The sequence below is a fragment of the Populus nigra genome, chromosome 1, assembly GCF_951802175.1.
Source record: "Populus nigra chromosome 1, ddPopNigr1.1, whole genome shotgun sequence".
NCBI classification, from domain to species: domain Eukaryota; kingdom Viridiplantae; phylum Streptophyta; class Magnoliopsida; order Malpighiales; family Salicaceae; genus Populus; species Populus nigra.
Window position 1 is genome coordinate 6,113,996 of NC_084852.1, and position 60,948 is coordinate 6,174,943.

General features: G+C 36.3%; 5 protein-coding genes across 5 annotated transcripts; 3 read left to right on the plus strand and 2 right to left on the minus strand.

Moving 5' to 3' along the window:
• The first annotated feature begins 3,869 nt into the window (after positions 1-3,869).
• On the plus strand, positions 3,870-7,728 carry LOC133688842 (G-type lectin S-receptor-like serine/threonine-protein kinase At4g27290). The gene is made up of 7 exons (XM_062108467.1): positions 3,870-5,391; positions 5,530-5,646; positions 5,996-6,147; positions 6,314-6,524; positions 6,649-6,886; positions 7,049-7,199; positions 7,275-7,728. The coding sequence occupies exons 1-7, from the start codon at positions 4,107-4,109 to the stop codon at positions 7,581-7,583; spliced, it is 2,463 nt and encodes an 820-aa protein (XP_061964451.1). The 5' UTR covers positions 3,870-4,106; the 3' UTR covers positions 7,584-7,728.
• A 24,521-nt stretch (positions 7,729-32,249) lies between these two features.
• On the minus strand, positions 32,250-35,691 carry LOC133678324 (G-type lectin S-receptor-like serine/threonine-protein kinase At4g27290). The gene is made up of 7 exons (XM_062100619.1): positions 34,386-35,691; positions 34,129-34,245; positions 33,692-33,813; positions 33,316-33,526; positions 32,958-33,195; positions 32,691-32,841; positions 32,250-32,618 (listed from the first exon to the last, which is right to left on the minus strand). Exons 1-7 carry the CDS (start codon positions 35,665-35,667, stop codon positions 32,310-32,312), a joined length of 2,430 nt encoding a protein of 809 aa, XP_061956603.1. The 5' UTR covers positions 35,668-35,691; the 3' UTR covers positions 32,250-32,309.
• A 1,839-nt stretch (positions 35,692-37,530) lies between these two features.
• On the plus strand, positions 37,531-44,309 carry LOC133688867 (G-type lectin S-receptor-like serine/threonine-protein kinase At4g27290). The gene is made up of 2 exons (XM_062108504.1): positions 37,531-38,892; positions 43,664-44,309. The coding sequence occupies exon 1, from the start codon at positions 37,622-37,624 to the stop codon at positions 38,342-38,344; it is 723 nt and encodes a 240-aa protein (XP_061964488.1). The 5' UTR covers positions 37,531-37,621; the 3' UTR covers positions 38,345-38,892; positions 43,664-44,309.
• Positions 44,310-47,589: 3,280 nt separating this feature from the next.
• On the minus strand, positions 47,590-51,861 carry LOC133678522 (uncharacterized). Its single transcript, XM_062100849.1, has 9 exons — positions 51,723-51,861; positions 51,487-51,604; positions 51,282-51,358; positions 50,514-51,070; positions 49,912-50,417; positions 49,592-49,837; positions 49,334-49,502; positions 48,490-49,110; positions 47,590-48,360 (listed from the first exon to the last, which is right to left on the minus strand). The coding sequence occupies exons 1-9, from the start codon at positions 51,859-51,861 to the stop codon at positions 47,590-47,592; spliced, it is 3,204 nt and encodes a 1,067-aa protein (XP_061956833.1).
• Positions 51,862-59,206: 7,345 nt separating this feature from the next.
• LOC133688876 (G-type lectin S-receptor-like serine/threonine-protein kinase SD1-1) lies at positions 59,207-60,172 on the plus strand. Its single transcript, XM_062108514.1, has 2 exons — positions 59,207-59,415; positions 59,637-60,172. The coding sequence occupies exons 1-2, from the start codon at positions 59,272-59,274 to the stop codon at positions 59,856-59,858; spliced, it is 366 nt and encodes a 121-aa protein (XP_061964498.1). The 5' UTR covers positions 59,207-59,271; the 3' UTR covers positions 59,859-60,172.
• The last annotated feature ends 776 nt before the right edge of the window (positions 60,173-60,948 follow it).

The window sequence follows — 60,948 nt, forward strand, 5'->3', positions numbered from 1 at the left end:
ACATAACAAAAATATTGGTTTTCCCCGACATTATCCAACAAACTAAAACAACACTTATGTTAAATATTCATTATCAATTATCAACGTTCATACATACAAATTTATACATATATAAATTTACAGAAATCACAACTTCGAAATATAATTGATAACAATTAAACAAGACACTTAAACAAGCTATTAATTATTTATTTCATCACAACGACACATTTAATTCGGTGTAATTCAAACAAAATTTCAACAATTTACAAACAAATATAATTTGACAAAATCTAAAACAAACTATAACAACTACAAAATTATACATTCATACTACAAGTTTCTTTGACAAATAACAATTAAACAAGTACAAACGTTAACAAAATACATATACTAAAACAATAAAATTCACAATTAAATATTAAAACTAAAAAGGATAGATTTACTTATAAAAAAATGATAAAATCTACAAGAAACGGATATTGTGACCACGTACAAGATATAAGAAACTTGAGTGCTCGTGTTGAGAATAGTGGAGAGTTTGGGATGGGTGTTTGGCTGCAGTTTGGGAGGGGAGCTGCAGTTTGGGAGGGGAGAGGTGGGATGGGAAAGAAGAAGAAGGAGAAACAGAGGAAGAGAGTGTCGGCAGATGGGTGCATATAATGATTCCATCGGTGATGCCGTCGGTGACAGCGCCACGTCACTGTACGGCTATCTCAGTTTGAATCCCTCGGTAATTTCCGTCGGTAAAATCTCCTGACGTCACCACGCCGTTGCATATTTCCAGACGAACTGTATACCCCGTCGGCGAATTCCATCGGTATATACCGACGGAATATTTCCGTCGGTATATAGCGACAGAATTACCGACGGAATAAATCCGTCGGTATATACCGACAGATTTGGAGACGGAATTATTTCCGTCGGTATAAATTACCGACGGAAAAAGTCCGTCTGTAATTCCGTTGCTTTTCTCCGGTTTTCTGGTAGTGTTTTCTTTTTTTTCAAAATTATTTTTTTTTCAAAATTACTTTTTTTTCAACTTTCCTATTTTTTCTTTTTTTTTTCATTTATTTTTTCTTTTTTTTCCATAATTATTTTTGTTGTTTTTACTTTTTAAATATTGACCTGGTTAAAATTTTTGCATTGTAATTTTTTTCTTTAAAATACTGTGGATTGCTGCGATATTTTTCCACGTGGTTTTTCTATTTTATTTCTTTATTTTTTAAAATTATATTTGTCGATTTTTTTTAATATTCAGCTGATTGAGAATTTAGTTTTGTAATTTTTTTTTAAAACATTGTTAATTGCTAGAGTGTTTCTCTGCATGGTTATTTTTATGATTTTCTTTGAAATTATTTTTTTATTTTATTTTTTAATATTGAGCTGATTAAAAATTACAGTTACAATATGTTAGGAAAGCACTGTAACTTTCCTCGAAAATTACTGTTGATTGCTATAGTGTTTTTTCCCACATGGTTTTTTTCTGTTTTTGTTATGTTTTTCTCTAAAATTATCTTTGTCAATTTTATTTTTTAAATATTAAACTGTTTAAGAATTGCAATTACAAGTAAATACAAGTTTTTCCTCATAAAACACTATGGATTGATACAGTTTTTCCTCACATGGTTTTTTTCCAGTTTCTTTTGTGTTTTCTTTTTTTGTGATATTTTTTCCAAAATTATCTTCGTTGATTTTATTTTTTTTAATATTGAGTTGGTTAGAATTTAACTTTGTAATAAAGCTTAATCATGTGGGGAAAGCATTGTAGCTTTGCTCATAAAACATTGTGGATTGCTATAATGTCTCTCTGCATGGTTTTTTTTTGTCATAATTTTTTTTAAATTATATTTTTTAATTTTATTTTTTTAATATTGAGTTGTTTGTGAATTACAATTACAAGTCATTACAAATAAGGCTAAATCATGTGGGGAAGCACTGTAACTTTCATCACAAAACACTGTGAATTGCTACAGTGTTTTCAACATGATATTTTTTCCTTTTTTCGGTGTTTGTTTTGTTATTTTTTTTCTAAAATTGTCTTTATCAATTTTATTTTTTTTAATATTGAGCTGATTAAGAATTTAGCTTTGTAATTTTTTTCTTTAAAATACTGTGAATTGTTGCAGTGTTTTCCCATGTGATTTTTTTATGATTTTTTTCAAAATTATTTTTTTTTGATTTTTTTTAATATTGAGCTGGTTAAAAATTATAATTACAATAAAGCTAAATTATATGAGGAAAGCGTTGTAATTTTTCTCATAAAATACTATAGATTGCAACAATATTTCTCTAAATGGTTTTTATTTTATCTTATTGGGAAAAGCGCTATAGTTTTCCTCACAAAACATTGTCAATTGCTACAATGTTTTTTCTCATTGGTTTTTTTTCTTCCAAAATTATCTTTGTTGGTTTTTTTTTAATATTAAGTTGGTAGAGAATTTAGCTTTGTAATTTTTTTTCTTTTTATTAACTAAAAAGCTAAATCATATGACGAAAGCACTGTATCTTTCCTTACAAAACACTGTAGATTGCTATAAATCATTTTGTTCAATCGCTAAGTTTTTAATCACCAACACAACTTTTTTTTTTGTCATGAAATATTTGCTCTATCATACCTTTAATTTCTATTACTTATCTAGTGTTGGTTCATAATTATAACACTATCAAGTATATTTATTTTATAAGCTCGCGGCAGTATGCAGTCATGTCATCTCGTACAATATCAAAGATAAATCTGTATCGACAAGGATAATAATGACCAAACAACCTATTTTCGGCAGCGTCATACCTGGAGTGATTGCAGTGTAGACTTGTGAAACATGAAATTTGAATTGGAATACGATACGCACAAAGGTCACTGTTGGGTGTTGATAGATAGCAACAGATTGGCCGACCATCTATTAGAATCTCAGATTTTTCTTTGTTTTTGATTTTTTTTCAAAAATCTCAGACTACACTAAAATCTTAAAGCATACGACTGTGTTCTATCACCTCCTCCTAAACCTGACTATGTATAGCAATACTTGGCTACATCTTTTGAAACATTGTCTTCTAATTATTTGAAGAATATTTACCACTAATTTTATATTTAAGGATGTCGTAAAGAAATGAAATTGATGATTTTTTTATCGATGAAGAAGACCGACAGTTAACAAGGATTCATTGCCGTCCCAAGGCAACAAAATTTTGTTTATTGGACTCCTACTTTTCTTTGCATTCGTAGAGGCCGGTGAAAATTCTCTGAAACTTGGACAATCGTTTTTTAACTTCTTCGCTTACAAGTGACAGCTGAAAGGTACATATAACTACTAATTAAACTACGGCTATACCTTAGGCCAAATAAGTGGCAGCCAGGGTTGCTGGATTACAAGGGCGTTGGAGTCATGGGTTGAGTCTAGTGACTTGTTGATTTCCCTTGAATGCGTCAATGTGGTGGTTACATGTCTGCTCACTACTGTTGCCTTAATGCTTCCGTACAGGACAGATGCAGTAGCCTTGTCATACTTGAAAACAAAGGGGGACAGTTCTCTCACATTAGGTTGTGTTTGGTTATTTTTTTAAAATAAAAAAGATAAAAATAGTTAAGATAAAGAGGAAGTGTTCTGGTATGATTTTTGTTTTAAGATATTATAAATTCATTTCAAAACTGTTTTAAAAATATATTTATTTTATATCTTTATTTTAACTCTTACAATCAAACATGTTCGGTCTTATCTATAACTATCCTTTATATATATTAAAACACTAATCAAATATAGCCCAACTTTCTCGTGATTCCTCGTGATCCAAATGTTTATGGAGTTGTTATAGTATATACGACGCATGATGTGAGAAAGTTTATAAATTTTGTTTAATATTTTGAAACCACTAATTGTATATCTGATGTTCTGATTCCGGATATCCTAACTGTTTCCTTTTCTTGATCACATAAACTTCCCTCCATCTTTATTTTTTTCCATCTTCAAAAAGAGAAAAGAATAGATAGAAAGATCATAGCAATTTGCTTACGCAAACAAATACGACTTGTCCACTTCTATGTTACTTTGACCCTTGTAGATTGGAAACCGTACCTGTATTCCATCTGTTACAGAAAGCAAAATAGTTCAAAGTTTTCCCAGTTGCTAATGGACACTCTTTCTTCAATGCTAATTATTATTACGAATCTACTCCTTCTATTCTCTAGATTCTGTAACACAGCTAATACACTTACTTTGTCTCAATCTATTCGTGATGGAGGGACAAGAACCTTAGTTTCGAAATATGGAAGTTTTGAGCTTGGTTTCTTCAGTCCTGGAAGTTCCAGGAACCGTTATGTCGGAATATGGTACAAGAACATCCCAGTTAGAACTGTTGTTTGGGTTGCAAACAGAAACAACCCAATCAATGATTCCTCTGGCTTCTTGATGTTAGACAACACAGGAAATCTTGTACTTGTCAGCAATAACAATAGTACTGTTGTTTGGTCATCAAACTCAAAGAAAGCAGCTCAGAATGCAATGGGAGAACTCCTGGATTCTGGGAATCTGGTCTTAAGAGATGAGAAAGATGCCAATTCTGGAATCTACTTGTGGCAGAGTTTTGATTATCCATCTGATACATTGCTTCCAGGAATGAAGCTTGGATGGGACTTACGGATTGGACTTGATCGGCGGCTATCAGCATGGAAGAGCCCTGATGATCCATCTTCGGGAGATTTCACATGGGGAACACAACTACAGAGTAATCCTGAGTTAGTTATGTGGAAGGGGTCCAAGAAGTACTATAGAAGTGGTCCATGGAATGGTATCGGGTTCAGTGGTGGGCCGGAGTTAAGGATTAATCCAGTTTTTTATTTTGATTTCGTCGACGACGGGGAGGAGGTTTATTACACATACCACCTCAAAAATAAATCCTTAATCACGAGGATAGTTATGAACCAAAGTACCTATTTTCGGCAGCGTTACACCTGGAATGAAATCGATCAGTCATGGGTACTCTATGCAAATGTGCCGAGAGATTACTGTGATACTTACAATCTTTGTGGTGCCTATGGAAATTGCATCATTAGCCAGTCGCCAGTTTGTGAATGTTTAGAAAAATTCACGCCTAAATCACCTGAGAGTTGGAATTCAATGGACTGGTCTCAAGGGTGTGTACGAAATAAGCCACTAGATTGCCAGAAGGGAGATGGATTCGTTAAATATGTTGGTTTGAAATTGCCAGATGCTACAAATTCTTGGGTAAACAAAACTATGAATCTCAACGAATGCAGGTCAATATGCTTACAAAACTGTTCTTGTATGGCATATACAACTACAAATACTAAGGAACGCAGTGGCTGTGCTATTTGGTTTGGCGATCTGATAGATATTAAACAGTTTCCAGCTGCGGGGCAGGAAATATACATTCGCTTGAATGCTTCAGAATCAAGTGAGTGCTTATCCTTACTCTTAGTTAATCCATGAGTATTTATAATATATTTAATCATCATTTTGCAGCTTCTCTAGTTTCTTAGCTGTATTGTAACTATATTTCTTTCTCTCTCTCTCTTTCTTATCGATCATGTAGAGGCTAAAGCTGCATCTAAGATAAAGATGGCAGTGGGAAGTGCACTGTCTATTTTCGTGGCATGCGGGATTCTTTTGGTCGCCTATTACATCTTCAAAAGAAAGGCAAAACTCATAGGTAAAGTTACTTTGATTGCTTTCAGTAAATGAGCATCTTGTTTTTTGCGAGTTTAATAGAAAGGAACAGCTTTTTAACTGGCTTTGAGCTTATCGTTGGTTAGACTTTAGAGAAGCCGAGAAGGTTCAATGGATTTACAATTAGAACAACTGAAATAACTACATGACTTAGCCTTGATTAGATAGTAGCATTCAGGAAAATTACAGAGTGAAGTTCTGTATTGCCTCAGTTTTGTAATCATTGTCGCAACTGCTATCTTTGATCTGAACAATCAAAATCTTAGCTCATTATTCATTTCTCCTCGTTTATCATGTATGTGATTCCCATTTTCTACTGTCTGAGAAAACAGGAGGCAACAGAGAAGAAAATGACCAGATAGATAGTGGACCAAAGGAAGACTTGGAGCTACCCCTATTCCAGTTCACTACAATAGCCAATGCCACCAACGGCTTTTCATTCAACAACAAGATAGGAGAAGGTGGTTTTGGACCTGTGTACAAGGTAAATTTCTCAATTTTGAGTGAAATAGCTAAAAGAAAAACGAAGTACCTCATTTTATGTAGAAGACTGGTCCAACATTCTCAAATTGAAGCGAAATGACTATATTAACTTCTAGAGCCCAGTTTTAGTGAGATAAGCATAAGTATTTTGGGATGCCATTTTCTAGGGTACTCTAGAAGATGGCAAAGAAATAGCAGCAAAAACGCTATCAAGGAGTTCTGGACAAGGAATAAATGAGTTCAAAAATGAAGTTATACTGATCACAAAGCTTCAGCACCGAAATCTTGTAAAACTTCTTGGCTGTTGCATTCAAGGAGAAGAGAAAATTCTGGTTTATGAGTACATGCCCAACAAAAGCCTCGATTCCTTCATTTTCGGTACTTTTCTAAACCAGACAAGCTTTGATGTCCTATCGTTACGTACGTCTTTGATTTTAATACAATCAAGCTTGTTTCTAGGTGTTTAAGTGGCATGTTGCACTAATTAACAAACACTTGACAGATCAAACAAGAGGCAAACTGTTAGACTGGTCCAAGCGTTTCAGCATTATATGTGGTATTGCTAGGGGGCTTCTATATCTTCATCAGGATTCCAGATTGAGGATTGTACACAGGGATCTTAAAGCAAGTAACGTTTTACTTGATAAGGATATGAACCCAAAAATCTCTGATTTTGGTTTGGCCAGAATGTTTGGTGGAGACCAGACGGAAGGAAACACAACCAGAGTTGTTGGGACTTAGTAAGCACTTACCAATTACATGCCATACTTTATTATTTTTATTTTATATTTTGTTAACAAAGAACATAATTTGTTTGCTGTAGAGTCAAACATAAGAAATCTGTTTATGAGCCAGATGCAATACTTACATTTATGTGTTTGTGTTTAAATGACATTCGGCAGTGGTTATATGGCTCCTGAATATGCTACTGATGGGCTCTTCTCAGTGAAGTCTGATGTTTTTAGCTTTGGAATCTTAATGCTTGAGATAATAAGTGGAAAGAAGAGTAGAGGATTTTATCATCCAGACCATAGCCTAAGCCTTATTGGACATGTAAGTGTCAAGGTTCATTTTCTTACTTGCGTCTGCTGAACAAGTGTATGACGGAAAGTTCCTTTTCTTTTCTAGGCATGGAGATTGTGGAAAGATGGAAAACCTTTGGACTTAATTGAGGCGTTTCCAGGAGATTCACGCAATTTATCAGAAGTGATCATGAGATGCATAAACATTAGTCTCTTGTGTGTGCAGCAGCATCCTGATGATAGGCCAAGCATGGCCACTGTGGTTTGGATGCTAGGAGGTGAGAATACACTGCCTCAGCCAAATGAACCAGGCTTTTTTAAGGGTAGCGGTCCGTTCGGACCATCTTCTTCATCAAGCAATATTGAATTATCTTCGAACAATGAATTTACTGCCTCACTCTTGTATCCTCGGTAGTTGATTGTGCTGGATGAAATGTTCACAATTTTTGATATGTTCCTTGTCACGACGTGAATTCCAGCTCCATAATTTCCAACTCCATAATTATCTATGTTGTTTATTTAATTGATGTTATGAATAATTTGAGTTATGATTATGTGAATTATCGGTAAATTATGTGAAATTACCGGGTTTATTAGTTAATAAAGAGGTTAACCGGATATGGGGTAATTCATATGGAATTGCTTAATTGTTTGGCAAACAAAAGAGGTTAACCGGATGCTGGGTAATCCGAATGGAATTATCAGATTGATTGGCTAACAAAAGAGGTTAGCCAAATGCTGGGTAATTCATACGGAATTACCAGATTGATTTTGACCGGCAACGCAGGAGCGGTGTTGAAAGGACTCTTCACCTACGCTAAGCCTCAGAACGAACATATCAAAAGAACAAGTTATTTAAAACTACGCAGCATTTCATAATCTTCAGAAATATTAAATTTTTCAAACTAATGAAACTAAATGATAGTTCAAAACTTCTCATCAGTAATTAAATAAAAAAACAATAATCCATAATACTCATTACATTATCAAAAATCCAAACTTAATTAAAACAAGGTAATAGTAGAGCGTCTAAGACATCGAATCAAAACTAAAAGGAAAACTCGCAAAACAAGCAAGACACACTGACCAAAATTGAAGAAGCAAGAACACTCAACAAAGTCCACCTGCTATAAAAAACTAAGAACTTGAAATAATATTAAGAATGAGGGGTGACTTCAACCAACTCAGTGAAGGAATAATATTTAATATACATTATAGATATTAATGATATTAATAGTTTGCAAGTTGATTTATCTTGATATAAATATACATATACATATGCATACTAAACATATTATCATAAAATAGTGTAATACATGTCAGAGATCAGATGACACCCGAAGGTGACCACTGTGGGATGATCAGTCGCCACAAGCTGATGTTTCTCTCACCAGCTAGGTATACAGAATATTATGTGCACATAGTCTAACTACTCTCCGTTAGCATGGAGTTACTGGCAAGTCCTATATCAAGGCATAATAGATATTCACATAATCATCAAAGAAATATATATCATATCGAATAGAATTTAGCTCGACGGAATGTGAGTGCAATTCAAGAATAAATGAGTACTCGGAAAATAAAGTAACATATATAAATATTCAAGAAATTAACTAGTCGTACTCACACTACCAGAAATTCGCTAAATACCAACGGATTTACCGACGGAATATTTCTATCGGTATTTTGAGGTCAAAATTACCGACGGCCACTTTCCGTCTGTAATTCAGTCTGTAATTATCGACGGAAACTTTTCCGTCCGTAATTCAGTCAATAACTAGCGACGGAAAATTTCCTTTCAAAATTTACCGACGGATTTTTAACACATCACCGATGGAATAAATTAAAATAATAATTAATTTTATATCCGTCGGTGAATCCGTCGGTAAAACTGCCATATAAGTTTAAGTGACCGCCCGTTCAGTTCATTTTTTCTTCTCCTTCGTTTCTCTCATTCGGTGAATCCTCTCCATTCTTCAAAGCTTTCACCTCCAATCTCTAGCAAGTTTTCTTCATCATCTTCATCAGTTTAAAAGATTAGTGTTTCCTCTATTTCATTTTACTTTAATAGTTTTTTTTTGCTATTTTTTTTGTTATTTTTTTTGTTTTGGTGTATTTTTTGTAATGTAGATAAAGTCTATGGTTTTTTTTGCATAATTCATTGCTAAAGTATATAGTTTTTTTTTTGAATTTATTGAATATTTTTTATTGTTGTATTGCCATAATTATTATTAGTTAATTTGTTGAATTTTTATTGTTAATGTTGAATTTACCATAGACTTAGTAATTGAATATATTGGAATAATTATTAATTTTACTTTATTATTGCATGATTTGTGTTTAATTTTTTTCATTTATTTTGATTGTTATTCTAGAGTTTTTTTTTAATTTATTGTTTTGTTGTATTGGCATAATTATTGAATAATTACTTGAATTGTAATTCTTAATGTTGAATTTACCGTAGAATTAGTAATTGAATATGTTGGAATAATTATTAGTTTTACTCTATTATTGCATGCTTTGTGTTTAATTTTTTCCATTTATTTTGATTGTTATTCTAGAGTTTTTTTATTTATTTATTGTTTTGTTGTATTGGCATAATTATTGAATAATTACTTGAATTGTAATTCTTAATGTTGAATTTACCTTAGGATTAGTAATTGAATATGTTGGAATAATTAGTATAGATTGGGTAAATTGGTTGTGGCTATTGTTAATATGTGCAGGTTTGTGGATTTGGATAGTATCCGGTATAGGGAAGGTGCTGTCGAATTTTTTTTTTACATTTGAATTTAATTATATAATTATTTGTATCAAATTGTGTAGATACGTAGAACGAAAACCAGAGCTGATCGCTCAGGTGCGGTCGCAACTAGTTCGTCTAGCAGCGAGGATGATATTTCCTTAGGTGCCTCTCAAGAAGAGGCACCTACACCACCTGCGCCGTCAACCGATGCTGCCTCTTCCAGCGGTACTTCACAACGCAGAGGTGGCGTGCCTTCGCAGCGGAATCAATTTACCCGCAAGTACAAGGCACAGTGGAAGGACGACCTTTCAATGTAAGTTTGTTAAGGTTTTAGTTTTTTTAAAAAAAAATTACAACATAATTTATGAAGTAATCACTATTGAATTTATTTCATTTATTTTCAGGTTCACAAACATTGAAGCCGCCCGAGTAATATCATCGGCGTTTAAATCGTCGATGGAGATTCCATTGTTTCAATGGAGTCAGATGTCCAAGCATCCTGAATGGATGCCTCAAATCAATGCATGGTTTAACAGGTTTGAGGTTGGTATTAATTTATAATTTTCAGCTTATTAATATAGTTGTAAATAAATTATTATTTTTATTTAAACTTGTTTATTTATACAAAGCACAAATTATGCTGGGACATTGAGCATAACACTATTGTGAGGAGGGTGTGGGAAAATCACGCGGCAACTAGGTAAGATCGAAAACAATACAGGATTTTTTTTAGACAAAAATTTATGTTTCGAAATGTAATTTTTGGTTACGTGAAGCAGGTTGCGTGATTTTTGGTATGAAGCACAGAAAAAGGCAAAAAAAATCGCGAGGGATAGGGGTTTCCAAGGCTGGAACGATGTTCCGGTTTGGAGGGATTTCAAACCGATATACATCCCGGAAGATATATGGCCGCACTATCTTGAGCACGTGACGTCTGAGCGGTTCACACGATGCTCACAGTCCGGTGCTGGCAACCGGAATCGGCCAATTCATGGCGGGGTGACAACTCACACTGGCGGCTCCGTTCCATTTGCTGCACATGCGAAACGGATGGTAAGATTAATTTAAATGAAATATATCGTTAAATTTAGTTGTTGTTAATATATCTTTTTTCATTATAGGCTGCGTCTCTTGGACGTGAGCCAAGCCCGATGGAGCTGTTTGTGGAGACGCACGTGCGGAGTCAAGACCGCTAGAAGGGGGCGCAACAGTTCGTTGATAACCGTGCTCAGCATTTCGTGGTATATTTGTTCAACCATTTCAGGAGACCTATAATAATCGGTTGAGGGAGAGATACGGGGACGATACTTTGACCCATCCGGAATTCGATCCGGATTTGTGGATGGAGGTTGGCTCGTCAGGTGGACCCGATAAAAATCGGGTTTATGGGCTCTCCAACACTATGGCCGACAACTTGCGGTCGACCCGTAGTGTTTCAACCGTTGGGAGCTCCCAATCAATATCGAGCTCCCAATCTAAGGAGTTTGTGGCTTTGCAGCAACTCACCGAGAAATACGATAACCTACAAGCGGAGTACGTACAACTCAAAGTGTCTCATGCACAACAAAGAGCGGAACAAAGAGCGGAGTCTAAGCAATTCAAAGCGTCTCAAGCACAACAAAAAGCGGAGTATGAAGCGGCTCATGAACAGCAAAAAGCGGCTTATGACCAGCTTTACGAAATGATTATGAAATTGTCAAATAGCGGAACATGTGTGCCTAATCCTTTTTGGCCGTATAACCACCAGCCTCCGCCAGGATCTCCTCCTCCTCCTCAAGCTCCATCATCTTGATATTAATTTGTAATCAACATTATTTACCTTTGTTTTTTTTTTAAACATATTCAGTTTGTAATGAATATTATTTAACTTTGTTTTTTTTTTATGTTTAATATAAATTTTATTTGCATAATTGGTTTGTATTACAATTAATTTTTATAGTTTTATATTATATATCCTAAATAATTTTTAAAAAACAAATTAAGAAAAAAACTATTACCAAGGATTTTACCGACGGATGAATTCAGTCGGTATTTTAGACACTCACCGACAGAATTACCGACGGACTTAATCCGTCGGCATTTAACAGTAGCTTCCACAATCACCAACGAATTTACAAACAGACATATTCTGTCGGTATTTCATACACTCACCGACAGATTTACCGATGGATAGTTTCCGTCGGTCAATCACAATATACCGACGGAATAAAATCCATCGATATATTTCAAGTGGGAATCTTTTTTTTTTGCGCGCAAATTCCGTCTGTAAAACCATCGGCAAATGGTTTTTTTATTTTTCCGACCGATATAGCGACGGAATGAGGAATCACCGACGAAGGGAAAGCCGACGGACGTAATCCGTCGGTGAGTACGTCGGTAAAAAAATCATCAACGAACTTCTAATCACACACCAACGGAATTTGTCCGTCGGTAAAACTGTGAAATCTTGTAGTGTCATTATATAATCAACATGCATATTTATTTATATTACATGCATATTAAAAATTATCCCACTCACCCGAAAAAATATAGAACTAAAAGGAATGTTAGTGAAAGACCCGAAAATCATATTGAGGATCGTTAGGAGAACCTACAACAAATATACGAAATATACTAAAAAAATCAACCCAAAACAACACAATTTAAAGACTCTAATGCATAAAAAAAAACCAGGTTCAGTCTCCTAAGTTTAGGGACTAAAACAATAATTTTTCAAAACAGGGATCAAAACGTAATTTTACCAAAATTGGAGGACCAAACTATAAATACATAACCATACTGAAATTCCACCCATAAACCATCCTCAATTTTGTCTATAACAAACCAGGGACCGGACTGTAATTTTTTTATAAAGTTTAGGGACTAAAATGTAAATTCCCAAAATTGAGGGACCAAACTAAAAATATTCCAAATCAATTACCAAACTGAGATTCATCAGCCTTAACCTCATAATAACACTACCCAGAATCTCAAAAGACATATCGGGGTCAAATTATAATTTTCCAAAGTTTAGGGACTAAATTGAAATCCTTAGTTTTATGAGGAGAGGGTTTTGACGGCCATAAGAATTAGAAAAGAAAAAAGTAATTCTCTTGCAACTTTTCCTTATATACCTAGGTTGACTTAGGTTAGGTTTGGGTTGACTTGGGCTTAGGTTTGGGCCAAAAGTTTAGGTCTTACATTCCTCCACTCGCAAAAGTCATTAAACCTATTTAAAGGTATATTGAGTTTTTAGATGTATTAGTTGATTAGTTTTGAATGCATTCTGCTTTTACCTTATCTCGAATTTGGATTAGAATTGCATCTATTTAAATGCACATTTTTAGTTTTTCTTTTTTTTTTTTAAGAAACTTTATCTAATACAATTTGCTTTTGCCTTTTTTCCTTTTAACGAGTAAGAGTGTATGAAGGGGCAAAAAATTGTTGTTCTAGGAATAAGACAACAATAATACCTAAGAGATGGATGGATTAGGTGCTCCACTAATTATGTCAAATAATGCAAATAAATATACTAAGCACATATAACACAATAACCAACAATATAATTAGAGTGCTTAAAGTAAAGAGATAAGGGAAGAGAGATTACAAACTCGATTTTTAACATGGTTTGGCAAGTCTAAATCCACAAGTCAAGTACCAACCGTACTTGAATATTATACTCTTTTACTATTCCAAGTGAAAGATACAATGCCCTTGATGAATCTACACCAAGTAATTACACAACTTGAAGATATTCCATCTTCAAGATTTTTCCCTTGGTGACAATACTTCACCAATGCCAAGAGTTTATCCAAACTCTCAAGTGTTTACAATTATGATTTGTTTACAACAAGATTCACACTCTAAAATAGCATTTAGGATGATTGAAGGTGTGTAAGTGTAATGAGTGTGAGATTTTATACTCTTATGCTAAAATATAAAGATTTAATTTAACACAACTCAGAGTATGTTAGGATTGATGATTTCTAGTTGGTTGTTATTTTAGAATAGCTTCTATATCATATATGTTCATAAAGCTCACTTTATTTTGCATAAAAGAGCTATATATGTGTTTCCAAAAGAAACTAGTCTTTTATAGCCATTGGAATGTCTCTGACGACTATAAAGGTTGACCAGTTAAAATGACCATATCATCCGATCGACCGATTCCTACAAAATTCCTAAGAGTTCATCACAAATGAACAGCGGTCAACTGGTTCAATTGGTATGCCCAAATTGTCGACCAGTTCAGCTTAAAAACCAGTTTTAGTAGTTTCGAACCTGGTAAAACTTGAACCGATTAAATGTATATTAATCTTATTTATGCATGCAATGTGAAGTGTGAGTTTATTTTAGTTTTCTATTATGTAAGATATAAAGATATAACAATAAGCTCTAAAATGAGTCCTTAATCTAAGTCTTCACTTGCTTCGCATCTTGGACTTGTTGATGGATTTCTTCATTCAATTCCATATGCTTGTTGATGTGATCTTCATATAGAACTTTTTTAAACTTAATCTCATCCAAGCATATCATTAGTCCATTTTCCATTTAATTATTATCATCAAAATACAAGATATTATAAATATTAATATGTGACCCATAGGTCACCAATCTCCTCTCTTTTTTAAGATATAAAGATATTATCTCCTCCTATATTTTGCAATTTAGTGTGCACTTAATAAGAGATAGAAATAGAACTAGAAAGCACACTATCTAGGAAATGAGGGCCCAAATGTGCACTTAAAAGAAATAGAGATAGGGCTAGAATGCAAGCTATCTTGGTGAGGGCTCAAAGATATGCTCAAAAGAAAATAGAGATAGAGATAAGGCTAGAAAGCACACCACTTAAATGATGACGGCTCAAAGACGCGTTAAAAAAAAAGAAGAGATAGAGCTAAAAATTGCACAATCTGAGTATGTGGGCTAAAAGGTACCCTTAATAGATAGGGCTAGAAAACACCCTATTTGGTATACAAGGGCTAGAAAGTGCACTCGGAAGGAAAGAGATCTGGCTAGAAAGCGCATTATCTGATGGTTGAGATAGGGTTAGAATGCATGCTATCTAGAGTGATAAGGGCTCAAAAACAAGCTCTAAAGGAAATAGAGATAGAGATAGGGCTAGAAAACACATTACTTGAATGATGAGGGCTCAAAGATGCGCTAAAAAGAGAAGAGATGGAGCTAAAAATCGCACAATCTAAGTATGTGGGCTAGAAGATACCCTTACTAGATAGGGCTAGGAAACGCCCTATCTGATATACGAGGGCTAGAAAGCACACTCGAAAGGAAAGAGATCAGGCTAGAAAGCATATTATCTAATGGTTAAAGGCTTAAAAGCTCACTAAAAAATAAAAGATATAGGGCTAGAAAGCGTATTATCTTAGTGATGAGGGCTCAAAGACGCACTAAAAAAGAGAAGAGATAGGGCTAGAAAGCTCATTATCTGAGTGATGAGGGCTCAAATACGCACTTACAGAAAATAAAGATAGGGCTAAAAAGTGTATTATCTTAGATATGAAAGCTCTCAAAGACACTCAAAGACACACTTGATGGAAATAGAGATATGGCTAGAAAGTGCGCTATCTGAGATATGAGGGAATGAAGGCGCACTCGGAAGGAGATAGGGGTAGAAAGAACACTATCTAATGGTTGAGGGCTTAAAAGCTCACTAAAAAGAGAAGAGATAGGGTTAGAAAGCGCATTATCGGAGTGGTGAGGACTCAAAGGCACACTTGAAGGAAATAAAGATAGGGCTAAAAAGGGTATAATCTAAGATATGAAGGCTCTCAAAGGCATTCAAAGACGCACTCGATGGAAATAGAGATAGGGCTAGAAAGTAAGTTGTCTGAGATATGAGGGAACAAAGGCGCATTCGAAAAAAGATAGGGTTAGAAAGCGCACTATCTAAGATATGAGGGCACAAAGGCGTAGTCGAAAGGAGATATGTTAGAAAACACTTTACCTATAAGATGATGGCTCAAAGGCACACTTAAAAGGAAAAAGATAGGGCCTAAAGGAGCATTATCTAAAAGATGATGGATTAAAGACGCGCTTAAAAAATGATTTGCTGGTAAAAAACTAGTCTATCAAAGATCAAAGTATAATGCATTATGATCAATTTTGATGTTAGTTTCAAACAAACTTGTTCTAAGAAGAATTCAAGTGATTCATGTGTACAGGTTTTCATATTTATTAAAATCTTTGTTTTATTGTTTTGGTAAAGGTATGAAGTGACCTTTTATTTCGTGTTTTGTTGGTTAATAGGGTTCAAGTTTTAATTTAAGGGTTTCAGAGAACCAGTCTTTAAAACATTCATTTTATTTATATGAATAATGAAGCTTGTTTTTTATGAGAAAGCATTGTCTACTAATCCAGATTGCCTGTCTTTGATTAGAAAGGGCCTGATTGGGCAGGTATCGTTGGCTTTAACTTTTGGTTATGAAAAAAAAAAGATATTTATAAACTCAAAATGTGTTAAAGGGATTTCTAAACTAATGATCATTAGTGCTTGTTTTGAGGCCTTTTTTATCCATGAATTTCTAGACCTTCGGATTGATTTGCAAAATAGTCTGTCACGCCCCTAATGTCGGGTTAAGGCTCTTTCTCTTTATTTTCTTCATTTGGTTTTGAGCATTATCATCATATTAGCAATTTTTTTGGTATGCTCTAGACTCTTTGGATTCTTTCATGCCTCTAGCTTTATTTAGGCACCTTTAGTCATTGACGATCATTTCGCTTATTTGGATTACTTTTCTTTGATTCTCGCACTTACCCCTAGTATGGGGTGTGATCTTAGTCAAAGTCATTTCTCAACAAAAAACTTACTAGGCTCAATAAGGACATTAAAAGATATATTTTTAGTCTTGTGAAAGGATTATCAAAGATGGTCTTTTCTTATTTCAAATAGATGCATTTAGGATCGGTAAGTTTTGTTTTCTTTCATGCGAACATGCAAAATGGTTTCTCATTATTCATTCAGCTAAAACTTAGCTTTTAAGTCATCTTGTGGTGTTTGGGTTGTTCTTCAAGTTTTTCTAAGTGTATGGTCACCTTTCTAGGAGATCACTTGAATTTCCAGAACTTGTCTATTACAACAAACACCAATTTGACTTCTATTTTTGTACTAATACTTTGATTTTTCTAAAAACCTCTGTGAAAACATGAGATCATGCTTAGAAGAAGGAAATACACCAAAGAATTCTTAGCCAAACTTTAATTTTTATTGATTGATGGAAAGAGTACATCAGGCATGGTATTTTTTTACAATGTCAGAGTTTATAGGTCTAGGCAGATCTTCCCCATTCATATTGGTTAAGATTAAAGCTCCTTATAAAAAAGCCTTTTTCACCACATATAGTCCTTTATAGTTTGACACTTATTTACTTGGATCTTTTATTGATGCTAGTGATATCTTCTTCAATACTAGGTCTATTTTTTAAAACACTTTTAGCCTGACCTTCTTATTGTATGGTTTAGCCATTCTACTTTGGCACAACTGGTGGTGACAAATGGTCGACAATCTCTTTTCATCAATAAAGTTTAACTGCTCAAATCTTTGTTTTGTCCATTATAATTCATTCAGTTCTACTTCCTTTAATATCCTTAATGATGGAATCGCTGCTTCTAAAGGAGTTGCACTCATAGAAGTTATAATTGTGGTGTGGTGTGCGTGAAGCGCATATAGAAGCATCTTATTCCAATCCTTGTAGGTGACCACCATCTTTTGAATGCTCTTTTGAGATTCTTATTAGCTGCCTCAACAACTCCATTCATTTTTGGTCTGTAAGGAAAGGAATTGAGGTGTTTAGTCTTTCATTTGGTGCAAAACTCAGCAATAAGCTTTCCATTGAAATTTTAAGCATTGTCAGTAAGCTATAGCAACATATCAAATCTTTCTCAATGAACTTCTTGACTACTTTATATGTCATATATGCATAATAGTTAGCCTCTACCCATTTAGTGAAATAGTCAATGACCAACAAAATAAACTTGTACTTGTTACTGGCCTTCAAATAGATTGGCCCTATGACATCCAATCTCTACATATCAAAAAGCCAAGATGAGGTCATGTTGAATAGCAATGCTGGAGGTTCATTTATCTCATTACCGTATATTAGGCACTTGTGGCATCTTATGACATAGTCTACACAATCTCTTTCCATGGTCAACCAAAAGTATTCAGATCTTTGCATTTACCTTGCCATTGTATGTTCATTGGCATGAGTGGCACAAATTCCCTTATGGATTTCCTTTAGTGCTTGCTCAATCTAATTTTCATTCAGGCATCTGACCAAAGTTCCATCAAATGACCCCTTATGGATTTCTCCTTCCAAGTAAAAATTTATGGCTATTCTCCTTAAAGTCTTTCCATCCTTCTTTGAAGCTCCTTGATGATTTTTTTAGTGTTAGGTGAACCTCTTAATGTCACTATACCATGATTTCCTGTCTAACAATTCTTCAATTTTACAATAACGAGCTTGGAGATTTCTGACTTTGATATTTATCGGTTGAATCCTTCCCCTAGTAACAATTTGTCATCGAGACTAGGGTTGCCAGGGCATCAGCAAACTGATTCTTTTCTCTACTCATCTGGGTGAATTTTATCTCTTTGAATTCGCTAGCTAATTTTAAGAGATAATTCTGATATGGCTTCAATTTTTCATTCTTGGTTTGCACTCCCTTTTTGTCTAACAGATGCATGAAAAATCTTTAGAATTTGACCATATGAGTGAAAACAAATTATCTTTTTTTTTGTTTTTTTAAATAAAGTTCATTTTTGAAATTTTGAATTTTTTATTTTTTGTGAAAAAATAGATATTTTGATATCGGGTCTATATCTTACAATATATGTCTATGACCCGATATTAGACAAAATTGTTAAAAAAACACGCGACGAACCCACAAATATTTTTTAAAATGGTCTTTGAAAAAAATCATTTTTTTCCTTATTGTTGTTGTTGTTGTTAGGCTAGACCCGGCTCATTGTCCAAGCTCGGCTTGGTCAGATCGAGTTAGGCTGATTGAAGGCCCAATAATGTTTTCTCTTTTTCTTTTTCTTTTTTATAATATTGGGTTGGACCTGGCCTAGCCATTTGGGTGGGCTAGAACAAGTACAACCCAACCATGTTAATTATATATAAACACTGCATGCAAAACGAATTCTCCATGCAGTGTTCCTAGGTTGGTCGCAGTAAGGGAGAGAATAGAGTTACCTGATATAGGGAGGTGGTTGGCTGGTCGTGTTGGGAGAGCCAAGGTGAGGCTGTGGCGATGTTGGTGGAAGAGTCGGCAGCTGGTGTTGGTATAAGAAAAAAAACTTGCGGCATAGAGGAAGAAACTTATGGTGGAGGATGTTAGGGATACAAGGGTGTTAAGCCACTGTTGGTCACGACTTTGGTGAGGTTGTGGAGGATGAGGATGCAACAAAGGAAGAGGAGGATGGGCAGCAATGGTAGAAGAAAAAAACTAGGGAGGCTTATTTTTTGCCTAACTTGCCCTTTAATTTCTTGTCCCTTAATGCCCAAAATCTGTTCTTATTTATATAGGGTGGAAAAGGGACATCTTATATGTAACACCCAAAAAAAAAAATAGTGTTAGGTTGACTTACGCTAGGATGACTTTAGAGAAAATAAGCTGGCCTGCTATATGAAAAAATGATGGGGAAGAACCAGCCTATCCTGGGTTAAGATTTATGGAGGATAAAACCAACGCTAGGATAACTCAAAAGAGGGATAGGAACCAAAGATATCTAGCACTCAAATATCCCCTCTCATTTTAGAGGGGGTATAAATGCAAGGAAAGAGGGAAGGTGACCCCTTCTTTTCCCCAAAAAGCTGGCCAACAACCTTGGCTGTAGCAATCTTCCTCTTTCCCAAAGAAAAACCCAGCAACCTAGTTGCATGTATCTTCTTTGAACGTTGGAGAAGAAAGGAGACTAAGAGAAAAACAGAGGTGGTCGAAGCCATAGAAGGATAAGGAGTCTAGACCCCTCCCCTATAACCGGCCAGCAACTTTGACTGCAACAACAGCCACCCACTCTAAGAAGAAAACCCTTACACTAGCTACATGACTAAGTAAAGGAGAGCTAGAGAGAGATAGTTTGAAGATTGAAAACATGGGAGGAGAGGAAGTGTAGTAAACCAGCTAAATAACAAGTGAGGAGAATAAGAAAACTAAGAGAAGAGGGAGAGATAAACTATTAAATCTTTCCTAAAGCTACTCAAAATCATAAAGTAAGGAAAAAACATCACCTCATTACTTGTTTCTTGGGATTTTAGGACAGAAAAAGAGAAGAAAACCTCAAGGAATTGGCTAGGGTTCTTACACGTATTACTTAAGAGAACTAGTTAAAAAGACTAAGGAGAATGGGGGGCTGGATAGGGGATATATTTCCAGAAAATAACAACCAAAGAAATGAATAAACTTAAACTCATGAACTTGGAGGAAGAACCGACCAGATTGAGGGGTTGGGTAGAATGTAATTATGTGATGAGATGCAAAACAATGACTAAACTCGTAAAAACATGTTTAAACCAAAACAAAATGCATGTTGATGATTAGTGCCTTAATTTTTCACATGTTATTGATGAACTTGCATGAAAAGTGAAATGAAATAATGAAATACATAGGGTATGATCTTGTTGGATTCCTAGAAACATGTTTGTGCTGAAACAGAATTTATGTTGATGTTAATGATTTGATTTTATTATGAGATTGGTGAATTTACATGTATATGGATCAAGTGAATGAAGATATGAATTATGGCATGTTATTGTGATTATACTTGTGATAGATTGAATGTTGTTGGCTATAGTCTTTGTTTAATTCGGTTTGGGGGTGTTATAAGATAAGGGGAAAGCCTAGCATAAACCTTGCACTTAAATGATAGAGAGATTAAGACATAAATGACTTGACTGTCACTGTCGATTTCTGAATCAGCAGTGACATGGTTAGCGTCAATGATTTCTAGGTCGGTAGTGATGTAGTTTTCATCAACGATTTTTAAGTCAACAATAGCCTATATGCGCTGATGATTTCAGCGCCAACCATAGAACTGGGTTATGTTGATGATTTCTCTAGTCGGTAGAGACTTAGTTTTCATAAATAATTTCTATATTAACAGTAGGACGTGTGCGCTGATTATTTCAGCGTCAACTGTAGAACTGGGTTGCCTTGACAAAATCTGGGTCAGCAGCGACTTAGTTTTCATCAATGATTTTTAAGTCAGCAAAGGCCTATATGCGCTGATGATTTCAGTGTCAGCCGTAGAACTGAGTTACGTTGATGATTTCTGGATCGGTAGTGACTTAGTTTTCATCAATGATTTTTGAGTTAATAGTACACTAAGTACATTGACAATTTCATGCGTCAGCCATAGGACATCAATTGCGTTAGTGATTTCTGAATCAACAATGACCCAGCTTTCGCTACCGAATTCTGGGTCAACAGCAAATCAGTTTCTACTGATGAATATTGGGTCACCAACGAATCAGTTTTCACTACCAAATTCTGTGTCACTAGTGAATAACTTTTTACTGGTGAATTCTGGGTCACCAGCGAATAAGTTTTCACTAACGAATTATATGTCACTAGTGAATAAGTTTTCGTTGCTGAATTCTGGGTCACAGGCGAATCAGTTTTCAATGTTGAATTCTATGTCACCAGTGAACTAACATTCGCTAACAATATTCTGCGACAGACTTTCATATCATAATTGACTTAAATGCCTGTAACAATTTCATTATATGATTGTTTGATATGTGGAACACTTGAGTGTGAACATGTGTATTCTTGAAATATGTATAGTGACAAGTTATGTGATTACCGAATGTAAATGTGTTGATTTATGACCATTGATGTGTTAGGTGGTGCAACTGGGATCGGACCTTCGACTAGACAAGGGCACCCCACGGGGAGGAACAGATAGGTGGCTTCCACCCTTTCTAGCATAACATTAATTCCCCGAAGTGAATTTCTTATGAAGGGTCTTTTATTGTGTTATAGCTATTACTAAGCTGTTATGGAATGTCTGTACGAATATCATGAAGGATCTACTATTGTGATATAATGAATGTTAAATTGTTATGAAATGTTTCTACGAGTACTATATAAAATTTTGATTGTGTTATAATGAATGGTAAACTGTTACGGAATATTTGTACGAGTATTACGAAGGGACTATCATTGTGTTATAATAAATGCTAAATTGATACGAAATGTTTGTACGAGTATTACGAAGGATCTACTATTATGTTATAAGGAATGCTAAATTGATACGAAATGTTTGTACGAGTATTACGAATGATCTACTATTGAGATATAATGAATGCTAAACTGTTACCGAATGTTGAATAAGTATTATGATTAACTTCGGCTAATGGCATCCTAGAGGGATTGTTGGGTTGCGATTGATTGATTAGCTTTGGCTGATGACATTCTAGAGGGATTGCAGGGTTGTGATTGATGATTAGTTTCGGCTAATGGCATCCTAGAGGGATTGCCAGGTTGTGTTTGATGATTAGCCTCAGCTAAGGGCATTCTAAAGGGGGGGGAGAAAGAGAGTCAGGTTGCATTTGATGAATAGCTTATTTATTAGTACCCTAGAAAAATGACCGAGATGAATAGTATGATTAGCTTCGGCTAAGAACATCCTGGAGTGATGATCGGGTTGATATCGATGATTAGTTTCAGATAGTGATGTCCGAGGTGGATGACCAGGTTTGAATTTTATAATTAGCTTCGATAATTGATGAAACAATAAGGAAGTAAGGAGAAATGAAGGGATTATACCCTTTGAAACCATGAATGAATATTTACATTAATATTCCTTTAGTTATTTATTACTATGTTTAAATTGTTTATAATGCTTAAAATTATATTGTGTTGTAATAGGGATGTCACACCAATATGATGCATAAGGAATCCCATTCCACAAGCCCATATATTTTGAAAAGAACCATGTATTCTCATGTATAGACGTTATGTATTTTATAGAAATGAATGTACTAGTTGCAGAATTTTCATCTGGCCCTTTTGTAAAGACTTGTATCAAAAATTATAATGAAATACTGATGTGGATGTATGAACGTATAAATATGATGTTATCAATATATGTAAGTAGTATTTGCTTTTATGAGGATGTTGAATTATGAGATCACACGAGTATTGCACTATGTTATGAGATAAATGTTGTTATGTTAAACCCTGGGTATCATTGTGAGAATCATCAATAACATGATGATATAAATATGTATAAAAAACATTTGTCATCGATTTTGACTTTGAAAAGCCAGGTTATTACATTATCTTTATTGGGGACCAATCTTAGCCCTTGATCCAAGTGGGAAGGATCTCAACTGTTGGCTCATAGGTGTCATCATATTCTATAAAAATTAGGTTGTTAAAGGCTAGTTGGGTTGGCCTCTTTAGGACGGTGCCGCGACAACTATAGGGGCAATCAACCGGCGAGAATAATGTTAGGGTGTAGTACAATGTTAGGCCATCATAATGGTGTATGGTTTGGTTAAGAGTTGAAGCATTAAATGCTCTAAAGAGGTAGGCACTCGAGCAGCCTTTTCGAGTAAAACGGTAGGGGATGATAAACAGTAACCAAATGATAAGTCGTTGGTTTTCTCCTTTTTTTTTCTCTACTTGGTCAAAACAGCGTTGTTTTGGTCAAAACGTTTTTCTTTTTGCTTTTTGTTTCTTTTAATTACATCTTTAATTGACCTCGAACTTTTAATTTTATGTAATTTTGCCCCTACCGAACTTTAATATCATCCTTAAAATTTCAATGTCTTTTTTATTATAGTTCTTGGTCTTGAATTTATGTGATTTGATCCTCAACTGACCATTAAACTTTTAATTTTTTTCAATTGCCAAAATAAATGAAAATGGGGATTGGACCATTGAATCAATCAATGAATGTCATTAGACAAACAAATAAAAAGGAAAATGCAATCTAGAAAGGCTCAGTGCTTGACTTGACAATTATTAAGGTTATGTTTGGTTAGTGTTTTGGGATAGGATGAACATATAAAGAAAAGAAAGAAATGTGTTGGGTAAAGGAGACAAAAACAACTACATAAAATAAATGTCTTTGATATATTTTTGTGTGGATTTCTATACTTTTAAAACAAAAAATACAAGGAGAAATGTTTTCTCTATCACCACCATAGTTGTCTTTTATGTCCCAAAACAGTGACCAAATCTTACTTTAATGATCATGTTTAATATTCCCTTTACACACGTATGCTTGAACCTATACTTATTATTTTTTTTATTAACATAGGTGTCCAAGTCAGCTTGCACACCTCGACTAATCTCACGGGCCCTGAAATTAGCGACTATGTAAGCCTCCAGTGGCCCTAAGGGAACTTGAACTTGTGACTATTAAGGAGCAAATCCAAAATCTAACCAGTTAAGCTACCCCTCAAGGTTCTTAAACCTATACTTATTGGATGGAGGAGAAATATATTCCTTTTTTTTTTCTATCAAGATTCACAAATCTTGAAAACAAAATTGAAGAACTTCTTTTATCAAGTTTCATGAAATACTCTACTCACACACATATTTTTATAGCTAGAAATTAAGATCAATATCTTTTAAATATAATTCAAATAAATCTAATGTTAAAATTAATATGGAGTAATTTGGTTGGGGTTATTTTGATTTGTGCCCAAATTTGCTAATGTGATTGAGACCATAGTTGCTTTTTGATTTTCAACTTTTATCCTTTATAATAATCAAATGCTTTAAAAAAAATTAGAAATCAAATGAAAAGAATTAAGTTATTTAGGATATATTTGTTTAATATTCAAGGGTGGTATCGATATAAAAGATATAAAAATATATTTGATTGAAAAAATAACAATAAAATAATTTTTTTATAATAATTTTAAAATGAATTTTTATATTTTTAAAATACAACACGGAGACATCTTTTGTGTATTTACAATCTCTCTTTTTTGTCAAGACGATGGTCAAACGCAAATTTAATGATGAATTTTAATACTCTCTTCCCCTCCACACAAAGTATGAGGTTGTAATCGCTACGTGTTAGATGGGGGGTAAATATATTCCTTTTGCAACGCTGAATTCTAATCCAAGTAGTTTCAGAGCTACGAATTTCAGCTTACAACGCAATTCCAGTGAAGATGGTTCAGAAAGAACACAACGGTCCAATTGTTTGGTTTGGGTTTTTTTTTAGTACCTAGACTACCTAAGTATTGGTTTGGCTGATGTGGTATAATTAATCCCACATAAAGAGAGGGGTTTTGGCCCACTTTATTAGTTTTTTAAAAAAAAAATAAAAAAGAAAAAAACTTATATAACTAGTTTTGTGTAATGAAAAAAAAAAAAAAGGGATCTAAAAATCGCAACTTTTCAAAACAGTGTTGTGAATATCCATCCAACTTTAATTAACTGCTTCGATTGGAGTCGCCCGTGATTCAATTTAGCTTAGATTTATAAGTTCACAAGAATCACAACCCATCAAAGAACTCTAAAACGCGTGGTATATTTACTGTAGCAGGTTTTTTTTTTCTTTTGTTTTTTTTTTACCTAAAATTGATTTCTTCTTCTTTTTTTGTTTTTTTTTTAAAAAAATTTTTGTTTCAAAATTATCTTTGCTAATTTTTTTAAATATTGAGCTGGTTGAAAATTTAACTATATTGTTTTTTTCTTTAAAACATTGTGGATTGCTATAATATTCTCATACATTGTTTTCTTTTTTTTTATGATTTTTTTATTCTTTTTTTTTTTCAAAATGGTTTTTGTAGATTTTATTTTTTTTATATTAAGTTGGTTGAGAATTTAGCTTTGTAGTTTTTTTTTAAGAAAAAAAACAATATGGATTGCTACAGTATTTCCTCTACATAGTTTTTGTTTTGCTACAGTGTTTCCCCATATATTTTTTTAAAAAATTATCTTTATCAAATTTATTTTTTCAATATTGAGCTAGCTGATAGTCTAGCTTTAGCTTTCCCCATATGTTTTTTTTTCTTTTTTTTCTTTTTCTTTTTTTCCAAAATTGTCATTTTTTACATATTTTCTTTTTTTTTTGTTTTGTTTTTTTTTCAGAATTATTTTTGTTGATTTTATTTTTTTACTATTGAGCTGGTTGAAAATTTAGTTTTTTTGTCTTTTTTTTTAAAACACTGTAGCTTTCCCCACGTGTTTTGTTTTCGCTTTTGTTTCCTTTTTTGTACATTTTTTTTTCATTTCTTTTACCCAAAATTGACTTCTTTTTTTTTTAGATAGCCTTTGTTGGTTTTTTTATATATATATTGAGCTGGTAGAGATATTAGCTTTGTAGCTTTTTTTTAAAAAAATGTTATGGATTACTACAGTGTTTCCCTTACATGGTTTTTGTTTGGCTACAGTGTTTCCCTCACATGTTTTTTTTTTCAATTATCTTTGTTAAATTTATTTTTTCAATATTGAGTTGGTTGAGAATTTAGCTTTTGCTTTCCCCACTTTTTTTTTTATTTTTTTAAATTTTCCCCACGTTTTTTCATAATAATTATAATTATAATTATTATTATATTGTATTATATTATATAACTGTTTTTTTCTTTTTATTTTTTTTGTTTGATTTAGTTTGTTAATGTTAAATTTTTTTATTTAGTTATCAGATTTTCATGATACGAATCTCGGGTTTGATGGGTTAACCTGATTTGACGAGTTATTTTTTTCATTTAGTTTAGTTTGTTAAAGTTAATTTTCTTTCTATTTAATTATCAGACTTTCATACTTTCATGACATGTATCCTAGGCTTGACGGGTTAACTTGGTTTGATGGGTTAACCCGGTTAATTCTAGGTAAACCCGTCATTTTTTTTCTATTTAGTTATCAAACTTTCATGACGCAAATCCCAGGTTTTACGGGATAACCTGGTTTAAAAGTTTGACCCAATTAATTCAATGTTTTTTTTCTTTTTCTTCATTAGTTTTTTCCTTCCTGTTGATTTTTTTTCTTTGTCTTTTTTAATTAATCTATTTAATTATCACACTTTTATGACATGACCTTATAGTCAGACCCACATCCAGTATTCTTGGGTCCGGTGTTACAGCCAGACTCACTTAAACTTGGGTCATGCCAGTTTAATTTTATTATTAATATTATAAATATTACTCTTAGGTCAGAAGCTGAACTCAAGATTCTTGGGTATAACTTTGCAGAAAAACCCAAGATTTTTAAATTTTTATTTTTTTAAATATTTTTTATGCAAAAAAAAATGACCCGCGGCATCGCGCCGGTATCAAAGCTAGTGAAATTCTATAATCTGAAAGATAAGGATCAGAGTTGGAGTATCCAGTTGGAATTTGTTTTGCTGCCAAGAAGATGTTCTTTTATGGATTTTGAGGTGAGATCTTTCTAGAATCACTTGTGAGTTTTATTTTATTGCCAAGAAGTTGTTCTTGAGATTGTGTGTCCTTAATTAGTTCTATCTTGAGAGAAAATTTGTAACTCATTATTTGTTGATAATAGAGTTTTTGGATGGACTACAATATTTTGATTTTTCCATTATCAAAAAACCATCTTCATATAAAAGTTTAAGTTATTAGGTGAAATTTCAGTATGATTGATATTTTTTTCTTACACACCTCTTCAAGTGAAAACCATTTAGACTTGAAATCTACACAAACACATAGTATCTTGTGCTATTAATTAATTTTAATTAGAAAAGATAATGAAAATAATAAGATTTAAACTCGTGATCATTTGGTCACTCATGCTCTAATACCATATTAAAGAATTATTTCAATTCAAAAGGTTAAACTGTTAAGTAAAATCTCAAGATATGATTTATATTATTCTCTAACACCTCAAATATCTCGATGAGGTTTCCAACATAAAATTGCCTTGTGTTTTTTGTTCATATGAAATTATATGGTGTTTATTTAATTGCTTCCTAACAAATACATACAAAGAGGGAGAAATAATTATTTTCGCTATTGAAAAGCATGAGAATAAATTAATCTAATAAAGAATGGACCTTGCAAAATCAACAAGTATGTGGATACATCAAGCAATGGATGGATGATAATACTTTGAACCATGTTACTAGAGAGACACATGCATGCACACACTCTAGAATAAACTTGAACACTTATATGCTTGAAATATTGGAAATAATAAAAATAATTTAATAAAGCATTTGATGACTTTGAGATACAAAGATGGAACTCCATTGATATATCACTTGAACACATTTCAAGGAATAATTAAATAGTTTGATAGAATGGACACCAAGTTTGATGATGAGGTGAATGAGTTGTGTTTGCTTGGTACATTGCTTGACTTTTCAGAGACATTCAAAGCGTGATTATCCAACTCAGCTCGAGATGATATAATCCATATAGATATGACAAAGAGTAGTGGTTTGAGTGAAGAAATGAGAAAAGAATCCCAGGTTCCGCTTCATAGCTAAAGGTTTTGGTTACAGAAACGAGGGAGAGGAGTAAAAGCAAAGGTCCAAAGATTAGAGCAAAAAACAGAGGCAAGTCCAACAAGTTTGCTGATGTTAAGTGCTATCATTGTGGTATGACGGGACATATTAGAAAACATCGCAAAAAATTGAAGAGATAAAATAAGGAGCAAGGGAATGAAAAGAAGAACAATGATGCAAATGACAATGGTTGAGTTTCCACCATTGATGCAAAAGACTTCTTCATTGTTTATGATAATGTTGTTATTAACATTACATGTCATGAGATTAGTTGGGTCATTGATAGTGGTGTCTCTATTCATACTATACTTTAAAATGACTTTTTTCAGAAACTATACACTTAGAGACTTTGGGAGAATAAAGATGGGAAATGATGGTTTGACTAAATCATAACTAATGAAAATGTGTGTTTGGAGATGAATAATGAAAGGATGTTCATTCTTCAAGATGTAAAGCATATTCCTAATATTTATTTGAACTTGATTTCTACTAATAAACTTGATGATAAGGGGGGGTATCACAATGGCTTCAATGACGGCCAGTTGAATCTTATATGGGGTGATATGGTCGTGGCCCTAGTTATAAGACTTGGCCTAGCCTAGAGAGTTAACTGGGGCTGGTCTACGGCGCCGGCTCAGTTGAAAAACTAGGCTTTTTTTATTAAAAAAAAAAAATGGTGTTTTGGGTTTTATTTTAAAAAACAAAAAAAACCTTAAATCTTATATGGGGTGATACAGTCGTAGTTATAGTTATAAGATTTGGCCTAGCCTATATAGTTAATTGGGGCTGGTCTATATTAGCAACTTACAGTCTCCTGTTAGCAACAATTGTGTGAGTCTATCCCACAAATCATGGAGTGAGAAGGAAGAATTATAGAGTAATAAGAATGATCATACTCACAGACATCAAAAAAAATATGATTGGTGATAAGAACCTCAAAAAAGTAACAAATTTCTATGTAAATGGTAGTTTAACAGATAAAGGAACCTCCAGCAAAATAACAGCTACACTTGATAATCCTCTTAGTATTTAGCTGCTGAATTTATGGAGATAGAATAGCAATCTTTTCTTTTTTTATTTTGTGCAACAACCAAAAATGTATGAGTTTATATATAACTTCTCTGTCAATACAGTGAAAATATACAGACTTTTTTCTATAGCAATTCTATTTTTCCTCTGTCTAGGCCGATTTAGTGGAAAAACTAGGCTTTTTTCTTAAAAAAAAAATGTTGTTTTGGGTTTTATTTTTTAAAAAAAAGAGAACCTTAATTGTAGTGTCAATGTATTTGACTGTGACCTAGGCTTTAAATTAGCCCATCATCAGATCGACTTTTATAACTATAGTTGTAGCTAGAGGCAACTTTCAAATCTATACATATTATAGGCAAGGCTCTACAAATGCATTATTAATACAATGGATAATAAATTCATAGTAGAGTTGTGATATGAAAGGTTTGCTTAAATGAGTGAGAACGGCTTGACAATTGTGCTATAAAGAACCTTCTGTCTGGAATAAAAAGTACACTTTTAAAGAATTGCACTCATTGTTCAGCGTAGAGGTAGAATCGAGTTTCCTTCAAAAGTCCCCCTAATTCAAGAAAGTCATGTACATTCGAACCTCTATGGCCCTATGAAGACAAGAACACATGGTAGGTTCTTTTACTTTGTGACTTTCAAGATGATCATTCAAGAAAGTCATAGGTTTATACCTTGGAAAGTAAAGATCAATAATTAAAGGTGTTTAAATAGCTCCAGATCTTAGTTGAGAGAGAAAGAGAGAGATTGGGAAAGAGCTAAACTGCACCTGAATTGGTAATGAAGGAGAGTATTCAGGTTCGTTTGATGATTATGGTAGATAACAAAGTATTTACAATAAAAAATATATATAAGGTATTACCCTAATAGAAAGCAAACAGTAAAAAATAACAAAATAAAATTCAAAAATAAAAAATAAGAAAACATTACCTTAAAAAAATAAAAATAAAAAGCAAACCCGAGCGAACATTATAAACCTGATCTAATATCTAAAACTTGCAACTCGTTAAATTTTGGATCCGAATTCGATCAAGAACCTTAATTCTCAATCAATTTTATTTTGAATGAGAAAAAAAATAACAACAAAAAAGAACAAGGATAAAATTTTATTATAAAAAAACCATGAATGATGAAATTTGAAAAACAAAATTCTCCTAAACAAAATAAGTACATAGTAATTAAAAGAATGAGAATCAAATTCAAAATATTTTTAAAAATCATATGGGTGAAATTGAAAAATATTTGTAATTTGATAGACTATTTATATATTTAAAAATGTTAAGGAGATGAAATTAAAAAAAATGAATTTAATAGACTATTTATAAAAGAAAATAATAGGAAGGTGAAATTAAAAGGATTTATAATTTTATAGTTTATTCTAAATTTTTTTTAAAAAAAACATAAAGATCAAATGTCAATGGAGGAAAAATTAAAGAGGTTGTTTTGAAATTTTACAGCGTCGGCGTAAAACTTGAAGAGAGAAAGAACATGTAAAGAATGTTGAGATCTTTCAATCACTTTCTCATACTAGGGCTTTTGATGGTCGAATGGCTCCACATGAGCTGCCTGAGCAGCATGGGAGCCACTACACGGGCTTGCAAGTTTTTTAAAATAATATTTAATTTAATATATGATAATTACAATAATATCCCAAAAAAACTCCAAAATTACATCAAAAATCAATGTGTAATGAACTCCATCACATACATGATGCTTTTTTTTTCCTTTCATTAATTCATGAGACATTAGTTCTTCGCAATGATTCAAAATTTTTTAGCATTGGTAAGAAAAAAAAAACTGATTTTTTTTTCAATTCCACCCAGCAATTTTAGCTCCAGGAAAACAACCACATTAACCGAAGAAGATCCATCATGCGGCGTGCCATCACCATCAAGTTTGGATGAACCAGCCATACCAGCTAAATGTTGGCGTCTCTCGCCTTCGGCGCATACGCAGGTCATTCTTCTTCGAAGAATAACTGTCGGCATCTTCTTCATGTGTTATCTGCCTAGTTCAAGTGTTTTTTCATCCTTTTTTTCCATGCCTTCTGATTAAGAAGTTTCATTTGAAATGGTTTCAAAGAATATTTTCAGCTGATTTGAGTTCGTTTGATGCTTACACAACAGCCATCTGTCTTACTCAAATAGTTTCTGCTAACACTGAATAACATTGTCCTCCCATTTCCTTCCTTCCCAGCATTTGCATTTGTTTGATTACTGTACGCTTCTAATTAAATTTGTTCATTCACTTCTGTGTTTTTTTCTATTTGCTGGATACTCAAGCGATCGTCTAATCTACCATGATCTTTTCTGTTTATGTAAAGAATCAAACTTATATTTGCTGGTTATGTATGGTTGGTTTTTACCTTAGAAATATTGAAAAAAAGACTGAAAAATTAGAGATATGTTGTGTTATTATGTTAATGAATTGTTGCAGCTTTTCTAACCAAGTTGGCCATGTGAGTTCATGCATGAGTGGATGCCTCTGTTTTGTGTACATACAAGCCCCATCTTGGCTTTTTAGAACCATATTTAAATAATTTAACCCAAGCACTTTGTGAGGGAATGATGCCAATGATACATTAGAAATTGTATGCTATTTAGAGTTTTTGAGATCCTTTTCGTATTATTTAAAAAAAATAAAAAAACATTAGCATCTCCTCTATTGTTTCAATTGACTCATGCTGGTGATACATGGTGTCTGTTCGTTGATTCCAAACAACTGCTGCGCACTTGTATGCTTTTTTATCTCTCCTTTCATATGCGTTTGGCGCATCTTAGGTCCATGTCGTAACAATTGAAAGAAAACCCTGCGGGCAATGTAACTAGTTCAAACACAACAGTGGCCAAACTTCAAATAGGTTTAATGACTTTTGCGAGTGTAGGAACATGTCAAAAAATTGTGAACATTTCATCCAGCACAATAAACTACCGAGGATAAAAGAGTGAGGTGGTAATTTCATTGTTCGAAGATAATTCAATATTGCTTGATGAAGAAGATGGTCCGAACGGACCGCTACCCTTAAAAAAGCCTGGTTCCTTTGGCTGAGGCAGTGTATTCTCACCTCCTAGCATCCAAACCACAGTGGCCATGCTTGGCCTATCATCAGGATGCTGCTGCACACACAAGAGACTAATGTTTATGCATCTCATGATCACTTCTGATAAATTGCATGACTCTCCTGGAAACGCCTCAATTAAGTCCAAAGATTTTCCATCTTTCCACAATCTCCATGCCTAGAAAAGAAAAGGAACTTTCCGTCATACACTTGTTCAGCAGACGCAAGAAATTGAAACCTTGACACTTACATGTCCAATAAGGCTTAGGCTATGGTCTGGATGATAAAATCCTCTACTCTTCTTTCCGCTTATTATCTCAAGCATTAAGATTCCAAAGCTAAAAACATCAGACTTCACTGAGAAGAGCCCATCGGTAGCATATTCAGGAGCCATATAACCACTGCCGAAAGTCATTTAAACACAAACACATAAATCACAGCAAACAAATTTTGTGCTTTGTTAACAAAATATAAAACAAAAATAATAAAGTATAGCATGTAATTGGTAAGTGCTTACTAAGTTCCAACAACTCTGGTTGTGTTTCCTTCCGTCTGGTCTCCACCAAACATTCTGGCCAAACCAAAATCAGAGATTTTTGGGTTCATATCCTTATCAAGTAAAACGTTACTTGCTTTAAGATCCCTGTGTACAATCCTCAATCTGGAATCTTGATGAAGATATAGAAGCCCCCTAGCAATACCACATATAATGCTGAAACGCTTGGACCAGTCTAACAGCTCGCCTCTTGTTTGATCTGTTAAGTGTTTGTTAGTGCAGCATGCCACTTAAACACTTAGAAACAAGCTTGATTGTATTCAAATCAAAGACGTACGTAACGATAGGACAACAAAGCTTGTCTGGTTTAGAAAAGTACCGAAAATGAAGGAATCGAGGCTTTTGTTGGGCATGTATTCATAAACCAGAATTTTCTCTTCTCCTTGAATGCAACAGCCAAGAAGTTTTACAAGATTTCGGTGCTGAAGCTTTGTGATCAGTATAACTTCATTTTTGAACTCATTTATTCCTTGTCCAGAACTCCTTGAATGCGTCTTTGCTGCTATTTCTTGACCATCTTCTAGAGTACCCTAGAAAATGATATCCCAGATTACTAAAGCTTATCTAAATAAAACTGATCACTAGAAGTTAATATATTCATTTTGCTTCAATTCGAGTAGTTGGACCACTCTTCTACATAAAATGAGGTACTTCGTTTTTCTTTTCGCTATTTCACTCGAAATTGAGAAATTTACCTTGTACACAGGTCCAAAACCACCTTCTCCTAGCTTGTTGTTGAATGAAAAGCCGTTGGTGGCTTTGGCTATTGTAGTGAACTGGAATAGGGGTAGCTCCAAGTCTTCCTTCGGTCCCCTATCTACATGATAAACGAGGAGAAATGAATAATGAGCTAAGATTTTGAATGTTCAGATCAAAGATAGCAGTTGAGACAATGATTACAAAACTGAGGCAATACTGAACTTCACTCTGTAATTTTCCTGAATGCTACTATCTAATCAAGGCTAAATCATGTAGTTATTTCAGTTGTTCTAATTGTAAATCCATTGAACCTTCTCGGCTTCTCCAATGTCTAACCAACGATAAACTCAAAGCCAGTTAAAATGCTGTTCCTTTCTATTAAACTCGCAAAACACAAGATGCTCATTTACTGAAAGCAATCAAAGTAACTTACCTATGAGTTTTGCCTTTCTTTTGAAGATGTAATAGGCGACCAAAAGTATCCCGCAAGCCACGAAAATAGATAGTGCAATTCCCACTGCCATCTTTATCTTAGATGCAGCTTTAGCCTCTACATGTTCGATAAGAAAGAAAGAAAGAAAAAAAGAAATATAGTTACAACACAGCTAAGAAACTAGAGAAGCTGCAAAATGATGATTAAATATAATATAGATACTCTTGGATTAACTAAAACTAAGGTTAAGCACTCACTCGATTCTGAAGCATTCAAGCGAATGTATATTTCCTGCCCTGCAGCTGGAAACTGTCTAATATCTATCAGATCGCCAAACCAAATAGCACAGCCGCTGCCTTCCTTAATATCTGCAGCTGTATATGCCATACAAGAACAGTTTTGTAAGCATTCTGACCTGCATTCCTTGAGATTCATAGTTTTGTTAACCCACGAATTTGTAGCATCTGGCAATTTCAAACCAACATATATAACGAATCCATCTTCCTTCTGGCAATCCAGTGGCTTATTTCGTACACAACCTTGAGACCAGTCCATTGAATTCCAACTCTCAAGTGATCTAGGCGTGAATTTTTCTAAACATTCACAAACTGGCGACTGGCTGGTGATGCAATTTCCATAGGCACCACAAAGATTGTAGGTGTCACAGTAATCTTTAGGCACAGTTGCATAGAGTACCCATGTCTGATTGATTTCATTCCAGGTGTAACGCTGCCGAAAATAGGTAGTTTGGTTCATAACCACCCTCGTGAATACATATTTATTTTTTAGGTTGTATGTGTAATATACTTCCTCCCCGTCGTCGACAAAATCAAAATTAAACACTGGATTTGTCCTTAACTCCGGCGCACCACTGAACCCGATACCATTCCATGGACCACTTCTACAGTACTTCTTGGACCCCTTCCACATAACTAACTCGGGATTACCCTGTAGTTGTGTCCCCCAAGTAAAATCTCCTGGAGATGGATCATCAGGGCCCTTCCATGCTGATAGCCGCCGATCAAGTCCAGTCCTTAAGCCCCATCCAAGCTTCATTCCTGGAATCAAAGTATCAGATGGGTAGTCAAAACTCTGCCACAAGTAGCTTCCAGAATTGGTATCTTTCTCATCTCTTAAGACCAGATTCCCAGAATCCAGGAGTTCTCCCATTGCTCTCCGGACTACTTTCGTTAAGCTTGATGACCAAAGAACAGTACTATTGTTGTTGCTGACAAGTACAAAATTTCCTGTGTTGTCTATCATCAAGAAACCAGAGGAATCATTGATTGGGTTGTTTCTGTTTGCAACCCAAACAACAGTTCGAACTGGAATGTTCTTGTACCATATTCCCATATAACGGTTCTTGGAACTTCCAGGACTGAAGAAACCAAGCTCAAAACTTCCATCCTTCGAGACTAAGGTTCCTGTCCCTCCATCACTAATAGATTGAGAAAAGGCAAGGGTATCAGCTGTATTACAGAATCTAGAGAATAGGAGGAGGATATTCGCAGTAATAAGCATTGAAGAAAGAGTGTCCATTAGCAACTATTTTGCTTTCTGAAACAGATGAAATCCAGATATGGCTGCCAATCTCTACAAGGGTCAAAGTACACATAGAAGTGGACAAGTAGTATTTGCTTGCGTAAGTAAATTGTTTCTCTTTCTTGTTTAAACAGACGTGAGAATGTTGCAACTGATTAAAATAAATAAATAAATTTGTTACATCCAAAAGTATAGTTGCAAACAATAAATCAGACCAATTACATTAAATTTAGTTTTCATTTATTAGAACTAAATTTTTCCTTCCACGTCTATTGTCATCTTTATCTTCTCTTAGTAGAAATTTCTCATGTGAGTTATCCAGTTGTGATATAAAATTAAATTTTTTATTATATAAATAATTCACATTAAGGGTGTGTTTATTTACAAGACCACACCTTACTTTTTAAAAAATTAAATTTTTTTACTTTAAATTAATTTATTTTTTTGTGTTTTGATAATATTAAAAATAAATTTTTTAAAAAATGCATTTGGCTTTAATGATTTTCAGAAATGATTAGAAATATGATGGTTTTTTCTCTGTTTGCTAGAAAGTTGTTTCCTTTTAGAAAGTAAATTTCAGGAAAGTGAATTATTTTCTGATGTTTGGCAATGTAATGAAAAATAAGTTGGAAAATAATTTTCAGTGATTGGTTATGTTATGGAAAATAAGTTGGAAAATAACTTATTAATGTTTATTTTTCTCAAGTTTATTAAAATAATGAGGAACAAATCTTACAAATTAAAAAGTTGAATGAGAATGAAATTGAAAAAAAAATATAATTTTATAAATTATCTCAAATAAAATAAATAATAATCAAAATAATAGAGATCAAATCTAAAAAATAAAAAAAAATGAAAGATGAAGAAATTAAAATAATAATAATTAACATTTCATAATTTATTTCAAATAAAATAAGTAACAATCAAAAAAATAAGGACCAAATTTGATATATAAAAAATTTCAATAAAAAAATGATAAGGAAAAAGCAAAGAACAATTATAAAAATGAGGACCCAAGTTAATATAAAAATTAAATTTTAAAAGATGAAATTGAAAAATAAATATTCAAAACAAAATATATATAACAATTAAAAGTTTAAAAACTAAATTTGATATAATCAGCAAATAATATGATATTTCTAAATTTTTCACAACTTCCGGAAAGTGTTTTCCGCCTAAATTTTTCAGGAAAACACTTTTCTAGAAACCAAGCCAAATTTTTATTTGACTATAAAGTGTTTTCCGTTGACTAATTTTCTTAATGGCAAACAAAAATAGAAAAGTTTGAAAAGTGGTTTCCTGAAAAGTAAATTTCAGAAACAAACATAGCCTTAATAATATAATCATTTCACATGACTTGATCCACCAAAATCTACCTAATAATTTTTCAATATATTTGTGTGAGGAAAACTTGTTAATATTATATTATGAGTATGTTTAGGATAGTTGTTGTACTTGTGTTTAGTGATCTTAGTTGGTCTATTTAGGATAGAGATGTGATGAAGTATAATTTTTTTTCTTTAATATCCATAAAAAAAAACAATAGAAATTTGTTTTTAATGATAGCTTTTTATGCATTAAATGAATTGTATATTGAAAGAACAACAACAACACCTTGCCACATCTTTATCCCAAATAAAAATATGAAAATAATGTTTTTGATGCTTGTGTTTTGTGCTACTCCACAGCAAACATAAACCAAAAGGGGCTTGTGTGTCCATTTACACCATCCAAAAAATAGGGTCATGGCTCAAAAGGATTTTGTTACAAGTCACAGTGTCACATCAACAATTGATGGGAGTAGAGTTTTATCGAAAGAAGGATAAATCCACCTTGTGTGTTGACCAGAGCCATCCCATTGTCCCATTCCACCTATGAAAGGTGAAAAATTCAGGAATGATCTCATTCATCATGTCAAAACACTGCAACACTCTCAATAAAAAATTCAACAATGGCAAGCTTTGCTGTGTTCTTTGTGTGCTCTTTCTTGATCTCCATCTTAACCACTTCGACCTCACTAGAAACCATCAACCCAGGCCAATCCATGAGAGATGGTGAGACTCTGGTTTCTGCAGGCGGAAGCTTTGAACTGGGTTTTTTCAGCCCTCAAGGTTCAACAAGCAGATACCTGGGATTATGGCTCGACAAGTCTCCTCAGACAGTTTTATGGGTTGCCAATAGAGAAAATTCACTTTCTGATAATATGGGAGTTCTGAACATCACCACCCAAGGGATTCTAATCCTTCTCAATAGCACAAACCATATTGTTTGGTCATCAAATTCAAGTGCATCAAGAACTACGCAGAATCCGGTTGCGCAGCTCTTGGATTCTGGAAATTTTGTTGTGAGAGAAGGAAATGATTATAACCCTGCAAACTTTCTGTGGCAGAGTTTTGATCATCCTTGTCATACCTTAATACCTGGAATGAGATTGGGAGTCAACTTTGTGACACGGATGGACAGGTTTTTGTCATCTTGGAAGAGCGCAGAAGATCCTGCTCGAGGTGAATTTTCTTTCCGTATAGATCCTCATGGCTATCCGCAGCTACTCTTGAAGAGAGGGAATACAACATGGCAAAGAGGGGGGTCATGGGATGGCATAAAATTTACATCAACTCCGAGACCGAAAGATAATCCAGTTTTGACAAATGAATTTGTGTTCAATAGCAAATAGGTTTATTTTGAATATGGAATTCAAAGTACAGTTTTTTCAAGGCTTACATTAGGTCCATCGGGTCTTCCTCAGAGCTTCACATGGAATGAACGAACTAAGGATTGGGTGATTATTGAAAATGGTCAGTTCGATCAGTGTGAGAATTATGCATTCTGTGGTCTCAACACTCGCTGTGAGATGACTAGAAATCCTATATGTGTATGCTTGGATGGATTCAAGCCCAAGTCTCCGGTAGATTGGAATTTTTCAGATTGGTCAGGTGGCTGTAACCGGAGGACTCCACTGAATTGTAGTGGTAAAGATGTGCTTTCTCAAGTATACTGCCAATAAGCTGCCAGACACATCTTCTTCCTGGTTTGACAAGAGCATTGGCCTCAGGGAATGAGAGGGATTGTGTCTGAAGAACTGCTCTTGCACTGCTTATGCAAATTTAGATATCAGGGGAGGTGGAAGCGGCTGCCTGATTTGGTTTGGTGACCTGATTGATACGAGAAAGTCTACTGGGAATGGACAAGACCTCTATGTCAGGATGGATTCTTCAGAATTAGGTATGTCTTCCCATTATGCGTTCAAATAATTAATCTAATTCTAAGGGTAGATCACAGCATGGACAGAAATTGAAGAACCATTTCTGTCTTGGCTTCAAGGAGAGGAATAGCGTGTTGGAAATTTGGCAGAAATAGAGAACAGAAAAGAAGAGGGTTTAGGCTGCACACTCTCTAATTTGGTAGAATACAATACATATGAAAATGGTACTCTCACACCTTTTTCATTATGAGATTCATACAATATATATAGACATTAATAGATGCGACTCTTCAATACTAATCTTGATAAATAAGTTTAATAACTAACATTCACCCCTCTTAAACTTGTTTCATCAATCTTCACGATTCCAAGCTTCTTCTGCAGATAACAAAAAACTTCAGTCTTCAATGGCTTTGTAAAAATATCAGCAATCTGTTCATGAGTGTTGACATGAACTAACTCCACATCGCCTTCTTTTATGTGCTCTCTAATAAAATGAAATCGAGTATCAATATGCTTTGAACATTCATGATGCACTGGATTCTTTGCAAGAGCTATAGCAGACTTGTTATCAACGAAAATTCTTGTGGTTTCACTCTGTTTCTGTTGCAGATCTTCCATCAATTTCCTTAGCCATATTGCATGACACACACATGATGCAGCAGCAATGTATTCTGCTTCACATGTGGATAATGCAACAATAGATTGTTTCTTGGATGTCCATGTGAATGTTGTTTCTCCCATGAAAAATATGAATCCAGTTGTGCTTTTCCTGTCTTCCAAGCTTCCTGCCCAATCATTATCACTATAACCTATGATTTTGAAATTTTGTGATGATGAATAACATAATCCATAGTTTAATGTTCCTTTAATAAACCGAAGGATCCTCTTTGCTGCCTTCAAATGTGAACTCCTTGGTCTCTCCATGTATCTGCCAACCAAACCAACTCCAAACATAATGTCTGGTCTGGTACAAGTTAGATAACGCAAACACCCCACAATACTTTTGTAATATGTAGGATTAACTAAATCTCCTTCTCCTTCTTTAGTTAACCTCGTTCCATACTCAATTGGATTGTCTGCTGGATCACAATCTTCCATAGCAAATTTCTTTAACACTTCTGTTGCATACTTGGCTTGAGAAACGAAAATTCCATTACTGCATTGCTTCACTTCTAATCCCAGAAAATATGGTAGAAGACCTAAGTCTGTCATCTCAAATTCCTTTACCATGGATTGCTTGAAATCTTGAATCATTGTAGGATCATCCCCTGTGAACAGAATATCATCCACGTATAAACAAACAAACATTATTCTACCATGCAAGTTTTTCTTCACATATAATGCATGTTCATACGGGCATTTTGTAAACCCCTTCTGAGAAAGATAGCCATCAATTCTTGAGTTTCATGCTCTTGGTGCTTGTTTGAGTCCGTAAAGGGCTTTCTTCAATTTGCACACCTTTTCTTCTTCTCCTTTTACTACAAAACCAGCTGGTTGCTCAACATATACTTCCTCTTCAAGATTGCCATTCAAGAATGCTGATTTTACGTCCATCTGAAATATCTTCCATTGTTTCTGAGCATCCAATGAAATCACCAATCTCACAGTTTCCATTCTTGCTACTGGAGCAAAAACATCTTCATAATCTACTCCATATCGTTGCTTGTACCCTTTTGCAACTAATCTGGCTTTATGTTTTTCAATTTCTCCTTCAGCATTCTTCTTTGTCTTGAAAATCCATTTTACTCCGATTGCATTGTGACCTTCAGGAAGTGTTATCAGTTCCCATGTATTGTTCTTCTGAATGGAATTGATCTCCTCCTTCATTGCTTTCTTCCATTTGTCTTCCTGGTATGCTTCTTCAAATGTTATGGGATCATTTCCTGAAAACAAACACAACATGTTGACATCATCAAGGTTCATTCTCTCTGTCGCGTCATAGATTTCTTGTATGCTCTTTGTTTTTCTTGCTGAACTTAAAGGACTAGTAGGGCTGCTAGTTGATGGGGCTGGATTGATTATGATTTCTTCTTCATCATTCTGCATTTGTTCTTCTTCTACAACCAATTTCTGCAGTTGTTCCTCAGTACTCCAGTTCCATTCTTGCTCTTCATCAAATCTCACATCTCTTGACATGATCACCTTTTTTGTTACTGGATTGAACAATTTGTAACCATACGAATTTTCTCCATATCCTAGCAGTATGCATTTCTGACTTTTATCTTCAAGCTTGGTTCGTTTTTCATCTTGAATTTTGGCATAAGCTATGCTGCCAAAAATTCTTAAGTGATCAACTCTCGGTTTCTTCATGCTCCAAGCTTCTTCTGGTGTAAGCATATGCAACCTCTTTGTTGTAAATCTGTTCAACAAATACACAGCACACACAACTGCATCTCCCCAAAACTCTTTAGGACAATTCTTTTCTTTTAACATACATCTAACCATGTTCATAATAGTCCTATTTTTCCTCTCCGATACTCCATTCTGTTGTGGAGTCTGTGGCATTGTGAGCTGATGTGCTATACCATTCTCTTTACAATAATAATCAAAAGCATGAGACACATACTCTCCTCCCCTATCAGTTCTCAGATTTTTCAGCTTGCATTCACTTTGCTTTTCTATTAGATTTTTAAATTCCTTAAACTTGCTCAGCACTTCTTTTTTTTCTTTCAACACATATACCCATGTTTTTCCACTAAAATCATCAGTGAATGTAAGAAAATACCTGTTTCCCCCTATTGTTGTAGGTGTAATTGGCCCACACACATCTGAATACACCAATTCCAGAGGCTGAGATGCTTTAGAACTCTTCTTTGGGAAGGATTTTCGGTGCTGCTTTCCCATCACACACACTTCACACAAATCGTTTGTGTGTTCGAGCTGTGGTATTCCCAGAACCATCCTGTGTTTCTCCATCATCATTAATGATCCACAATTCAGATGTCCATAACGCAAATGCCACAAGTTCGTCAAATTTGAACTTTCTGCCTTGAAACAGTTTGACATACACATATTTAAGTCAAGAGGAAACATCCTGTTTTTGGTCATCTTGACTGAGGCAATTAAAGCTCCAGATTCATCAAAAATCTTCAAGTTCTTATTCTTCATCTGTACTTCAAAATCTTGCTCCATAAATTGTCCCAGACTTAAGATGTTACTCTTCATGTCTGGAACGTAAAATACTTCTGTTATGAATTTCTGCTCACCATTCTTGAGTTGTATAAGAATTCGGCCTCTTCCTTCAACAGGTATCTGAGAAAGATCTCCAAAAGTGATTTTTCCTTTGTAACTCTCATCAATATCTACAAATGCTTCCTTCATGCCACACATATGATTTGATGCTCCTGTGTCTAGATACCAGGTACTAGATCTGCTATCATCAAATTTTCCACATGCCAGCAGCAGTGCAGGTTCTTCTGAATCACTTACCTTCTCAGCAAAATTAAAAACTTTGTCTTCAAATCTGTATTGTGAACAGTCAGAGGCAAAATGACCATATTCCTTGCAATTATAACATTGCACGCCTGCATTGTTATTTCTCCAGTTTGAGTATCCTCCACGACTTCTTCCTCTGAATCTGCCTCTGCCTCTGCCATTGAAATTCTGATTTCGTGCACCATGAAATTCTTGATTTCTATATGATCTTCCTCCTCTTCCTCTTCTATGTAAAAATCTGCCTCTCTGGAATGCTCCTTTATTGGATTCATTGGAATTCTTCAAAGTTAGTTGTGTCTGCAAAGCATGTTCAAGTGTTCTTCCTTCTCCTCTTCTGTCAATTTTCTGCTCATGGGCTTGCAGTGATCCCATTAACTCTTCTACTGTCAACTCTTCTAAATCTTTTGATTCTTCAATTGCTAGAACCACATGGTCAAACTTTGAATCCAGTGATCTCAAAATTTTCTCCATCACACGAACATCATCAATATTTTCACCATTCCTTCTCATCTGGTGAACCAAAGTGATTACTTTTGTAAAGTAATCTGAGATTGTCTCATTGCCTTCTTTGTTCAGCTTCTCAAAATCTCCTCTCTGAGATTGTAGCCGAACTCTTTTTGTTTTTTCAACTGCACTATAAGTTTTACTAAGCATTTCCCATGCTTCCTTTGATGTCTTTGCTGGTGCCACCATCTCAAGGGTTGCTTCATCAAGCCCTTGATAAATTGTGAATAACGCCTTGTTGTCTTTCTTTCTTGATTCTCTCAGTGCTTGTCTCTCTGCATTGCTCATCACAGCGTCTTCTATTGGTTCAGTATAACCATCTTCAACCAGCTCCCATAACTCTTGTGATCTAAGTAGTGCTTTGTATTGGATGCACCACAAATCATAGTTTTGTTTGGAAAGGCGAGGAACATGAAATTGGGAATTGTTGTTGTTGGAAGTCATGTTGTCTCTCGGGCTTTGATACCAATTTTGTTGGAAATTTGGCAGAAATAGAGAACAGAAAAGAAGAGGGTTTAGGCTGCACACTCTCTAATTTGGTAGAATACAATACATATGAAAATGGTACTCTCACACCTTTTTCATTATGAGATTCATACAATATATATAGACATTAATAGATGCGACTCTTCAATACTAATAGATGCGACTCTTCAATACTAATCTTGATAAATAAGTTTAATAACTAACATAGCGATAGCATAGAAACTAGGAAGCCTTGCCTGTTGCTGTCAAATCCATTTTATCTCATCAAAACTTTGTTATATAAATCTCTACATTATTATTTTATAAGTCATGGACTATGGAATATGTCCACTGACTTCTAACTATTCGTCTATGTATTTTCAGTTACAAATGTGAAAAAAGGGAACTTCAGTAAGAAAAAGAAGGGAGCAATAATCGCCAGCACCACTGTACTGGGCATTGCGATGCTAATGTTAGGAATGTTATTTTGCATACGGAGGAGGAATCATAGGACGCACAACAATTCTGAAGAAGTAAGTAAAGAAGACATTGAGTTACCAATATTTGATTTGAGTACCATAGCACATGCCACCGATAACTTTTCAAGCAGGAACAAGTTGGGAGAAGGAGGTTTCGGACCTGTATTTAAGGTAACAAACAGTTACCTGCCTGTTGAAACCATCTTCTACGTAAAACTTACTGAACTGTTTCTATGCTTGCTAGGGCATATTGAAAGAAGGTCAAGAAATAGCAGTGAAAAGGCTTTCAAAAAGTTCTGGGCAAGGATTAAATGAGTTCAAAAACGAAGTTATATTAATTGCTAAACTTCAGCGTCGCAATCTCATGAAGCTTCTTGGTTGTTGCATTCATAAAGATGAAAAAAATGCTGATCTATGAATGCATGCCCAACAAGAGTTTGAACCTTTTGATTTTTGGTGTGAACCTCTCCTCAATCAGTGTAGACACAATTTTGTACACCTGAAATTAAACAAGCACACGTGTATAAATGTATGATTTTATTAAATATATGAATGGGTACAATCTTTATGTAATATATTCTTTCAAAAAGAATATGACAATCCTCTAATTCTTCCCATGGATTTGATATATGGCGACTTGATTTATTTGAGTAATCAAGCCAAGATTTGTGCTTTGTAAGAACGCGAATTTGGGCGTGTATTGCGAAGCGAGATTTGGTGATTTGATGCTTTGAAGAGTACCTTTGATGTGTCTTCAAAGTATTGTTGAAGAACTTTTATGAGGCGTTTAGGCTTGATGCAACAGAGCTTCGTTCTTTGTAGACTTCAGGCATAGATGAAGGAGACTTGAGGACTCTTTAAGAGAGCTTCCTTGCTTGAAGAGAGAGAGAGAGAGAGAGAACGAGAGCTTCCTTGCTTGTAGAGCTTGTCTTGAAGGAAATTTGTATCTTTCGGAGTCCCTTTTGGTGATTTGACGCTTTGAAGAGTACCTTTGATTTGTCTTCAAAGTGTTGTTGCAGAACTCTTATGGGGCGTTTTGGCTTGATCCAACAGAGCTTCGTTCTTTGTAGACTTCAAGCGTAGATGAAGGAGGCTTGAGAACTTTTTGAGAGAGAGCTTCCTTGCTTGAAGAGAGAGAGAGCTTCCTTGCTTGAAGAGAGAGAGAGAGAGAGAGAGAGAGAGAGAGAGAACTTCCTTACTTGAAGAGCTTGTCTTGAAGAAAATTTGTATCTCCAGGAATCCTCCTTCCTTTAGGTTGAGGCCCTCTATTTATAAAGATCTGTAAGGGCTCTCAGGTCCTTTTCTAATGCCACATGACATAATTTTATTGGTTGATATTTATTGACGGGATCTTGCATTTATGACAAGATATCTGATGGGATTTTGTATTTATAACAAGATATCTTGAATATCTCATCCCAAGTGTCAAGTTTTCATTGGCCAAGAAATATATGGAGGCTCATTTATTTTCTATGTCATTTATTTCAATTTTATTTTATCCTTTCTTTTAAAGAATAAAATAATACATGGTGATATGATAGTCAAAATTGGAAATTTATGTACCAATTTTATTGAAATTTATCAAATCAAATGATAGAATATCCAAGTTTAATACCTCATTTGAAACAGTTGCATATTTGAGTACCAAACAAAATTTATCTTTATACCCGAATAGCAACCCATACTTTGACCGGCCTGCAGGACAAAAAAAAAATTCCATCGGAAGTGGTCACTGTAACATCTTGTTTTGAAGAGCTCATTGTTCTAAATCCAACATCTTGTTTTGAAGAGCTCATTGTTCTAAATCCAACGACGCAATCCGTTCGTGATTCCAGCTAGTGGTTAATGAATTATCACAAATTAAAGATTTTGATTCATATTCTCTTTCTTCTCTAGATATGCGTGCCCTCATTGTTTGATGAATTATTTGCTTGCTTCATTCACGTTTAAATGCTCTTTCCTTTATAATTCCTTGTATTCTTAACCGATTGAGAGCAAAGACTAATCAAATGCTTTTCAAGTTAGGAAAGATAGTTTGCCTTTTCAACAGTATAGGAAAACTTTGTCTTGGATAGTGTCACAGGGATAATTTTTCGTCGCAATCTTAATCCCCGCGCGGCAGTCTAGTCCCGTTATTAAACTCAGCCTTGCTCCCAAGACACTCGTGTTTGCCTAAAGTCTAAGTGTTTCACACACCCAGAGGTTTTCCCCACAACTCTTATCAATTTCAGCAGTCAAGAACACAAGCCAAGGATCAATCACAACACAATAATCACACAAGCAATTTACAGGTAACAACCCAACCTTTATTCATCCATCAACAAAGGAAATACACAATAACAATGGAAGTTACACATAAAACTGCCCCTTGACAGATTCATTCCCTCTAGACAGCCCACTACAAAGACAACCAACTTCCTCATAACTGCCTCGTAACTGCTCCGTAACTGCCCGTAAGTAACTTCCTTGGTCTGCCACCCAACAAACCAAACTGCCCAAACTGATTTCTCAAGCTGCCAGTCCTCACGTGCAACTCAAGGTGTCTTAGGCAGTCCATCGCCTAAGTCCAGCATGGTGCGAAGCATGAACCCGTTGTTCGCACGCACCTGTTATACTAGCTGCCGAAATCTGCACTGCCCACGCATACTGCCCCTGCACTTGCGTGATGCCACTGCCTAGCAACGACTCGTTGGCACGCCCTCGCGCCTAAGGCTATGACAAACCTCCCCCACCACAAGGAGCCGACGCCCTCGTCGGATCAGTCCGAAGATAGTTCTGCACCAAGTCTTCAAATTGCTACAAGTTAATGTCTCTCTCCCACGAAACATCCTCACCATTCGCCCATTTCACAAGAAATTCATTCCGTCGATTTTTCTTGTGCTGGCCAAGTCTCCGATGGTCCAAAATCTTCACGATTCCCCGCTCAAATTGCTTTTGAATCGTAGGTGGAGCCCTCAGTGATCTGCCCCTTTCCGAATCCTCAACATCTTCATGGAAAGGTTTAAGATAGCTAACATGGAATGTGGGATGAATCTTCAACCTTTCTGGCAGCTTCAGCCTATACGCAACAACACCCACTTTTCCCATCACCTCAAACGACCCATCATACCTTGGCACTAATCTACGGTGCCGATTTGTCCCAACAATCTTTTTCCATATCTGCGGAGTCAGCTTCAACAGCACTCTGTCACCGATATCAAACTCTAATGGTCTCCGCTTCTGATTAGCATATTTCACCATACACTTTCTTGCCCTTCGCAAACTGTCTTGCGCTTGCTCGAAGAGTTCCTGCCTCTCCCTCGCAAACCTGTATGCGGCTGGACTCTTTCCCCCAGTCTTCTGGACTACTATCCCCGCTGGAGTTTGGGGCTGCATCCCCAACACTAACTCGAATGGACTCAACTCCGTCACTGACGATTTGTGGAGATTGTAACTGAACTGCGCACTATCAAGCAACTCAAGCCAGTTTCTTTGTGTTGCCGTCACATAGTGTCGAAGGTACTCCTCCAACAATGCATTAATCCTCTCCGTTTGTCCATCCGTTTGCGGATGATTGGTTGTCGAGAACTTCAGCCGTGTTCCCATCAGCCCAAACAACACTTTCCAGAATCGTCCAGTAAATCGCACATCGCGATCACTAACCACATCCGAAGGAACCCCAAAGTACTTCACCACATATTTGTAAAACAAACCAGCAGCCACTTCAGCCGTGTATACTGATGGTGTAGCCACAAAGACAGCATACTTCGAAAACCTGTCGACAATCACCATAACAGCGTCCATCCCGTCGACTTTCGGAAACCCCACTACAAAATCCATCGAAACTGAAACCTAAGGCCTTTCGGGTATCGGCAAAGGCTGCAATAACCCTGCTTCCTTCTGCCTCAGCACCTTGTCCTGTTGACACACCAAGCAAGTTTTGACGTAAAGCTCTACGTCAAACTCCATCTTCGGCCAGTAATAGGTTTCTGCCAGGAGAGCCAACATAAGCTCTCGTCCTGGATGACCAACCCACTGCGGGTCATGCGTTTCAGCCAGCAAGTGTTTCCTCAACTTCCCACTTGGAACATAGATTCGGCCCCCTTTAGCATAGAGAAGGCCATTATCCAGCCAATATCTTCGCACGGTCCCCTCTCGTACGAGATCAACTAGCTTGACGTAGGCTGCATCTTCCACGGCAGCCTGCCTCAACCGATCCAGCATATCGGATTCAACATGATCCATCGCAATCAAATTAGCAAGCACCTCACACCTGCTCAATGCATCCGCAACCTGATTGTGTCGCCCCAGCTTATGTTCCCACATGAAATCATATTCGGCCAGGAACTCCTGCCACCTAGCCTGCCGCTGCGACAGCTTCTTCTGAGTCTTGAAAAAAGTATTAGCCAAATTATCTGTCTTTACCACAAACTTCGGCCCTAACACATAAACTCTCCACACACCAAGACAATGCACCACGGTTGCCATTTCTTTCTCATGTGCGGAATATTTCTGTTCTGCCTCGCTTAGCTTTCGACTCTCGAAAGCCACTGGATGACCCTCCTGCACTAGAACACCCCCTACTGCCTTGTCCGAAGCACCAGTGTGTACCTCAAAAGCTTTCTCAAAATTCAGCAGTTTCAGCACTAGAGCAGACGTTACAGCCCTCCGCAGCTTGTCGAATGCGAGTTGGCATTCGCTGGACCAGTCCTAATGTCGATTTTTCTTTAGCAAATCTGACAAAGGGGCTGCCTTCTTGCTGTAACCCTCTATGAACCGATGATAGTAATTCGCCAAGCCCAAAAATGACCTCAGCTCAGGCACCGTCGACGGGGCTGCCCAATCCCATATAGCCTGCACCTTCTTCGGATCCATCCGAACCTGCCCAAAACTCACCAAATGCCCCAAGAATGTAATCTCGGAACAAGCAAACTCACACTTCTCCTTTTTCACAAACACATCATGTTCTTTTAGTCTACGCAACACCTTATCCAAGTGCACCACATGTTCATCCATACATCGGCTAAAAATCACAATATCGTCTAGATAGACGACCACAAACTCATCCAAAAACTCATAAAGCACATCATTCATCAAATTACAGAAAGTAGCTGCAGCGTTGGTTAAGCCAAACGGCATCACCATAAACTCGTATGACCCATACCTTGTCACGCAAGTTGTTTTGTGCTCATCCCCCTCAGCAACTCTAACCTGCCAGTATCCAGACCTCAAGTCCAGCTTTGTGAAAACAGAAGCCCCACTCAATCTGTCCAGCAAGTCTTGAATCAGCGGCACAGGGTATTTGTTCTTGATCGTTACCTTGTTCAATGCGCGATAATCCACACACATCCGCAAGCTACCATCTGCCTTCTTCTGAAACAGAACAGGAGCACCGTATGGAGCTTTCGATGGTCAAACAAATCCTGCGTCAATCAATTCTGTCAACTGCTTTCGCAATTCGCCCAATTCCCTTGGGGACATGCGATATGGAGGCTGCGACGGTGGTGTCGCACCAAGCATAAGTTCATTCTTGTGATCAACAGCCCGCCTTGGTGGAAGCTTTTTCAGCAACTCTGGAGGCATCACATCCCTATACCCCTCCAACAGCCCGCCTTGGTGGAAGCTTTTTCAGCAACTCTGGAGGCATCACATCCCTATACCCCTCCAACAGCCTAGCAATAACATCAGGCACTGACCCAGCCTGTTCTGACTCCTCAGTCACGGTTACTGCCAAGAACACTTCCCCACCCTTCTTCAAGGCCTTGCTGATCGCAAGGCCGAAACCAAGCTACTTCCCTCCTCTCGACTTTCAGCCACCACTGCCTAATAACAAGGAATAAAATAGGGACATAACTCATTCGCAAGCAGAATCCCATCCAGATGAGGCATCAACGCAATCTTGGCTTTCTTCAGAAAGTCTAAGCCAAGAATGACGTCGAAATCGTCAAGTGTCACCACTAGCAAATCCTGCTTTCCATGCCACTTATCCAGCACCACAGGCACGCCATAGGCCATGCCCAGTATCCGCTGCGCCTTGGCATTCACTGCCTTCATCGACGTCTGGCTGTTACTCAAGCGCAACCCAAGCTGTGTCACCAACCTGTCGGCAACGAATGTATTCGTAGCACCAACATAGCAACTATCTCCCTGTCATTAACTCTAATTTTAACATACATTAGAGTATCCCCAGCACCCAACTTACCTTGTCGCAGCACATCAATCCGTGCTAAGTTAGTTTCGACAAGGCTGGATTCGGCCACCGAATCCTGCATCTCCGCAATCAAGCAATTCAGTACACGCATTGGGTTAATGTGCGTGACTGCCTCCTCTTGCTCACTTTCACCCACAAGAATTGCATTCAACCTTTCCTTCTTCGGGCATTCTCTTGCATAGTGTGGTCCACCGCAAATGAAACAACCTGAATTCGGCTTGTTGGAGTCTCTACTTTGTTGCACATCAGCCTGCTTTCCCTTTCCCTTATCAAACCCAGGCTTGTATCCTCCCCCACCGAACTTCTCATCCCTCTTATCATCCCTCTTATCCCTAGTCTTGAATTTTAAGGGAACAGCAACAGAACCATCTCTCGTCACCATTTTGAAGTCGACCAAACTATCTGCGGCAGCAATGGCAGACGGTAAGTCTTTGACATTCTGCCTCCGCAACTCAGCCTGTGCCCAAAGCTGTAAACCGGACATGAAGTTGAACAATTTATCTTCCTCCGACATGTTCTCTATGTCGAGGATCAAAGAACTGAAATCTTTGACTTAATCCCTCACCGATTTGTCTTGCTTCAATTTCTTCAAATCTTCCCTCGCCAGCCAAGACGTGTTGTTCGACAAGAATTGTTCTTTCAATTCTTGTTTCAAACGATCCCAAGTTTCAATCTTAGGACGCCCAGCATTCAGATCATCCTTGATCCAAGTCCTCCACCACAGCTTCGCGTCACCGCTCAAATACATCGCTGTGATGTTTACCTGTTCGTCAGCCGCAATCCTGGCCACCCCGAAGTACTGCTCCATATCCCACAGAAAGTTTTCCAACTCTTTGGAACTTCTTGCGCCACAGAATGGCTTCGGTTCTGGTACTCTGGGTTTGGACGAGCCACCACCCATGGGGGTAGACACTACTGCCTTTTTCAACACCGCAATCTCCCCCTCCAGAATTTGTATCTTGCTACTTACCTCTGCCGCAAGATCCACATACTGCCCCGCAGCCCTCTCTGCCATTTCCACCGCATACGCAAGTCTGTCATTCACACTCTCATTTTCGTTTTCAGTCAAGGGACCCAGAACAGTTTCAATATGAGTGAGTCTCTCACGAATTGCCTCCATGCCTGATGGCATTGGACATCAAATAGCAACTTCACGAACAGAATGAGCCAAAGCTCTGATACCACTTGTCACATGGATAATTTTTCGTCGCAATCTTAATCCCCGCGCGGTAGTCTAGTCCCGTTACTAGACTCAGCCTTCCTCCCAAGACACTCGTGTTTGCCTAAAGTCTAAGTGTTTCACACACCCAGAGGTTTTCCCCACAACTCTTACCAATTTCGGCAGTCAAGAACACAAGCCAAGGATCAATCACAGCACAATAATCACACAAGCAATTTACAGGTACCAACCTAACCTTTATTCATCCATCAACAAAGGAAATACACAATAACAATGTAAAGTGTGCTATGCACAATCCCCTCTGCATGCTACACTTGTTTTGGCCCTATGTAATACACATACATACAATGGAAGTTACACATAAAACTGCCCCTTGACAGATTCATTCCCTCTAGACAGCCCACTACAAAGACAACCAACTTCCTCGTAACTGCCTCGTAACTGCTCCGTAACTGCCCGCAGGTAACTTCCTTGGTCTGCCACCCAACAAACCAAACTGGCCAAACTGATTTCTCAAGCTGCCAGTCCTCACGTGCAACTCAAGGTGTCTTAGGCAGTCCATCGCCTAAGTCCAGCATGGTGTGAAGCATGAACCTGCTGTTCGCACGCACCCGTTATACTCGCTGCTGAAATCTGCACTGCCCACGCATACTGCCCCTGCACTTGCGTGATGCCACTGCCTAGCAGCGACTCGTTGGCACGCCCTCGCGCCTAAGGCTGTGACAGGTAGCATGTCGCATCCTTTGTTTTCTGAATGAACTGCTGAGAGAGGGTAAATGAAGATTGCAGAACCGAATAGGAATTATCACTTTTTTCGCTATGACTTGAATAGGAAAAATTTGCAGAACTGAACAGGAATTATTGCTCTTGTTTCACAAGAGGAAAAGCAACTTGCATAGCCGACCTTTCTATCACAGAATACGAGTTTTTTTTTTCTTTTGTAATCAGGCAACGGTCTATAGTGTGGCTATAAAAGGCAACTACATTGTCTTTTTTTTTTGTCACTAACTTAGCAGTCCTTCTGTTCCTTCATTAACTGTATAGCATCCACCTAGCAGCTCAGCATCACCGACTGTCCTAGCAGGTATGCATAGCTCTCCAGTATTTGTTTTACAATTGCAGGTTTCCTTCCTTTTGTTTTTTGTATATATACAGGACACAATTCTAAGTTTATGCAGGTGAAGTAATCTGTAAACTTTTAACCAAAGCTCGTAAAACAACCTTTATTATGATCAAATTATCTTGATTCGAACGTCTATGAAATTGGAAGCAACGTCTGTTGTAGGCGGATTCACATGATTATTCCTTTTTTACCATTGTCAACACTGCAATCTCAACTTGGATTTCAACTGTGTATAATAAACCAACCGTGGAAAAACTTCCAAAGTTTCCAAGGCTTCATGATGCGTGAGTATACGTGATCTTCCAACCAGTGGTCTAGAATTATGATTTCCTTGTCCATCAGGCGTGTTTACGATTGAAGTTGCAGCAAGAGATTCAACATCCTTGTAATCAATGCTGACAAGGATGAGTTATGATATATATGTTCTCCCAGCTCTGGATTACTTCTGTGAAAGCTGCTAGTTCAAGGCGCCTTTTTTTTTCACGGACCTAGAATTCACACATGAAGGCCAAAGCAATTCTACCATCTCAATTCTACAGAAGTCCATTTCACGTCAACATATATAATGTTTTTTTAAAAAACGAGGGTGACCTTGCACTGATTTGTCGGATCCAATGCTTCTTGCTCCCATGTTCTTCATCCAGCTTCTTCTCCCATTCAAGCAATCTGGATTTATCCTTAGATTCATCAACGTATGTTCTATCTGATGCTCTTTCAACTTCAATTGGTCGGGAAGACCATGCAGCCTTAACTCAAAACCACCCGTGATTGATTGGAGCTCCTCATTAGCATTCCGAAGCACTTTTATATCTGTCTCCTTGTTTGCATCAATTCTAACAAGTACCTAATTTCTTGTTCAACTCATGCATAATGTCTTTTTTTTTTTACGAAGTGCATTAGTTTTCTCTCCTGATCTCAGGTGCTTATCCTTAGAGTGTGGATTGGAAATCCATTCTCTGGTTCAGATAGCAGGAGCGACAAGTCACTAACCGTCCTTGCATAATCTCTTAAAGCATCGGTGACAAGAAAAATATGTCCCTGTATAATTTTTTTTTTTTGTATCTATGTCCTTGCAGATTTTTCTTCAGCAAGTCCTGCCCCCTGATGATCATAGTAATATTTTGCATGGACTCACTTTCATCTTCTCATTGAATTAACATGAAGTTGTTGCAGCAGTAGCGACAGAATCAACAAATCCTTCAGTCTTAAAAGTAGCGACAATTTGCAGTTGTAGCTGCAGCTTCCACTCGTAGTAAAACACCAGCAACTTGTAAAGGAAGTGTTTATTCAGACCACATTTCATCATCATCATCATCAAACTTTCCTCAGCAACAAGGCAGAACCCAACAAGGTAATACACAGATATCTTTTGCAGCCAGCTAAAAATTATATGCTTCTCCATAAGGGCAACCAGGTCCCAGTAGTGACCAATCCTAGTCTCCTCCAATGGTGAATGGTTCCCCTACAACGTCGATTTCTAAGAGTGCAGTGGAACTCCAAGGACACCCAGCTGCACAAGTAACAAAGGCGGCCAATCATCTCAGCAGTCCAAGAGCTCTGTTTTAGTGCCTGTGCAAATTAAATTCATCTCCATTTGGTGGAGAAAAAATATTCCATCAATCCTTGGTTATCCTCACAACTCTTCTTCATCATCAGCAGCAACAATTAACAAAGCATGCATTGCAGTTGGCTCAGTTAATCTACATTAATGCTTTTTATGCAAGCTCAAGCACTTCATGTAGCAAATTCAACAAACGTTGCATTAACCTATTGGGTTTTATCTGCGACAGTTACATCAGCAACGTGTGCCTTCTTAGCACCTTCAGCTTCTCTTTAGATCCTATCAGCCCATCACATCGTTTTATCCGAGTCCTCTGGTGATAAAGATGACATGGCCTGTTGAGCTTTATCTTCATCTTCTTGAGAATTTATTCCGAGGTGCTCACTTATGGTAGCCATGTTCTCTGGGCTTAGATACTTCATCATTGATATGAACATCTGCTGCATAGTTGGATCCTTCATTTAGTCCCTATCTGTTCTTGCATATCAGAAGTTGAGGCAGGAAAGCTTGACGGAGGAATATTTCTCGAACTTGAAAAAGAAATCCAATGAGGAACTAACTCCACTGATGCTACCATTCTTATTAACTGTAAATTTTCCTCGAGTTTCTATTGGTTTTGCCCCAGCAAAGGAACTTGATCCGTTAGTGTTTAAAGCTGAAGCAACGGCTGGAACTAAGTCATTTCCTCTCGAAGAAGATGCCATTTCAAACATTTTCTGAAGCACTTCTGGTGACATCTTACTCATTATATCACCTGCTCATGTTTGGAGGAACCATACCAAATCTGAAGCCATTTGAAGCATACTTTGAAGCTCTTCAGGTCATCCCGTTGATCATATTTGAGGTAGTCTTAAACGAACATGTCAAGAGACATCTCTCCAGCTCATGTCGCGTTTTGAAACAAGAAAGATCTTGACATCTCTTAAAGACTTGTGCAGGTGACTTACCTATAGCAATATTCCAAATCGTTCTCTTATGCACAGCAACATCTCAACGACTAGAAGGCAACTTTTTTTTTTCTTGCTTTGACAGTGAAGGTGAGCTTTGGATGTTGCAGCGCAGCAAGACCGAGTTAAAGTAATTCCTCAAGGCGTATGATAGAGAATTTTCTTAAGAGAAATCATAACCTTCAGCATTTGAGCAAAGATCACCACATTATTTTTTTCCCTTTGTGAATAAAGGATCAAGTCACAACATATTTCAAAATATATTTTTTTGTCAAAGAGGTTTTTTTTTTGTGTGACTATACTCAGAATGAATTTCAAGTTGCCTACGTATCTTTGTGGATAAAGGATCAAGTCATAATGTAGTTTAATTTTATTTTTTTTGTGACTGTACTCGAAATAAATTCCAAGTTGCCTACGTACCTTTGTGGATAAAGGATCAAGTCATAACGTAGTTTAATTTTGTTTGTTTTTTTTTGTGCCTTTCACAGTTTTAGCTCGTGCAAGCCAGGAGCTACATCAAATTTCAAGCATAGTATCTTTCCAAGAATTTGTCATTGATAGGCTCAATCCTCAATCCATTCTCATCGATAATTTTGTAAGCCTCATTGGTGTAGACTTCTTGAACCACACAAGAGCCATCCCATTTGGAGAGTAATTTGTTGCCCCCATCTTGACAATACTTATAACATTGGTGGAGCGTTGAGGAGATGATACCATTTTCATGTATCCATGGTCGTCCAAGTAGCATATTATAAGTAGTTTTGGCATCTATGATATGGAAAAGTGCATTGAACTTCATATCTCCCATGTGTATCGCAAGCCTTATCTTTCTTTTGGCGTTTTTTCCTCTTGGATTAAAACTTTGAATCATCTGATGACTTGGGAAGAGTTTATCCATTGGAATCCCCAACTCTTTCATAGTCTTAAGAGGTAGTATATTGACTGCCGAGCCATCATCCACCAAGATATGATTCACCATTTTTTCATCAACAACGACCGATTATGGAGTTTTGATCCAAGCAACAAGTCTTCCTCATTGAAAGATATCTATGTTATGCATACATCATGAGACAAGTTTAAAGAGTGATCATGACTTTCCTTCGTGACAGGTTCAATAAGAGTTTTCTCTTCATCAATATGATAGCAAGCAACAAGTGCATTTTCAATCCTTCTCATCTCTATTGGCATGTACTCATTCAATGTAACAGGCTTTCTTAGACTTTGAGTTGAAAAACCCTCCTTTCTGACTGGTATGTACTTTCGTTGAATCTTTCAGTGTGTCGGCTCAATTAGCTTCCTCACCATTGAGATCCTCATTCTAGTTGGCTTTGTCATCTGCATGCGCCTCTTCCTTCCTCTTCTATGCATGACTAAAGTCCATCCTTCATCATCATAATTTTCAGATGAATTAGGTTTCGAGTTGTCAACATGAGGTGCGAGGGTTATACACGGAGTTTGACTTGAGGATGCAATGAAGCTCGTAGGCAAAATGATGTCAAGCTCTATAGGTTCAAAGGAGCCAAAAATTATTATAGGGAGTGACTAGTGTGGTCCTAAATTGACCATAGTTGTGATATTAGAGGCTGCTACTTCATCATCGAAAATGATATCTCCATTCTCGTGTAGCCTCATAATCTTATCTTTCAGCACAAAGCACTTCTGTATGGGATGACTAATCAAGCGATGGTATTTGCAATAGTTTGGATTGTCCACTTGGTTTGCTTCATCAGGGCGCTTCACCTCCGGTAACTCAATGATTTTTTACTCAAGCAAATCATCCAGCATCCTAGATATGTCTGAGTCGGGGAATGGATACACCTTTTCTTGTCGCTCTTTCAGGGATGGTTTCTTTATTTCACCTTTTTGAAAAGTAGCCGATGTCGCCCGATCATTCCTCTTAACTCCAGCTGGTACCCTTATTGCAGTCGAGTTAACTACTAAAGATTGCTTTCCCTCGACCTTTGAAGTGCTCTTTTCAAATCTATGACCTTCAAGCTTATTTCTCATTGGCTCTTGCATAGGTAATGATAAGCTTTCAGCTGCCGCAATGCTAAGTTCCATATCGTGTGCTCGAGTAGCCAATTCTTCAAAAGACTTTGGTTTGATACCTTGTAAAATATAGCATAGTCCCCAATGCATCCCTTGAATACAAATGTCTAACGCAGAAGTTTCGGTGAGCCGATCTCTATAGTTGAGGCTAAGGTTTCTCCACCGATGAATGTAGTCAATAACAAGCTCTTCCTTCCATTGACGTGCATTAGTGAGTTCAATCATGCTAACCACATGACGAGTGCTATAAAAGCGGTTAAGAAACTCGCACTCCAGTTGCTCCCAAGTATCGATCAAGCCAGACTCCAAGTCAGTATACCAATCGAAGGCATTACCTTTCAAGGAATGAACAAACTGTTTTACCATGAGATTGCCATTAGTTCCGGCATTGTTGCAAGTCTCCATAAAGTGAGCTATATGTTGCCTAGGATTCCCCTTGCCATTGAATTGTTGAAACTTTGGTGGTTGATAGTTCGGAGGCATCCTTAACAGGTTTATTCGTAATTGGGTGTATGGTTTCGCATAAGAATATGAGGGTTGAACTAAGCATTCTACTTGGTCTTTGATGGCTTCCTTGATGAGTTCTTTCAGTTGATTTGTGGTGAAGATGCCATCAGTAATACCGCGTATATTATTTATAGCTCCGATTGCAGACTCCTCAATGACATCTAGTTAATCTACTTGAAAAGCCTTGGTAGTCGAGGTTTGGCCTCCTTCGTTAAAGCTCTCAAGTTTGTTCATCAACTTTGCTATCTCATGGTCTTTTGCCTTAAGTGAAATCAAAAACCCCTCAACGAGTTTTGTCAAGCTAGCCACTCGATCCTCCAAAGATGTTGTCCCGGTCATCATCACTAATATGGTGCCGAAACCCAAAGCCTTACTTGGTGATTGACACAGATAAGTTTCCATAGGTGAATTGTCGAAGCCGCCTTGAGTGCCGAAGAGAATTTCGCGTGCCCCACTTGACTCTTGTAGTGGAGTTGCTTGTGGCTTCATGTTTGAGGCAAGATCTTATGCCCCTCCTGCATTCGAAGTTGATGTCAACTTGAGAGTCGGCTTAGTTTGTTCATACAACTCGACGATGGATTTTGTTTTCAATGGCGAGGTTGAGGAATCTTTAATAGTATGTTGGTGACTTGAATCAGTGGCCTTGTTGCTTTTCGAAGCGACAATGATGATCATGTTCCTCCTTGTTGCTTTTGAGAGTTTGTTGAAAATTCTTTCTTGAAGGGAAGAGATGAGAGGTTGAGATTTCCCCAGTGGAGTCGCCAGAAATTTGTAGACACAATTTTGTACACCTGAAATTAAACAAGCACACGTGTACAAATGTATGATTTTATTAAATATATGAATGGGTACAATCTCTATGTAATATATTCTTTCAAAAAGAATATGACAATCCTCTGATTCTTCCCTTGGATTTGATATATGGCGACTTGATTTATTTGAGTAATCAAGCCAAGATTTGTGCTTTGCAAGAACGCGAATTTGGGCGTGTATTGCGAAATGAGATTTGGTGATTTGATGCTTTGAAGAGTACCTTTGATGTGTCTTCAAAGTATTGTTGAAGAACTCTTATGAGGCGTCTAGGCTTGATCCAACAGAGCTTCGTTCTTTGTAGACTTCGGGCGTAGATGAAGGAGGCTTGAGAACTCTTTGAGAAAGCTTCCTTGCTTGAAGAGAGAGAGAGAGTGAGAGCTTCCTTGCTTGCAGAGCTTGTCTTAAAGGAAATTTGTATCTCCCGGAGTCCCTTTTGGTGATTTGACGCTTTGAAGAGTAACTTTGATTTGTCTTCAAAGTGTTGTTGCAAAACTCTTATTGGGCGTTTTGGCTTGATCCAACAGAGCTTCATTCTTTGTAGACTTCAAGCATAGATGAAGGAGGCTTGAGAACTCTTTAAGAGAGAGCTTCCTTGCTTGAAGAGAGAGAGAGAGAGAGAGAGAGAACTTCCTTGGTTGAAGAGCTTGTCTTGAAGAAAATTTGTATCTCCAGGAATCCTCCTTCCTTTAGGTTGAGGCCCTCTATTTATAGAGATCTGTAAGGGCTCTCAAGTCCTTTTCTAATGCCACATTTATTTATTTTTGTTACTGTTACAAATGATCAAGTAGATAATGGGTTAACATGGATGAGAAATTGACAGACAAATCAAGAAGAAAAGCACTTGATTGGGGTAGGCGCATGAACATTATTGGTGGAATTGCTCGAGGGCTGCTTTATCTCCATCAAGACTCTAGACTGAGAGTAATCCATAGAGATATCAAAGCCAGCAACATTTTACTAGATAATGAGCTAACTCCTAAAATTTCAGACTTTGGCCATGCAAGAATGTTTCGTGGAGATCAAACAGAGGAGAATACTCATAGGATAGTTGGAACATAGTAAGTATCCGTACCCTTGCCTGCCTTATTGACTTCATTTGTGTTTTGAGAACCTATCTTGTCAATAACATTTTTCAGTGGCTACATGTCTCCTGAGTATGCATCCAACGGATACTTCTCGGTGAAAACTGACGTCTTTAGCTTCCGCGTCCTCGTCCTGGAGATAGTGAGTGGACAGAAAAATAGGGGATTTCATCACCCAGATCGAAACCTTAACCTCCTCGGGCATGTAAGCATTTGTATGAAAATGTTAATTCATGATGTTGATTAACTGAGTGGTGATATAAAATTGTGCAGTTTCCTTTCAGACAACTCAAATGGATGCTTCTTTAGTATACTCAACAAAATACATTTTGATTTATTTGGAGTTTCAGAAATGTTACAGTAGTTAACAAATTTACAAGCAAATTAGAGTGGCCAGTCTGCTGACCTATGCCTTGGTTTTTTCAGGCATGGATACTTTGGATAAAAGGAACACCATTGGAACTGATTGATGAATGTTTAGCTTTCTCGAGCAATTCATCTGAAGTGTTAAGATGCATTCATGTGGCTTTATTATGTGTTCAGCAACGACCAGAAGATAGGCCAAACATCTCAACAGTGGTTCAAATATTATACAATGAAAATCCATTGCCTCAGCCTAAACAACCTGGTTTTTTCATGGGAACTTGAACAAGACAGTTCATCAAATCAGATGGAAGTTTACTCTTCAAATGAAGTTAGTTTGACAATATTAGAGGCACGGTAGATTTTCATTTGTGACAATTGAAGAAAAAGTATGGTGATCAGACAAGTGCAATCTAGCCACAAGACTGACCTCTGTTTTTGCTGTTCACTATTTCAGAACAGAGTGCTACACCAGTTAAAACTAGTTAATGTATCTGTATTGGAGCAGAATCTCTCTGTGCTACCATCATTACTATCGATTCATGAGATTTTATTGATAAAAACCCAAAAAGCAGTTGCTTACCCCTCCACAAAGAGAACTCTATGCCTCATTATTGTTTCATCTAGAACTTCTTACCCTCTCACAGTTTTGAGTAATGAGGTTCAGAGCCTCAAATCTTATAACCCTCTGTCTTTCAAGCTTTTGAGCAGAGTTTTTAAACCATGTCTATGACCTAGTCAATTGTTTTTGTTTATCTAAAATAATATTATTTTGGATTAAAAAATTAAAATAAAATAAAATGATGTTTTGAAGGAAAAAAAATCTGATTAAGTTTTACTTGGATCATTCAAATTTGACTGGTCAATTATATAAGCTTCCAAGCAGCAAAACAGCAGGTCAACTTGCTAGATTTCATAACAATGCTTTTGAGTCACCGAAGTTTGCTAACAAGTAGTGACCCTTTGCTCCTCAGAGCACAAGTACAAAATGCTTGACAGTCAAATCTACAGCGGACTACAATATCTTTTACTGTTGTGATTAGATTGTGTTGTGCTAGCATTTACCTCTTCAAACTTCTAGACTGGGATCAGATGCTGGCGTAAAAATTCCTATTCCATATAGAAAATGTTGTATTTCCATTAACATTCAGTCCTCTATTGTTGATTTTCCACAATTTTTTACAGAGATTTTGTTGCCCATTATTCCAGGAAGTACTTGTATGTGAATTAGGAACTAAAATAGTCTACAAATTCTTCACTCTGTGAATTACAGGGGCCACGATGCAGGATAGCAAGAATAAAGTGTGAGCAAAAACAACGTCGTCAGAATTGTATAGATCACTTTATATTACCAATAATAAATAATTAAGATTGT

Bases quoted from the DNA above. Each gene is read 5' to 3' on its own strand.
- LOC133688842 (XM_062108467.1), top strand. From the start codon at position 4,107: ATGGACACTCTTTCTTCAATGCTAATTATTATTACGAATCTACTCCTT. The intron at 5,392-5,529 runs GTGAGTGCTTAT...TCGATCATGTAG, and splicing joins CTTGAATGCTTCAGAATCAA to AGGCTAAAGCTGCATCTAAG. The intron at 6,148-6,313 runs GTAAATTTCTCA...GCCATTTTCTAG, and splicing joins GTTTTGGACCTGTGTACAAG to GGTACTCTAGAAGATGGCAA.
- LOC133678324 (XM_062100619.1), bottom strand. From the start codon at position 35,667: ATGGACACTCTTTCTTCAATGCTTATTACTGCGAATATCCTCCTCCTA. The intron at 33,527-33,691 runs GTAAATTTCTCA...ATCATTTTCTAG, and splicing joins GTTTTGGACCTGTGTACAAG to GGTACTCTAGAAGATGGTCA. The intron at 32,619-32,690 runs GTAAGTGTCAAG...TTTCTTTTCTAG, and splicing joins GCCTAAGCCTTATTGGACAT to GCATGGAGATTGTGGAAAGA.
- LOC133688867 (XM_062108504.1), top strand. From the start codon at position 37,622: ATGGCAAGCTTTGCTGTGTTCTTTGTGTGCTCTTTCTTGATCTCCATC.
- LOC133688876 (XM_062108514.1), top strand. From the start codon at position 59,272: ATGTCTCCTGAGTATGCATCCAACGGATACTTCTCGGTGAAAACTGAC. The intron at 59,416-59,636 runs GTAAGCATTTGT...TGGTTTTTTCAG, and splicing joins ACCTTAACCTCCTCGGGCAT to GCATGGATACTTTGGATAAA.
- LOC133678522 (XM_062100849.1), bottom strand. From the start codon at position 51,861: ATGCTACCTGTCACAGCCTTAGGCGCGAGGGCGTGCCAACGAGTCGCT. The intron at 51,359-51,486 runs GTAACTTCCATT...AATAAAGGTTAG, and splicing joins GTCAAGGGGCAGTTTTATGT to GTTGGTACCTGTAAATTGCT. The intron at 48,361-48,489 runs GCAGCCCCTTTG...CTGAATTTTGAG, and splicing joins TAGAGGGTTACAGCAAGAAG to AAAGCTTTTGAGGTACACAC.